The 72,089-nt window shown below is 37.2% G+C and overlaps 2 protein-coding genes across 2 annotated transcripts; both read left to right on the top strand.

Annotated features, from left to right (window-relative positions):
* Positions 1-23,987: 23,987 nt before the first annotated feature.
* Positions 23,988-25,469, top strand: LOC125225251 (probable cytochrome P450 6a18; the record flags this gene model as incomplete). Its single annotated transcript, XM_048128859.1, has 2 exons — positions 23,988-24,249; positions 25,111-25,469. Coding segments are annotated over 2 exons (435 nt in total), but the record flags the coding sequence as incomplete, so codon positions are not given.
* A 1,448-nt stretch (positions 25,470-26,917) lies between these two features.
* On the top strand, positions 26,918-51,010 carry LOC125225720 (cytochrome P450 6j1-like). The gene is made up of 10 exons (XM_048129557.1): positions 26,918-27,153; positions 39,915-40,044; positions 42,826-43,026; positions 43,929-44,116; positions 47,172-47,308; positions 48,636-48,730; positions 49,092-49,218; positions 49,728-49,976; positions 50,355-50,360; positions 50,512-51,010. Exons 1-10 carry the CDS (start codon positions 26,969-26,971, stop codon positions 50,679-50,681), a joined length of 1,488 nt encoding a protein of 495 aa, XP_047985514.1. The 5' UTR covers positions 26,918-26,968; the 3' UTR covers positions 50,682-51,010.
* Positions 51,011-72,089: the final 21,079 nt, after the last annotated feature.

The raw sequence follows: 72,089 nt of genomic DNA, 5'->3' as shown, positions 1-72,089 counted from the left end.
ATTTTTAAATACCTATCCAACAATATATCACACGTTGGGGTTGAAATGAAAAAAAAAATCAGCCCCCACTTTACATGTAGGGGGGGGGGGTACCCTAATAAAACATTTTTTTCCATTTTTTATTTTTGCACTTTGTTGGCGTGATTGATATACATATTGGTACCAAATTTCAGCTTTCTAGTGCTTACGGTTACTGAGATTATCCGCGGACGGACGGACGGACGGACGGACGGACGGACGGACGGACGGACGGACAGACAGACATGGCGAAACTATAAGGGTTCCTAGTTGGCTACGGAACCCTAAAAAGTTGATGGTCCCATTTTTTTCTTCCTTAGTTACGTTACGTTTAAATTCCCAAATTGGTCAATGTAACCCCAGTTTACGGTAGACACCGTCAACCTATTCTAATAATTCTCTTTTTATTTGAAAGAAAATTCGTTACGATAATATGTATATAAAATATGCAATCTAAGATAAAAAATGCTTTTCATATAGTTACAAACTTAGTTCAGATTTTTTTTGTACAACTTTTAAAAATTGTTCTACCTATCAAGTTCAAAATAATTTTCCTAGAAAGTCTTTTTTCTACTCCCGAACTATTATTCGTCATTTACAGGGTCGTGCATAGATCTTTAAAACCCTACATAAAAGTCTATTCCCCAAAGCCAGTGTCCGCCGGCTTTCCGCGCATGCGCGCAGTATCGAAAAAACTGAAAACGCATTGTTTGGCCCTGTAACCATGGCAACGCCTTATAACGATACGGCGCGCGTGCGCGGAAGGCTTTGGGCAGCTGAGCTGACAGTGCAAACCTTTGCGTCAAAATACAGGAAACAGTGTGAATTTCACGAAAGTTATTCGAGAAACCTATTAACAACTAAGTGCATGGTCGTAGAAAAAGTATTGTATGCAACGGTGTTTAACTGAGTCAAAAAATACTCGTGGCGTCTTAATAACAATTTTCGGCTTCGCCTCAAATTGTTACCCACGCCACTCGTCTTTTTTGATCTCCTTTAAACGCCTGTTGCATAAAATACTATTTAAAGTTCTGCTTTTGAGATTTTTTCATATTTGAGAAAACAGCCCTTATGGCCTGAAATACGGCATACGGCAGTGATATTGACATTGACATATGCTTTTTCGTATTTTGATGGTATTTTGACTGCACTGTATTTTTTGCCATGCTAATTTGAACCTTATCTCTAAGCGATGTTTTTTAATTTTCAGTTACATCACAGATGTGTATGACATGACATCTAGGTATTTTTCCATTTAAAAGAAACTACAAGGGGCTTTACAGACGTGGCGACTGCAACTGGTACAGGGCCTAAGCCATAATTTAAAATTATATTGTGATTTTTATATGTATTTGTGGTTTATTTAATACTAAGTATGAGTTTCAACATTTTCAACTCAAGGAACTGAAATTAAGAGAAGGGACTCGGAAATTGGGTAAGATCAAGAGTCTGATGCAGATGCCGATGGCAGTATTGGATAAGATAAGATATGCGTCGATATTCCCTGTCTTTCTTTGTGTCTCTGACATGACTGCTGCTAGCTGTACTCTATTCATTAGGTTTTTATTTTATACACATACTTTATTTTTGTATCAAAATAAATGATAAATTGATAAAAAACCTAACGACCAAAAAGAATAAAGTACCTATCTGTTAGTCTTTAATACACCCCGCATATACGTAATGCACAGCACAGGCCTCCGAAGACCGGCAGGGCAATCATGGTCGCGCGATAAATGGTATAACATCGGGCCGTCCCTATCGCACTTACAAATAGTGTGATAGGGCTGATGGTTTATCATTTATCACGCGACCATAATTGTCTGCCTGGAGGTATCGGCCTTTAGCCCTTCACACACGTCTTTGAATAATGTTTGCGGGGATAGGCAGGCTGACGATTTTTAATCTAAGTATAGAAAAGTAACGCAAAATGAAGTGCAATGTAATTTGAAATACACCTAGATAAACAATCAATTGAATAAGGAACGTTATCTACATATTTAGGTAAATTTAAGTCACATGAGACATGAACAGAGAAGGAAAGCTAGATGATGCGTATTTTTTCTCTGTCTTCTTGTATGCTACCTTTTTTACAGTTTTAATTTCTCAAAGGAGGTCAGTAGTTGACTACAAACTCAAAATAACACTCTTGAATAAAATTAAGGGTCACTGACCTTTCACAGTAAATTGAGGTAGTGTGAGTGAAGGGTGTTTGTGTGTGTAATGGGGTAATTTGACAGATTCTGAAAATTCTCCCTGCTCTACCCCCTCTTAATGTAGTAGGAGCTACACGACTGGGGAAGGAAGGTAGTAATTTCATTTGATTTTGGGAGGCGAAGGTGACTTTTTGATTTGGAAGGTTAGTGCAGGCTTAAGCGTAGCCATGCGTGTTACTTTTGGATAAGGTTACGGGGTGTGGAAGGGTTATCGTATCGGTGCCATCGGCCATCTTTGTTTCCTGAAGACTCGTGGTTTCATAACACATATTATGATTGCAAATTACTGTAGTGTTAGTGACATTTTATTTTATTTTATTTTATTTCATAAGGTACATAAAACAGACAGTAATCGAAATAACAAAAGAGATACAGGTTAGAAATGCTTAAGAACTAGATTACAGTCCAAAATTATATGTACACAACATGACTATGAGTTATACTTAATATAATTTATAGCATGTTAATACTATTTTTATGTGAGAATAATAAAGAAATTTAAAGAAGAACGAAATAACAAAATTTTGTTCTCATGGCCATTTCTTGCGCAGGGAATAAGGTGCACGGAAAAACCATAAAGGCTTCGTAGGCTGTAGGTATACATCCTGTTTTTATTGAATTCCGTTAACTTTAAAGGAAGATTCTTTAGTTCTAATACAATCAATTTCTCTAATAAACTAGCCTCTTACCTCTTACGGTTATCGAATTATTAAAAACAAAAATTACTGAACACGTGTGTGGCATCCCTTACCACTTCATAATGTTATTTGTTTTGACATGTGCCGTCAAACACTTGACAATGTCTTTAATGTTATGATAATTGTCCTCTCACACTAATTAATCCATTTAATATCTATGGAAATGAACAAAAATTTTTTTTCCAAGTTAACAAAAAACTGATATACGCCCCGATTTCTAATGATGAACCTAACTGAGTGTCAAAGAAAAACACGGTGGATATTATTTAAACGTATTTTCTTTCAGTCAGTAACGGGCTACTTGCTATAAGAATATCCTATAAATTCACGCACGTATTTTAATAGGGTTCTACTTGAACCTTTTGGAGAAAATTACGATATTTTGTGCAAATTCTAGAGAGGGTGAAGTGGACTTGAGCTAAATTGAATTGGAATATTTTATTTATAAATAAGTAAACTAGTATACTAACGTTGATTTTTTTTTAATCAACACAAACTAACGTAGCAAGAGTACCTGGGTACGTAGCCGAATGGCACAAACGCTCACGAAACGAAACGCTCGTAGATATCTATCTCTATCGCTCTTGGGTATTGGCGCGACCGAGCCAGGCTACCTTTCGCGGCGTTTCGCTCTCGTTTCGCGTCGCAGAAATGCCATTGGGATACGGCACCTGAGGGGTTATCATGACGTACTAAAGACTTTCAGTTTAGGTTGAGAGAAAGGGACACAGTTATAGCAGTTACATAGCTCCGTCCCTCTCTCTCAACCTAAACTGAACGGCTTTAGCACGTCATGGTAACCCCCCTGAACTCATCTGTATTTTTATAGGTAGCAACAAAAAAGCGAAATAAATAGGCCAAATAATTCAAATTCATAAATACGTATGCACTCTTTTACCTAAACAGGGTGCTTCAATGAACATAATACAAAAAAGGTAAATGATGCCGGCTCTATTAACGACGAAGAATATAATGCACGTATTGGTCTTAAAATAATACGTAATTAAATTTTCCTAATTTTCTAACAAAATAAATAAATCCAATTTTCGAAGTGTGGTCACTCATTGTGACGTCATGGCATGTCTTGCTATACGTCAGTTGTAGGAGTCTTATCAGTTATTTAAATTACATACAGGTCGAACGCGATTAATTAACATTATTTTACCTTTTTTTCCCAACGTTTCGGCCAGGTTGCACTGGCCGTGGTCGCGGAAGACTGACGTCCCAGCAAAATGTCACCGGAGATGTAAACACCACAAAACTACCCGATATTAATTTATATAAATGTTCGGGGTAGACAAATAAATATAATCTACCCGCTTTTAGTTAATGTTTATTTTCCGCCGCACGACACACAGCACTCACAACATCCGCGCACTGGTCCGAAGATAGATCTTTTGGTTTGAACATTTGAATCACTGGTCCCCATGTTGGCGATAATCCATACCCGTCTTCCCTGTTAAAGTTTTTAGGATATTTTTTTATTTCGATCGCCTCCCTCACAATCCGGGGATAATAGTGTCGCTCGGTACCGTGGAAAGAACTTTGGGTTTGTGTAGCTCAATCCAGTGATTCGTTTCGTTAAATATGTGTAGAAAGCGCGAGAACCTTAAGTGTTATATTGTCTTATCAGTTATCAAGGTGTTGATTGTTGTTACAGGTAACATGTCAGAATGCATTTTATTCATAAAAATGTCACTCTAGGTAAACAAAAAGGTGAGTTTATACCAAAATAACAGGATTTAGGAAAACAATGATACTAATGATTATTAACTAGTTTAACAACACGCGACCTAACATAGTGTTTTAGCAATAGGAAGACGAGTTTTAAAAACATATTTTGTATTACGTTCATTGAAACACCCTGTATACCAAAATGATTCTTAAGGAGACAGTCAATTCTTCAATCAGTAACCTAGTGCCGTAGCCAAATGGCACTTCCGCGACGCGAAACGAAAACGAAACGCCGCGAAAGGTAACGCCGTGTCTTGCGTGGGCGACGATCGCGCGACCGTCGCCCACGCAAGCCACGGCGTAAGCTCTGTCGCGCCAATACGCAAGAGCGATAGAGATACATATCTACGAGCGTTTCGTTTCGTGAGCGTTTGTGCCTTTCGGCTACGTACCGTGTTAGAGCGACTTATGCTTAAGTGCCAATATGGTACCATTAGTTTGAAAAAGACACATACCTACTTCCAGTAATGTTAATAATTATTATCCAGAGAATACCCAATGATGACTAAGTTTGTATGAAAAGGTGATTTTTATGCAGTTCTTCCAATTTCATCTTAAATACGACGCGCATATTTCTCAGTCTATAATGTGGGAATGTCATCACCTGACCCCGTAGACGAATGGCATTTTTGCGACGCGAAACGCCACCGAAACACCGCAGAACTGTAGTCTGGCTCTCTCGCGCCATTACGCAAGAGCGATAGAGATAGATAGCTACGAAAGAAATATTATCGTGAGCGTTTATGCATTCGGCTACGCACACTGAACAGAACTTAGTAGAGTCATAAAGAGCTCTCCGTTTTAATAAATTCCGCAGACATTTTCATAAATTTGCAAGGAGCATAGTTGAACATGTTTGCATAGTCATGAAAATACCAAGCTTTTGATATTAATTTGTTGTATTTAAATATTTTAAATAAATGTTAAGTAAAATCTGTTTTACGCTTGCAGGTAAATTTTTCGCCTCTATGTTTTTTTTTTATAATATAGGCAGCAAACGAGCGGACGAGCCGCCTGACGGTAAGCAGTCATCGCCGCCCATGGACAACATCAGGGGAGCCACTTATGCGTTGCCAATATTTGGGAACCATATAATTATCTGCGTCTTGAAGAACCCCATGTCAAAGCGCAAACCTCAGGAGGTAGGTCATTCCACAACTTATGTAGTTCGATCCTTGTGTTTATGTTGGAAAATACATGTACGAAGGTGAAATAATAAAGGTACATTCACAGTCAAACCTAATAGACAACATTTCTGCTCGATCGGAAATGGGGAAGAGGGTCAAATATTTAGCCGGTCAAACATGTTTTTCACACCTAGAAAAAATTGTGAAATTAAATATTTTTATGGGACAATCGCGCCTGCTGCGTTGTTTAAATTTGCTGCCTTTTTATAGTGACGGAAATGGCTTAACAAACTTAGTTTATAAGGATAAGTTATCAAGATTTTACTCATTCTCACCTAACAGGGACATCTTAAGACGATACGATACAGGTCAATTCTCCATACAAACGCTTCCGACTATTTTCTCCCTGGTTTTTGAAGATAGAGCCTGGTTTTTGATGATTTATTGTTATTTTTACCAGTGTCGGACCGTTTCTTTTTTTAAAAGAAGCTAGAGCCAATCAAAAATTTCTAAAAAGGGCATTTTTCATTATGGCTAAAAAAAGGTGTGATACTCAAGATCGGTAACAATTACACAAAAATTCTAAACGGTCCGACACACATTATTTAATTGTTATTCAGATTCTCAAATTTCGTTCCGTTTAAATAAGTTTTGAAGGAGGAAACAGTCGAGAGCGGAACCTCGATTTTAAAGATTTTTTCGCAATATCTTTTAACTGAGTTGTTTTTAATGGACATCTTTTTTCGATAAATCTAGTTAATAACACTAGTACATATTTAACTGAAATTTCCAAATTGAAAGGGGACTCCTTTCTATTTTAGCATTTTCGCTCCCGTAGCGTCTTAATAAAAATAAGAAAAGTTTTTATACACATATGGAATCCTACCAAGTTTTTCCACGGTATTGAAGCGAGCGGAGATCAATTCAACATGCAATATAGTTATTGCCTGCGTGTTAAAAAACAAAACAGCGTCGCTAGCTCCTGCCACCACCAGAGGTCGGAGTTTACGGCAAAAAATATTCGATTTCACTTAGCGTTCCTACCCCAAAATTACCTTGAACCTTCGCTTATGCAAAACCAAACCTTCCCAAGCAAGAAATATAGGCGATTGGTAGCTATTGGGAGATCCTAATAGGTTTGTCTCTGATCATCTGCAGAGATTTCTTCGGAAAATATGAAGATGGAACTTGGCACACTGTCTGCTTGTGTTACGAAACCGTTCAAAAGTCACCCTGATTTTTGATCCTGTATTCGTTAGACTAAGTTAATTATTTTTGTTATTAAAAATCAATTTTCAATTTTATAAATTTAATAATAATAATTCATTTTAATTCTAATTCATTATCATGCAACTTTTGACATTTCAATTTGTATATTCTTTCATTAAAATATTCAATATTGTATTCAAGTTGACATTACGCATTGCAAATCATCAGTTTTAATTTATTCAATTTTTATTTAATGTTCATTTATAATTCTATTATTCATTAATACTACTTGCATATTTTTTAACTAAAATATTCATTGGAGTGTATAAAATCATACTTGAAATCACTATTTACAATTGGCAATATTCACATTCAAATCTGACAGCTTTTAGAGCTTTTTAAAAACTTACGGTGGTTACTGTCGGTTATTCCGCCTCCAACGACATTCACTGTACCACTTTCTTTGTTCTTTCCACAATTATTCATATTTATACAATTTGTAATCCATATCCATGTAACTTGGATTTTACATGGTCCTTACGAAGCCTCTGGATTGTGAGAGGACAGGACTGTGGCACCGAGTCAGGCTCCACCTATGCAACGGGTCTTCATCATCGAAGCCGTGGGTCGACCAGGTTGGCGCAGGGCGTATTCAGCTGCGTGCAGTTTCCAGGGCTTCCACTCATCGCGTCCCATCCCATCAGCCAGGATCCAGGACGGGTGAAAGACGCGACGAGCACACGCAGCATCCCATTGCAGTGGGCATCCATCCGTGACCAGCAGTCAGTCACGGGATCCAGCCAATTCAGCGCCAACTAGACCAGTCCAGGAGTATTCAGTGGAGATCAGCGGGAGCCAGCATTCAAAACCAAGCAGCAGCCAGCACAGGAGGGAAAACGAACAAAGTGAGATCGTTCCATTCCTTTCTTTTTTTATCCACATTCCTTTGTTTTCTTCATTTTCTGTGTAGCTGCAATATTCATTAGGTATTATTCAGTCATACCTATTCAAATACCAAATTCATTGCTTTCCCATTCAGTGCAAAAAGTTAATTCATTGCCATCATTTGGATTAGAAGACAGTAGACATTTCGATAGGATTATTCATTAGAGGTATTCATTTTAGTAGGTATAACCTCTTGACCCAGTTCACAGTAATACATAAGATTTTAATATAAACTATCACTTTCACATAATTCCTATACAATACGATAACAATAATTCAATAATTTTGTAACTTTATTACGCTAATTTCAATTAAAAACTTCAAAAACAATAGGCAAACACGTTCTTAAAACAATCTTGATAACTAACTGCAGTGCAAATAAGTCGTAAACAAGGTTACGTAATACAAGTGCATACCTTTGATTCGCATAGCAAATAGTTTTAGCGCCTGGAGATTTTTTAAGAGCAAAGTTTTTATTTAAGGTCATAATTTGTACCAATATTTATAGGCTCATTTTTTAGCATTTTATTATGCCACAATGTCATCGGAACATGATTTTCATAAACTTAATTACAAGCTTGGACTTATTAAAGGCAAGCTTACTGCTTTTCACAATTTTGTGTCGCAACTTGCTGCTAAACCGCAAGTAAACGAGTTACAGCTTGCAGAGCTGCAGCTGCGATTTGACAGAATAGGGCCTTTGTACAATGATTTCGAGACTTTGCTGCTAGACATAGGCATATTGTCAGAATGCATAAGCGAAGAGTGTATAGAAGATGAGCGGGCACTATTCGAAGACATTTACTTCGCTAGCATGTCGCTAGCGAAAGTACTAATTCATAAGTATGAAAAACTTAATTCAACAGTGAAAGTGTCCACTCAGGCGATCAAAAATATGTTAGATAGCACGATAAACACACAAGTATCCATATCCGCACATAAAACTCCCTCAAATACAAATATTCAGTTTCCGATTAGGGAATTACATTCAAATGTTCCTAGGAACAGCGGTACGATACACTGTCAGTGTCCAAAAGCTGATCCTGATGAGCAATCCGCATCATCCATCACCAAAGCAGGTCATGGCTATACAATTCACAAATTCAATAGCGATCGTGGCGCGGGAAGACCGAGCACCTCTATCCATGATTATATTCTTGAAAGTTTGGAGTTGCTCAGTGTCATGCATCGTCATCATGTATTCAGTTTGATATTCAAGTATTACCGTCTCACGTTTTTACATGCAGGGCCACTATTGAATAGCAAGACAGTGCAGCTCTTGCAAGGCAACTTGTCAAGAGAGCGTGAAGGGCTAGAAGATTCACCCATACATTTATTATATTCCGTTTTCACAATTCATATTTATACACACACATGTATATACACTGAACATCTACCTACTGATCCAACTTAGGGCAATTCAATCCAATTTAATTTCAGTCCCTAAAGTCCTTTCCTCTCGTTCCACTTCCTGATGAGCGATCCACACCATGACAGTTCGGACCAAATGCACAGATTGCAGCCTTCAAGACATCACCAGTTCGTGGCACTCATCTGCAGGACAACTTGGAAGGCATCCATGGCAGCGACGGTATCTCACGGCCTGCACCATCATCTTCCCTCCCCCTCGGCATACAGTTGAAGTCATAGACTTCAAGGCGGGAGCATGTTACGAAACCGTTCAAAAGTCACCCTGATTTTTGATCCTGTATTCGTTAGACTAAGTTAATTATTTTTGTTATTAAAAATCAATTTTCAATTTTATAAATTTAATAATAATAATTCATTTTAATTCTAATTCATTATCATGCAACTTTTGACATTTCAATTTGTATATTCTTTCATTAAAATATTCAATATTGTATTCAAGTTGACATTACGCATTGCAAATCATCAGTTTTAATTTATTCAATTTTTATTTAATGTTCATTTATAATTCTATTATTCATTAATACTACTTGCATATTTTTTAACTAAAATATTCATTGGAGTGTATAAAATCATACTTGAAATCACTATTTACAATTGGCAATATTCACATTCAAATCTGACAGCTTTTAGAGCTTTTTAAAAACTTACGGTGGTTACTGTCGGTTATTCCGCCTCCAACGACAATTCACTGTACCACTTTCTTTGTTCTTTCTCATAATTCGGAGTAAACCAGCTTTAAACTACAGTCCGCTTATCATTTAACACCTCTGCAACACCTGAGCCCAGCGAAGATTATCTACTTGTTTCGTTTTTGTTAGTATTTGAGGAGAATTTTCCAAGATACGGACGGAGTGATATATTCAATGACATAATATGGTGTTGCGAAAGTTTCCGATTTACGATGTGATTTTATTGCTGATGTGTTCCTGATATCGTGGAATTGGCCAGATGTGAGCCGTATTTTCTAAATCTTATTACTTATGAAATAAATGCAGTGTTTAGGGCAATGAATAATGATTTGTAGACATATGAAGAACTTTTATCAGTCTTATGGATTTTAAGGTACAGGTTAGATAAACATTTTATTTAATGTAAAGTGAGTATTTAAGTACATATCAATAGGTACGTATGTTAATGGTAAAATGAGATCAGTTATAACAGCGGTAAAAGTTACCTATAAAATATTCCCAAAATTCTAACTGCCTCAGTCAGATATAATTTTGAGTTCCCCGGTGTCAATATTGATGAAACACAATTTGTTAAACTCGACTTTCAGCACAATTCTGGGTAGAACCTTAAAGATTTATATTTTAGTTTAGTACAAATAAGATGAATAGCGTAGGTATTTTTTAAAATAATAAATGGGCTTACTCCTGGCCACAGACTACCCAAAGGCAAAAACGTGGCCTACGATGCAGTGAGCTCTCCCAGAAGATGCCTGATCACCCGCGATTTAGTTTTTTTTTTTTTTATTTTACATAAGAGTTTAAACCTTAAGTGCGTTTTCACATTATCCGATCCGATATCGGATGTAGGACCGATATCCCATACATTAAAGGCGCCTGGATTTTTTCCATTGAAATCCTTCCAAAATCCGATATCAGATTGGATAATGTGAAAACGGACTAAAGGTGTTATGTGCAACGTGTACATTAAAACGCTGTCGTTTACACATTTTGATTTTTAACAAATAACATCCCCTAGAAATCATGTAAAAACTACCCTCAGCCTAAATGCTTGTACAAAACAATTCCCTTCAAAAGGCCACAAATTGTATTTCGCTTTTACAGAATTGTCAACCTTAAAATGAACATCATAGACAAAGTTTTTGTTCTTGCTGATATTGTATTTATATTTTGTTGGTTATAATAATGGAGTTTGCCAGACTAGCCGAAGTAACAATAATTGACAATACGTGGCTATCGAAACGCGGTCTGGCTCTGTCGCGCGACTACAGAAGAGCGATAGGGAGAGCTAGATACGAAACGCTTATGATTGTGACGTTGGCTAGGTACGCTGAAGTGTCCTTGAACAGTTGATGTAGGGGTGTGAAGTACTCCAGAAAGATCTGAGGGCTGTAAGAGGTTTAAATACGAACGGGTATTAAATTTTGGTATGGGATTTATAAAAATAGTGGATAGGTTTATGCTTATGCATAGGTAAAACCGTATGCAGATGATATATCCCATAGATATACCTACGTGTCCGAATTTGACAGAAATTAAAGGGTAAAGTAGGATATTAGATGCCTTTCACGACTCTTCTATCCGTGTAGAAGCAATCACACTTTAGGAGATGACGGTTTGGTATAGTTTTTTGAAGTCGCTACGCTCTGGGTGCTTTCCTAGTGTCATTGTAGATAACTAACATGAATTTCTGGAGCGATCATTTATACTAGGTCCTTACATCCATGGTCACAGGCAGACAGAGTTGATTTTCATTTAGAAGGAAATCTCAATAAAATTTTTAAGTGCCCAAGTGTTTAGTATTTATTTAGCAACGTGCGAATAAACACCCAGCACAACCAAATAAATCTTTAAGCGCTGGTAGCCTAGCGGTAAGTACGTGCGACTTTCGTTCCGGAGGTCGCGGGTTCGAACCCCGGCTCGCACCAATGAGTTTTTCGAAATTTATGTGCGAAATGTCATTTGATATTTGCCAGTAGCTTTCCGGTGAAGGAAAACATCGTGAGGAAACCGGACTAATTCCAATAAGGTCTAGTTTACCCTTCGGGTTGGAAGGTCAGATGGCAGTCGCTTTCGTAAAAACTAGTGCCTACGCCAAATCTTGGGATTAGTTGTCAAAGCGGACCCCAGGCTCCTATGAGCCGTGGCAAAAGCCGGGATAACGCAAGGAGGATGATGACAACCAAATAAATCTTTAAAAAACTTCGCCATTATAAAAGATAGGAAGATTTTTTTTGTTTCAATGTCTTTACGATAGTTTTTTTTTTTTTTTTTTCATTATTTAGTTATTGTAAAAATCAGGATATAAAAATGATTTCATAAACATTTTTAAATTCCCCTATTATCATAAATTTCTAAGTAGTAAAGTGTAAGTTAGTCCTGTTAGAAGCCACCCTGAGGAAGGTAAGTATAGCGACATGTCAAGCCGGAGTCATGTAATGTATGTTGATGTAAATAAGCTGTTGTGAGCGAAGCTAATTACGTACCTGCGTCGAGTTGTTTCAATGGCGGCCGCGCAGACTGCGGCGCCGCGCCTGTAACACGGTTTAATTAGGATGCCATCATGGCGGGCTTAAGGGGAATGTTTTACGTCATCCTAGAAAGCCTATAATAATCACCCATTGACAAAATAATTAATGAATCTACGGTTGTACTCACGTTATTATATCGCTATTGCTGCGACATGTTTCGGGCCAATTCGGAGGCCCCTCTTCAGGCATATCACGGAGTTTAGCCGTCGCGTGAACTCCTACCTATATGCCTGAAGAGGGGCCTCCGAATTGGCCCGAAACATGTCGCAGCAATAGCGATATAATAACGTGAGTACAACCGTAGATTCATTAATTATTTGAATATGTCTCACGAAAGGTTAACGTGTATCATTGACAAGATGACTAAATAAAATAGGAAATGATGAAAAAACTACCAGTCAAGATGTATGTTGCAACCAAGCTACCTGTATTCACATAGCAATAATGAAGCTCACACAAATGTATTTCGTTCTTTTAATGATTTTAGTGGACTTTTTTTCAGAAATAAACTTTAAAATGAGTACTGTAGGAAAAAAATAATATGATCCAAAATTACACACGCTAAATTTGACACGAATTTTAAAATAATGAATTTTTATCTCATCTAATCTTTACCAATGAGTTATTCATCTACTTTTTTACGAAACTATAGGTATTAAATATATTTTTTTCGAAGAATACAATGCAGAAAAACGAACTCACTATAGTAAGGTACCGTACAAAGGTACTGTCTGAGGTAACACCTCCCCTTAAGGGCGTCGAACAAACGGTGACGAACTTTCATTATTTGCTTGCATTCCGTCTGCGGAGTTGTTCACTGTTTGCGTGTCTGTGTGAACTTTCGCTTTATTGCCTGTTAGCTACAAAGGTTACTAGGTAAATTTTGCAAAACAACTTTATTTTTTACAATCGTTCAAAGTATTTTCCGTCACAATTAATACACTTAGTCATGCGTAAAAACCAATCATCAAAAATATCTTTCCAATTTTTTTCTGGAAGTAAAGCACACTCATTGTCCCAGGCCCTTAAAAGTTCCTCATCATTGGTAAATTTTCTACCTTTCAGCTTATCTTTGATAACAGGGAATAATGCAAAGTCGCAAGGTGCTAGATCGGGGCTGTATGGCGGATGCCCAACCATTTTTATCCCGGTATTCTTTAAAAAATTGACTGTTTGAGCCGCTCGATGTGCCGGTGCGTTATCATGGTGAAAATGCCAAGTACCGAGTCTTGAGTTGGGACGGAGTTCCTGAAGTTTATTTATCACCCGAGGTAAACATTCTGTAGTGTACCAGGTAGCTGTTACCGTACGCTGACTCTCTAGAACAACTCGATCCACTATAGGGTAAAAGCACCAGTGCCCAGCCGTGCGCCAGTGGTCAGCCTTTTTTGTACATTTCGGACTGTAATTATCAAAGTTTTTGTCAAATTCGTGTCAAAATTAGATAAAATCATAGATTGATTAAATGGTAATTGTAAAATATCTCAATATTTACAATTGATTTCAAGAATTAAGCACAAAAAAATTTCAAAGAGGTGCAGTCTTCTGACATGAAGCATTATGTGCTTTCGCCATTTTTTTTAATAATGTCACATGGTATTTTGCTAAGATGTTAGCAGCCAAATTATGATTTATTGGTTAAAGAAGAACTTTTTCACTTAATTAATACTTAAACTATCTGAATACAGTAAAAAAAATATAAAAATGTATGTGAAAACCAGATTTTGAAGGAGGCTGGTTATTGGAAACTACTTTTTTACACAAAATCTAATAGTCAGCCACCTGCGGCTGACCACTGGGTTCAAGGAAATATGTCATAATTCCAGAAATCAGCCTCCCCGGCTGACTATAGGATTTAAGACTTCTTTTTGTTTTCAAATTGTACGTAAGTCTATAAATCAATGACCCTTAAACATTTATGCACTTATAACTATATTTGCTTGACATACATAAAATATCCAGTAGTCAGCCCATGGTTGACCACTGGGTACTGAGGTCACGGAACACAGAACCCACTAGTCAGCCGAGGGCTGGGAACTGGATACTTAGTAGGCTGTATATTGGTGCTCAGGGGGCTGAGTACTGGCAAAAATGCCCTTTTATTATATTAAACGAAATATTTCAAAAACAAACAATAAGTTAAAGTTTATTCTTTTCAAAAATTAAACTTAATTAAATTCTTGAACTGTAAAAACATTAATCATTCAAATCGGCCTATTGTAGATTAAATTAGACGGCTTTGAAAATAGAATTTTCGATTTGAGGCTGACTACTGGTGCCTTTACCCTACCACGGTTTGTAAAAAATACAGCTATCATCTTTTTCTTAACAGATTTTGATTTACGGGGTTGTGTTGGCGTAGGTTCATTTTCAAAGAGCCAAACTTTATTTTTACTTTTTGATGGCACGTCATAATAATACAGCCATGTTTCATCTCCTGTGATAATGCCGTTTACTTACATAAGCTCTTGACCCGTTTTCATATTGTTTTAACATTTTCTTACACCATTTAACTCGACAGGCCCTTTGCTCCTCGGTAAGGTCGTGAGGTACCCATAGAGTGCAAACTTTTCTTACTCCGAGAATGTCGTGCAAAATTTTGTGAACACTAAACTTGGTGCACTAATGACCAGGGATTCTTCTATTTGCCTATAGGTCATTCGACGGTCAACTCGCAGCATTTCTTCTACTTTGGATACGTTATCTGAAGAACACACGTCACTAGGCCGTCCTGATCTTGGTGCATCAGAAACCTCAAAATTCCCGCGTTTAAATTCACAAAACCAACAAACAAACAGTCGTACGATGAGGGCAGTTTTCATTAAAAACAGTTTGCGTTTCCTTAAGACAGTCATCTAACGACAGGCCCCTCTCAAAGTTGTAGCGAATTACAATTTTCATGTCGTCTCTAGACCACGCCGACATGATTAAACTTCAATTTTTTTTATTTATTAAGAAATTTAAAAAAAACGAAAATGTTTTCCCGCCAAACATTGTCTATGGAACTATAGTTTAAAAAAAAAATAGTGCTTGGCCACTTCTTTGTGTCATATTTGTGTATTGCAAAACTTATCTAGTAACCTAGGTACTTAATAAATGTAGGTATTTAACCCTTTGACTGCCCAAAATATTTAAAATTGGAAACAAAAATAGGTGATTTTTTTGGTTATAATTTCCGTATCAAATTTCAGTGTGCTCTAGAAAGTCTAAAATCTCAAAGGCAAAGTATAAAAATGCTCTATGCTCGTCCTGCCCAATGTGATTTATAAAGGATAATATGTTCCATTTTTTGGACCCTATAAATTAAAAGCCTGGATTGGCAAAAATACCTATTTCTTTTACCTAAATCGTGATACAAAGGAAAATCTACAATATTTATTCAATGATTTGATTTAAATTTCAAAGGCTCAAACTCACCTCAAACTGTATTATATGGTGGGCAGGACGGGACGAGGCTAGAAAGTGTAAAACATATTACTCGGAACCCTAATAAAAGGCCAAGAGCGTGTCGGGCCACGCTCAGTGTAGGGTTCCGTAGTTTTCCATATTTTTCTCAAAAAATACTAAACCTATCAAGTTGAAAACAATTTTCCTAGAAAGTTCTACTTTTGTGATTTTTTTCATATTTTTTAAACATATATGGTTCAAAAGTTAGGGGGGGGGACACACGTTTTTTTCCTTTAGGAGCGATTATTTCCGAAAATATTATTATGTCAAACTTTTTTTACCCCCGTCGTTTTTGCGTCGGGGGTTAAAAACTAGATGGGATTTATTGATCCTCAGATCGTATCAGCAAAACCATCAATTACGTAAAAGGCGGTTATCATTATTTTACGGCTTTTATGAGCCATCTTCATCTATCTTCCTCTGTTTTAACTTCCATCATAAAAATAGTACTTAATTCCGTCTATTAGTTATTTCTGTTCGTTAGCTGTCATCAATTTGATGGCTGCGTGAGTAATCATAAAAGAGCTTTATAAACATTTCATGGCGCATTTTTGTGGTTCATGCCTTTTTTAATAGGAACATAATGTTGATATTTACTTCATTGCCGATATTTGGGGCCATTTTGAAATTATATTTGACGCAGATATCCCCTTAGAAATCACCATGGATTGAAATGGTAAGAAGTTAAGCGCGTTTTCACATTATCCGATCCGATATCGGATGTCGGAGGGATTTTAATAGAAAAAATCCAAGATGGCGCCTGTAATGTATGCGATATCGGTTCGACATCCGATATCGGATCGGATAATTTGTAAATAGTAGAATAGAAAGTGATATCTGATTATTGTTTTCTGTCACGATGCCTGCACGTATCAAATGTTTCTTTTTAACCCAGTGGTTGACTGGTAGAGAATGCCTTATGGCATTATGTCCACCATTTGTACTTATTTTTTTATGTGCAATAAAGAATAAATAAATAATGTGAAAACGCATTTATTGTTATATTTGAGGAGCCTACAAACAATCAGACTGACTCGACCTGTAAGTTATTTATAACTAAAAAGTGGCAGTCATTGCCGTCTAACTGGCTGATCATGTGCTCATGTGTGGCCCCTTTAGTTATTAAACTGGGCGCGCACTGTCTATTCCAATGTAATCCTTCAAATACCTGAAAAATCAGTAAATAAAATTTTAACTTAAAACTCATCCAAACTTATCGTGAAAATATATAAATGTTTCTACTTGTTATCATTTACGTCCGAAATAGTCCCGATTCTTCTTATTTAAAATTGGAAACATTTAAGTAATATATCCGTACGTAACTATAAACTATGCTAAATAAATAAATATTATAGGACATTCTTACACAGATTGACTGAGACCCACGGTAAGCTCAAGAAGGCTTGTGTTGTGGGTACTCAGACAACGATATATATAATATACTTATATACGGATGGTGATAAGCAATAATGTGTCAACCCACAAAAACTAAAAAAATGAGATTTTAATGCCATGTTATAGCTGGATTTTTAAACTTCTATTTGCAAAAATGACCTCTTCATTTTGAAAATTTTCACTATCCCAAAAGTAAAAAAATAGGTTAACACAAATCCTTTATCGTGTGTTGCCTGTTTTGCATTAATGTGTCAAGAACCTTAACTTATTATAGTAATTGGCAGAAGACATATTTAAATTACAATAATGTGTTATGAGGGTTGACTCAACGATTTTTTTACACTTGACTCATTCTTGCAAAACGCAAAAAATGACATAGTTACCCACTATGAGACTTGAATGATTATTGCAAAATGATATTTTATTCGTTGTTTTATGCTACGACCCGTGTTATAAAACATAAGTCATTATTGTTAAATTATATTCGGGTCATAAATTGTTCGTTTTTGGTGTAAGTACCATGACGCTATATTGTAAAATATAACTGTTCATATTAATTTATGTTTGAATAAGTTATGACTTAGTCCATTAGTATATTTTTGCACATGAATGGTAAATTCAGTACGAAATTGAACATTTTAAGTATACATATTCGTTATTATAATTTGCAAACATTTTTTACAAGTACGTGTTTATATAAAAATCTAATATAAGCTACTATTTTTTTATAATTACTAATTACATTAAGACGTGTTAATGTATGCATAAAAATATTGTTTGATTTTTGAATACTTACTGAATGGTAGTTTATTATTTTGTTAAAGATATTTTATGTTTTGTTCTTGTACAAGTCATGAGTTATTCATAATTTAAATGACTTAGTCTATTTCTTAGCGTAAAAAAATATTTTGTTGTATATTTTAGATAAGTAGTTTATTTTTTTAAAGATGATTATTTGGTTTTTGTCACGATTTTTTGTTGAAAAAGCACAGATAATTTAAATATGTGTCTAGAAATGATCATTACTCTAATAGTTAATTTATAGTATTTTATTCAACAGGCGTTTAAAGGAGGTCAAGAAATATGAGTGGCGTACTTTCTACGAGTATTTTGGAGTCAGTTAAACACCATTGCATACAATACTTTTACAACGACCATGCACTTAGTTTTCAATAGTTTTTTTTTAATAATTCTCGCGAAATTCACACTGTTTCCTGTATTGCAAAGGTTTGCACTGTCAGCTCAGCTGCCCAAAGCCTTCCCGCGCACGCACGCAGTATCGTTAATGCAATGCGTTGCCATGATTACAGAACCAAACAATGCGTTTTCAGTTTTTACGATACGCACAATCCTGTAAATGACGAATAACAGTTCGGGAGTAGAAAACTCATTAAAAGGTTTGATAAATAAATAATGTATTGATTCCTACATACCTAATAACATAAGTGACCATGACTGATATGTTACTTAACACTTATAAAGTTAAAAATATGCATAGGTAGAGTATTTTACAACAACAATTTATGTGCTTTAACATGTTTATTTAAGACTCATAGATATTTTTAAACAATTAGCAAAAGTGGGTTAAGTATCATAACACAGTCTTGAAAAAGTTTGACGTCGTCGAACAATTCGCAATAAAAGAAAAGGGCATTATTTCGTCAAATTGAAGTTTGTTTTGAAATTAAGCTACAATAATCACTACTACTGAACGTATTATAGCTGAAAAACACAACAATCTATATAAAAACAATTCTTTTTAAGAGAAACACAAAAAAATGAGAAAAAATCTTTAGACGCCATTTTCTCAAAACGGTTGGCGTGTGGGTTGACACATTATTGCTTATCAGCATCCATACATATACATAGAAAACATTCATGACTCAGGAACAAATATCAGTGTTTATCACACAAATAAATGCCCTCACCGGGATTCGAACCCGGGACCGCGGCGTAGCAGGCAGGGTCACTACCGACTGCGCCAGACCGGTATGCTACCTGACTTAACCGTGTAAAAAACCTGTCAGTAGCAAGCGCAACGTATCAGCCTCCCTCCGAAACGCCTACCAATAACAACCCTTGTACATCAATACCCCTGGTCGCGTGGTTACTATTCAAAATGCACAGGCGAGTGAAGCGCTCAAACGCAGTGGCAGTCCACTGATTTAAACTTTCACGATTATTACACATAATTATTTTTAAAAACCGGGACTTAATCGCGTATAACTACATATTAAACTGACCTCCAACGTTTCAAGGACGGCGTTGTCCCCATGGTCTCGGAGAAGACTGGCTTGAAATGACATCAACACCTTCTGACAGCCGCGCGAGTTTTGACATCGCAATTTCAATCGGGACGAAGGTTTTAGGATCTCATCCACATGGAATCCTGTAATTAATAAGTGTAAGCCGAAAATAATATCGACAGTCGTTAAATCGAATATCGTCAGTGTTGTATGTCGACAGAGTAACATCCCTAGTGCGCAAACAGTTCAAGTTGATAATCAAAACCAAGTGCGGGTAGTTCGAAAAACTCGCGCGGCTGTCAGAAGGTGTTGATGTCATTTCAAGCCAGTCTTCTCCGAGACCACGGGGACAACGCCGTCCTTGAAACGTTGGAGGTCAGTTTAATATGTAGTTATAAGTATTTACCAATCACATCGACGCATAGCATAGTCGATGTTCTGCCTGATTTGCCGTTAAAAAAATTTCAAAACTGCAATGATGATGATAATGGAGTCCGACCGATTTCGGCCATGGCGACCACTATTTAAGCTTTTAAACATTTCGGAAGCTTTTGACGTTTTTAAATAGAGATCGTTATGAGGTAATGTTTCCCAGTTTCAAAAAAGATATTCCCTTTCCCTTTTATATTGTGATATTTCTGAGAACTTTTCAACAATTTCTCATAATTATTGTGCTTATACTATACATCAGTACCTAACGATCAAAGCTAAAGCTCCACCGCGTACTGCCACTTCCAAAATTATAGCCAGGCCAAGAAATACCGGTTCACATGATTCAACTTACTTGCTGCACGCTGCTGGAATAACATCCCTCCACCCAGGGAGTATCTAGGCGTACCTAAATGTCTGCCGGCCGAACGCCTCCAATGACAAATCTCTAACTTCTCAAATATGAGCCGACGGGGACCGGGAATTTCGTAATCCAGTTATCTTCCTGTGAAATGCATCGAGTATAATTGAATTTTAAAGGGTGCGGCAGACAGCCGATGGAAAATGATGGAATTATCGGGTTGATGAAAAAGTAAAGATTTTGATTGAGTTAGTTAAAAGTGAAATTTTGGAACTTTTAAAGGGTAAGTAAATTGAAAGTATACAGCGAAAGGTATAATAGTTATTGTATTAAAAATGAAAGAAGTAAAATCGTGATCTAACTAACTAATCAGAAGTAAATATTTTAGATATTTCCAACCCACGATGGTTTTGTTTATAGTAAAAAAACACAGGCGTAGTAGGTACGTACTATTTGAAAATTTTAGAATATTAGATGTAGGTACCTAATACCTTCGCTAAAAATATCTTTGCTAAGAACTATAAGTTAATGTTCAATTCGTCGTTTTTGAGCTACATTTCTATTTCAAATTTGACTTCTGAAAAAGAGTAAAGTAGTAGGCTGATCGGACTGTGCGATCTCGCCAGCTATCACATTAAGGTTTACAATACTTCATTTTTTTATTTCCTTAGTTTTATTTCATGAGTAACTATCGCAGTAACCGAAGACAATATAATGTATAACAGGTTAAATTTAGAGTAAATAAATAAATTAAAAAATCAAACCGCTGTAGTAAATCCACATTTCTTCAACTTATGGTTCACAATGCATTTTTCCCTTCACCAAATCACATTATTTTAAACATAGTCTTAAGCAGATATTGGCAAAGTACACAATATTACATTCTATTACGGATAAAAGCATCCTGTAAGTATTCGGAACCCATAAACTTCACTCAGATACAAAATGTCCTATATTTATATGAAATTCATGTCGCTTACGACGTTTCGTATTAAAACTTCATAATAATCGCGTTACAACCTGATCTAGTTACCGATTCGCGGTTGATCCAGAAAAAGGGAACTTTGGACGACAAAAGTATCAACTAAATTCAATATCGTCCCCTTTTTCAAGGATATCGTATTTTTAATGATCAATTGGGACAATTGGTATTCTTTTGACTACTGGTAAGTAGAGTTATAGATAAAATTCATGCAAACACAAACTGATACTTGAAACCAATTGTATTTGGTCATGATGAATTATGATAATACCGATGACATTTCTTGGCTGTAATAATGTGTTCATTGATTGTGATTTGTTTAATCTATTTCTAAGTTATAATACTATGGATTTCCTTGAATGTGAATTGCTAGACCAAATCTCCATATTACTTTCCAAGTTTTCCAACTAAGGAACAAATCAATGTCCAATATATTGCTTTTGTATTTACTTTTCGTTAAGAAAATATCACTCGTAAAATGAAAAGATGTCATAAACGCCGGAGGCCAGATGTGTATCATGAAGTTTCTATTTTTTCAGTACAGGTGGTATTTTTTTACGCACTAGTGTGAGAAGTGGTTCATTATATGCCAGGTCGAAACTTCGGAGGCTCATCTGATGTACTGAAAAACGTCGTACGATACACGTAATTCGCAACTCGTGTCGATTTAAAACACTCCCTTCGGTCGTGTTTTAATCTATCGTTACTCGTTTCGAACTTCCTTATTTACGCACTTGTATCGTAATGTACTATTCTAATACTTTTAAACCAGACTGAAAAACGTAGCACCCAAGTCACGCTACCAAAACTAAGATTTCCTCCATTCAATAGAATCTTTGAATCGGGAGCATCCATTTCCTCTCCCCGTCTCCCTTGCACACCGGAAGTGCTGAATATCTCGACGGCAGCCTGGAGCAGACTGCTGTTTCCGGTTTTCACGTCCGTTTTCAAATACGCTTTTTGGTTTAAAAGTAACAATTGCCTTTTATTTATGTTTTCCTCTTCAATTGTTTTGAACGGTTCGTCTTCAATTGGTTTGGTGGGCCGTACGCTTGTTTGCCACCGACGTAGTATATAAAAAAACGGTTGAACACGTCAACAAGTTATTGAGATTGTGTATTTATTAACGTAAAGTCACCTGAAATATTATTACTTTTCAAAGGGACAGAAATATGACACGTCTTCTGGTTGAAAGAAAATAGTACATTACCATACAAGTGCAAAAAAGAGGAAATTCGAAATGAAAGACACGACCGAAGAGTGTTTTACATCGACACAAGTTACGAATCTCCTGTTCACACGTGTATCGTAGCACTTTTTCAGTATAAATGGCCCTCGAGTTTTGACCTTTTTTCAAAAGTGTTATCGATTTTTTTATATTCACAGCATGATATTAAAAAGTATGAAGATATTGCTTTCAGCGTCACTTTCAGCTGTTCAGTCTGCAGCGAAGTCTTGAAAATAGCTACATTTATTTTATACTGAAATTTTAGGTGCACTAGATTTTATTTAGGATTTTTTTTGACTAGGTAACGTTATTTTTTCTTAATAGTCCGTATCTTTAGGTATTTAAATAAATGTAAAAAAATATACCTTCAAAAGGTTACTTAAGCCACAAAGATAGGCCGCTTAGTAACAGAGATCCTCTTGGTTGTGTATTTGGTTAGTTAACCGACAGATGTAAGTACCCAAAAATGTAGAAATTATTTGTTTACGTTTTTTTTAAGTGCCAAAAGTACAAAGTGTAGTGCCTAGCAAATGTAGCAACTTGTAGGCACACGAAATAGAGGCGTCTCAGGAATTTAAAACGTCATAGTTTGATGGCTAACACACTTGAGAGATTCCTTTATTAATCGCTCAAATTACCCTCGATCAAGAATGGGGTCAAGCAGGTATAATGGGTTACCCTCGTCAATTGAGAATGATTTTGACGGGTTGAATACAGTGCAGGTACGAGCGAGGGTAGTCGAAATTTAAATGGATGTGTTTGACTGGTCTTGTGCGATGGAGATTTCCAACGCTTTTCCAATTGAAGTTGAAAATGGGGCAAAAGTCTTGAGTTTTTTGTGTTTTCTGCTCATTCATATTGTTTAAAATACAACATTAACTTCTATTTACAGACATTTACTTCGTTAATGAAAATTCATTAAAAAAAATAGATTTTATGCCGAGCATAAATCGAGGGCTTACGGACGGACGGACAGACAGACATGGCGAAACTATAAGGGTTCCTAGTTGACTATGGAACCCTAAAAACGTCTTCTCAGTACATTTTGTATAGGAAGGACGTAAGACGCGCCCCCAGGCGACGTGGCGCGCGCCTCAAGCGACGCGCCCCAAGCGACGTCCCTTGCGCGTCCCTTGCGCGTCCTTCCTATACAAAATGTACTGAGGAGACGTTTTTTAAATTACACTCAAGCGACGCGGCGCTGACGTCCGTCCCGCGTTTTAAGACATGCGTTGCCTGAGTGTAGGTTGCCTATGTCTGCGTTAGCTGTAGACTTGGTAAACTAAAATTATTAAACTTGTATTTTTACAGAAACATTCCGCTTCTTCAGTTTCTTCCTCAACAGAGAATGCACCAGCGACTGCTACATACCCATACCAGGGTCCGATCCCTTCAAGATCACCAAGGGTACATCCGTCCTCATCCCAGTAACAAGCATACAGAAAGACCCCAAATATTACCCGGACCCGGAGAAATTTGATCCGGAAAGGTTTTCTGCGGAGGAGATGGCTAAACGACCGAAGTTTACTTTCATGCCGTTTGGAGAAGGACCTAAGAAGTGCATAGGTATAATGTGGCTAATAACCTACATTTTATTTGTGAGCAAAATTGGGTTAGGTATTTATGTGATAGCTTGTAGCTTTAGGTTATAACCTTAGGCTAGTAAAATAATCGTGTTTGTCCATATTTATTTATCAACTCGTAAGGTATAACAAAGATCAGGGGGTCGATTTTTTAATCTCGGCCATTCGATTTCGTGAAAGTCGTTCAGATGGGAATAATCATGTTGAGGGAGAGAAAGAGTTCAAATGTTGGCCTAAAGGCCAGTGGCATCTACCGTCTGTCACCGTTAAAGAGCTTGTTAAATTTTATTGTATGGGAAGTTCCATATACATCTGCTGCGTGACGATCTGACGATGGTGTCTGTCAAATTTGGTTGATGCAACTGGCCCTAAGAAGGATACGGCAGGATAAAGCACGTACTCCCGTCATCATCCTCCTTGCATTATCCCGGCATTTTGCCACGGCTCGTGGGAGCCTGGGGTCCGCTTTGACAACTAATCCCAAGATTTTGGCGTAGGCTCTAGTTTTTACGAAAGCGACTGCCATCTGTAGACCTTATTGGATGTAGTCCGGTTTCCTCACGATGTTTTTCTTCACCGAAAAGCGACCGGCAAATATTAACATTTCGCACATTAATTCCGAAAAACTCATTGGTGCGAGCCGGGGTTCGAACCCGCGACCTCCGCAGCGAAAGTCGCACAGACTTACCGCTAGGCTACCAGCGCACATGTACTCCCGTACGTACTCTAAATATTACTCGTCACTAGTCCAGTACGAGTACGTCGAGTACTCAGTACATAATTATGAACATGTACATGAACATGAACCTTTTATGTTCATAATAAAACTCTTCTTTTTTTTCAGGAGCTCGCTTAGTAACCCTGCATATAAAGATTGCGATTATCAAGCTAATCGAGAACTTCAAGCTGACTCCGTCAACCAAAACGAAATACCCCTTTGAGACTGATCCTCATTATACGCTCACCATTCGACCTAAAGGAGGCGCATGGGTGATTTTTGAACCTATTAGTAAATAGTCTAGGTAATCAGGCGAAGTTGGGATTGTTGGAAACGATTGTTACAACCCTCCCTCTGTAAGGGTTCAGACGATACAGGAGTGATAAATTCTCCATACAAACGCTCTCGACTATTTCCTCCCTGGTTTTTGATGATATATCAGTGATTTTTTCAACACATATTATTATTATTACTTGACGACCGGTCTGGCGCAGTCGGTAGTGACCCTGCCTGCTGCGCCGCGGTCCCGGGTTAGAATCCCGGTAAGGGTATTTATTTGTTATCACAGATATTTGTTCCTGAGTCATGGATATTTTCTATGTATGTAAGTATTTATATATTATATATATATCGTTGTCTGAGTACCCACAACACGAGCCTTCTTGAGCTTACCGTGGGCCTCAGTCAATCTGTGTAAGATTGTCTTATATATTATATAATATTTTTATTTGTGTCGGACCGTTTTGTTTTTTTTTTATATATATTTATATTCTTGTTTTTAAAAACGCTAGAGCCCATCAAAAATATACAAAAACGGCCTTATTGATTATGGCGCAAAAAGGTGTGGTATTCAAAATTGGTAACAATTAGCCAAAAAAACTGAAGGATCCGACACAGATTATTTCATTTTTATTCAGATTCTCAAATTTCGTTACGATTGATTCAGTTTTGAATGAGAAAACAGTCGAGATTGGAACCTCGATTTTAAAGATTTTTTAATCTTTTAACTGAGTTGTTCTGAATGGACAATTTTTTTTCGATAAATCTAATTAATAACACTAGTATATTAACTAAAATTCCCAAATTGAAAGGAGGGCTCCGTTCCATTTTAGCATTTTCGCTCCTATAGCGTCTTAAGTAAACGTCATCATTTCATAGAAGTTTGTCGTGTAATCTTTGCACTGGCGAGGCTGTTGAAATCGTGTTGCCAACTAATCTTGCACTCACTAATGTGGCACTATGTGATTTCGCGACCTGTGAAAGTTAAACTGCTTGTTATATTTCATATTTTTTATTAAATGTTTGAAATAAGATGTAGTGTTTTATTCTAATCAGATACTATTTCTATGTATACCCAATCTTTTAACAAAACAGGCGGAATTCATACACTACTGATACTTGACCCTTTAGCACAACTTGCCTTGTCGCGCGCGAGTCCATAGATCAAGTTGTGCTAGAGGGGCTGATCTCAACATGAGCAAATTCATAATAATCTGAGCGAGGTTGTGCAAAACTTTAGTGATTTAGATTTAAATTAGAAGTTACTATGTCACGAATCATATAAAAATACTGGCTACTTGCAGAATACACCTGCAGGATATTAAAACAAAAAAAAATGTATTTTCGTTTCTCGAAAACCAGAATAATCAGTTTCTAATGGGGTGGCAACGCGCATGTGACACTGTTTGAGTTGCAGGCGTCCATAGGTTACGGTGACCGCTTTACATCAGGCGGGCCGTATACTTGTTTGCCACCGACGTAGTATTAAAAAAAAAAAAAAACCATTCTACCATAGAACCTATCTACAAACACTACGACAAAACATAAACGTTCAAATTACAACAACCGAACAGATAAAAGTATAGGTAAGTTCTTAAAATATACAAAAGATTATACATACACAACAGACCCAAATACTACGTATGCATTTGAGCCTGATAGCTCAGTACGTACTCAGGCACCAAACAACTCGGTCTTGTTCACCATGTGGCTATATATAGCTCTAGGGTTGTTAGCCCTCGCATACCTTGTGTTCAAAAGTTGCAAATATGACTACTGGGAGAAGAAAGGGATACCAACGGCATCTGGGAACGAGTGGTTCTTTGGGCACTTCAAGCAGATTGTGCTGCTGAAGAAACATTTGGTTGATGTTATTGAAACCATATATAAGTAAGTCAGGAACATGACCAGCATTTGCATGTCCACCACAGAACTTAATTTAGATAGAAGAAACAAATTCATATATTTGTATAGGGGCCGAGCGTGTCAAATTTTGTACTGAAGTTGATTCTTGCCTGTAATTTTAAATATGTCTCAGACTCTTGATTGTTCATAATTTTTGTGTTGTTGCAATTGAATATCACGTAACGAGGCATTTTTTATGTTTTGGTTGACTTCAACTTACAAAAATTGACGCCCGAAAGCTGCAAGCTGCGAGTAAAGACGGACAACTCAGTGGATTTCACTGAGTTCATTTGACACGCTAAGTAGATACGTTTGCTTGATCTATGGTATATATGACATCTGTGATGTCCACTGCTTTTTTTATTGTTCAGGTTTAGATTCAGTGTAAGCTAAGTTGGTAAAGGGTTTGATAGTTGTACTTTTAAAAGACATACAGATGTGGTGCGAAAAGATTTGCCGTCGTATTGTTACGGAAACGTACGAACGTGTCATGCTATTACAGTCAGTCTCCGTACAAGATGTACTGACATTGACTGAACTAGCATGACAAATACGAACGTTTCCGGAAAAATACGAAGGAAACTCTTTTCGCACTACATCTGTACCTAATTCTAATTTCATAGAAGTTTAACGTTTAAAGTAAAGTAATATTCGCACCGACAAGGCTGTCAAAATTGCTGTCAATCATCATCATCATCCTCCTTGCGTTATCCCGGCATTTGCCACGGCTCATGGGAGCCTGGGGTCCGCTTTGACAACTAATCCCAAGATTTGGCGTAGGCACTAGTTTTACGAAAGCGACTGCCATCTGACCTTCCAACCCGAAGGGTAACTAGACCTTATTGGAATTAGTCCGGTTTCCTCACGATGTTTTCCTTCACCGAAAAGCGACTAGCAAATATCAAGTGACATTTCGCACATACGTGAAAAACTCATTGGTGCGAGCCGGGGTTCGAACCCGCGACCTCCAGAACGAAAGTCGCACGCACTTACCGCTAGGCTACCAGTGCTTCAATATAGCTTCGAATGACTCTAAATAAATTGCTCTGTGACAGTATTTTCAAAGGTTCCTTCTTTGTCGCTTACCATAAGAACGAGAGTTGCTTGTATCTTTATACGAATAAGCTATCAAAGCGTCCTTATGGCAAACGAAAATGTGTGACTTTTTCTTGAAAGTGACACAGTTTACACAATTATTACCGATATATACACGAGTATGTCATCTTCTTCAATCATCAAGCATCATAGCTCCCGACCGGATGAACCGATTTAGATTTAGTTCTTTTGTTTATAAGCTGATCTAATTCAGCTGACTGAGTGTGTGCGTCGGTGTTTTTTAGGGTTCCGTAGTCAACTAGGAACCCTTATAGTTTCGCCATGTCTGTCTGTCCGTCCGTCCGTCCGTCCGTCCGTCCGTCCGTCCGCGGATAATCTCAGTAACCGTTAGCACTAGAAAGCTGAAATTTGGTACCAATATGTATATCAATCACGCCGACAAAGTGCAAAAATAAAATATGGGAAAAATGTTTTATTAGGGTACCCCCCATACACGTAAAGTGGGGGCTGATTTTTTTTTTCATTCGAACCCCAACGTGTGATATACAATACAATACAATACAAATCCACTTTATTGCACAACCTCAGAAATGTACATAGGAACACACACATTACAATAAATTTTATTACAGAGGTAAACAACAGGCGGCCTTATCGCTAAAGAGCGATCTCTTCCAGGCAACCTTTGGGTAGTGGAAAAATGGTATTCATAACTTTAACTAATTAGGAGGTGCAAAAAAACTAAATTAAAAGTAATTAATTGTAGCTAAAAAGCATATACCTACATAATACATATAATACCTACACATACATATACATACATACTACTTACATATTATATACCTACATACATATATATTGATATATTGTTGTATATTGTTGATATATTGTTGGATAGGTATTTAAAAATGAATAAGGGTTTACTAAGATCATTTTTTGATAATATTAATATTTTCGGAAATAATCGCTCCTAAAGGAAATAAATTAATAGTTTAAAAAACACTATAAAACACGCTTTTATAAATGCACGTAAAAGCCAAAAATAAATTATGGATCGTTCAAGTTGTCTCTATTTGTGAGCTGAAGTTTAAAAACTATGTGCTTTTAATTATAATATTTGATTGTAAAAGCGTGGGGCGCTGGAACAGGAAAGACTTTTTGTATAACTTGCTGATAAATCAAATTATGCTATGCTACGGGAAGGAGGTTACACAGATTGACGCGCTAACTGGAGTTGCAGCATGACTAGTAGGTTCTACATTAAACAGTCAAATCAATTAAAAGTCAGTGTTCAAAGTAGGGTACCAGTTTGTCGAACTCAGACAAAATATGCGCTAGTAGCGAGGAGAGTCGACAGTCACCGACACTTAGAACGCCGCTTTTTTCCGGTAATCAAAGTACAAAAGGGGAAAGTGTCTACAGTGACAGGATGCAGAGTTCTTGTTCGTGGACGAGATAAATATCTTTGGTTCTTTTGGGTAACCCTTAGGCGGCATATGTAAACGTTATGTTCTTATGCAACTTCATTCGCCAGGAAGTTCGGATTAGTATTTGTTTACAAGAAAGTCTTTCCTGTTCCAGCGCCCCACGCTTTTACAATCAAATATTATAATTAAAAGCACATAGTTTTTAAACTTCAGCTCACAAATAGAGACAACTTGAACGATCCATAATTTATTTTTGGCTTTTACGTGCATTTATAAAAGCGTGTTTTATAGTGTTTTTTAAACTATTAATTTATTTTATACTTTTTAGTCATTAATAATGAAATACTTTTAACATTTATACATAAATTTATTTCAAGTAGGCGGATTTTACATGCCATTTGTGGCTTAACGTGTACTTATTGCTAATTGCTACTTAATAATAACCAGCGGCTGCCTTCTTATTACGGTATTATCATAAAAATGTTTATACCTAGTAAGTTATCCGTCAAAGATAGACCCCCTTTAATTGCTCTTAAGGGTCACAGGAAAACCATTACCCAACTTATTTTAAATACAACGTTGATCTTTCTTTTATGCGGGGGGCTTCGCCCCCCGAGCCCCCCTTTGTTTGCTCTGAAAGGTCACAAGAAAACACTATCCCAACTTATTTTAAATACTACGTTAATCTTTCTTTTATGCGGGGGGCTTCGCCCCCCGAGCCCCCCTTTGTTTGCTCTTAAAGGTCACAAGAAAACGCTAACCCAACTTATCTTAAATACTACGTTGATCTTTCTTTCATGCGGGGGGCTTCGCCCCCCGAGCCTCCCTTTGTTTGCTCTTAAAGGTCACAAGAAAACGCTAAACCAATTTATTCTAAATACTACGTTGATCTTTCTTTCATGCGGGGGGCTTTGCCCCCCGAGCCCCCCTTTGTTCGCTCTTAAAGGTCACAAGAAAACGCTAACCCAACTGATCTAAAATACTACATTGATCTTTCTTACGTGCGGGGGGCTTCGCCCCCCGTGCCCCCCTTTGTTTGCTCTTAAAGGTCACAAGAAAACGCTAACCCAACTGATCTAAAATACTACATTGATCTTTCTTTAATGCGGGGGGCTTCGCCCCCCGAGCCCCCCTTTGTTTGCTCTGAAAGGTCACAAGAAAACGCTATCCCAACTTATTTTAAATACTACGTTAATCTTTCTTTCATGCGGGGGGCTTCGCCCCCCGAGCCCCCCTTTGTTTGCTCTTAAAGGTCACAAGAAAACGCTAACCCAACTTATCTTAAATACTACGTTGATCTTTCTTTCATGCGGGGGGCTTCGCCCCCCGAGCCCCCCTTTGTTTGCTCTTAAAGGTCACAAGAAAACGCTAAACCAATTTATTCTAAATACTACGTTGATCTTTCTTTCATGCGGGGGGCTTTGCCCCCGAGCCCCCCCCTTTGTTCGCTCTTAAAGGTCACAAGAAAACGCTAACCCAACTGATCTAAAATACTACATTGATCTTTCTTTCGTGCGGGGGGCTTCGCCCCCGTGCCCCCTTTGTTTGCTCATAAAAGGTCACAAGAAAACCTTAACCCAACTTATTTTAAATACAACGTTGATCTTTCTTTTATGCGGGGGGCTTCGCCCCCCGAGCCCCCCTTTGTTTGCTCTGAAATGTCTCAAGAAAACGCTAACCCAACTGATCTAAAATACTACATTGATCTTTCTTTGATGCAGGGGGCTTCGCCCCCGAGCCCCCCTTTGTTTGTTCTTAAAGGTCACAAGAAAACGCTAAACCAATTTATTCTAAATACTACGTTGATCTTTCTTTCATGCGGGGGGCTTTGCCCCCGAGCCCCCCTTTGTTTGCTCTTAAAGGTCACAAGAAAACGCTAACCCAACTTATTTTAAATACAACGTTGATCTTTCTTTCATGCGGGGGGCTTCGCCCCCCGAGCCCGCCTTTGTTTGCTCTTAAAGGTCACAAGAAAACCTTAACCCAACTTATTTTAAATACAACGTTGATCTTTCTTTTATGCGGGGGGCTTCGCCCCCCGAGCCTCCCTTTGTTTGCTCTGAAATGTCACAAGAAAACGCTAACCCAACTTATTTTAAATACTACGTTAATCTTTCTTTTATGCGGGGGGCTTCGCCCCCCGAGCCCCCCTTTGTTTGCTCTTAAAGGTCACAAGAAAACGCTAACCCAACTGATCTTAAATACTACGTTGATCTTTCTTTCATGCGGGGGCTTCGCCCCCCGAGCCCCCCTTTGTTTGCTTTTAAAGGTCACAAGAAAACGCTAACCCAACTTATTCTAAATACTTCGTTGATCTTTCTTTCATGCGAGGGGCTTCGCCCCCCTTGGCCCCCTTTTCTTTACTCTTAAGGATCACAAGAAAACTTAACCCAACTTATTTTAAATACAACGTTGATCTTTCTTTAATGCGGGGGGCCTCGCCCCCCGAGCCCCCCTTTGTTTGCTCTTAAAGGTCACAAGAAAACGCTAACCCAACTTATCTTAAATACTACGTTGATCTTTCTTTCATGCGGGGGCTTCGCCCCCGAGCCCCCCCTTTGTTTGCTCTGAAAGGTCACAAGAAAACGCTATCCCTACTTATTCTAAATACTACGTTAATCTTTCTTTCATGCGGGGGCTTCGCCCCCGAGCCCCCCTTTTCTTTGCTCTTAAGGATCACAAGAAAACCTTAACCCAACTTATTTTAAATACAACGTTTATCTTTCTTTCTTGCCCCCCTTTGTTTGCTCTAAAAAGGTCACAAGAAAACGCTAACCCAACTTTTTTTAAATACTACGTTGATCTTTCTTTCATGCTTCCCCTCTCGAGCCCCCCCCCCCCCCCTTTTTCTGTTCTTATCTTCCGGCACCATCATCAGGCCTTGAAACCTAATCGTAGTCATAGTTCATTACAAGACTTTTCTAAGAAGCCCAAAAACAGCTATGATACGATGTTCCATCATGTAGTTCCAGTTCATATCTTCCGGCTCCATCATCAGACCTTGAAACCTAATCGTAGTCAAAGTTCATTACAAGACTTTTCTAAGAAGCCCAAAAACAGCTATGATACGATGTTCCATCATGTAGTTCCAGTTCATATCTTCCGGCTCCATCATCAGACCTTGAAACCTAATCGTAGTCAAAGTTCATTACAAGACTTTTCTAAGAAGCCCAAAAACAGCTATGACACGATGTTCCATCATGTAGTTCCAGCTCATATCTTCCGGCTCCATCATCAGACCTTGAAACCTAATTGTAGTCAAAGTTCATTACAAGACTTTCCTAAGAAGCCCAAAAAAAGCTATGATACGATGTTCCATCATGTAGTTCCAATTCATATCTTCCGGCTCCATCATCAGACCTTGAAACCTAATCGTAGTCAAAGTTCATTACAAGACTTTTCTAAGAAACCCAAAAACAGCTATGATACGATGTTCCATCATGTAGTTCCAGTTCATATCTTTCGGCTTCATCATCAGACCTTGAAACCTAATTGTAGTCAAAGTTCATTACAAGACTTTTCTAAGAAACCCAAAAACGGCTATGATACGATGTTCCATCATGTAGTTCCAGTTCATATCTTCCGACTCCATCATCAGATCAGCTCAACAGTACCATATTATTGTATTGTCATCGGAACTACATATAGCTGCCAATTTTCATTACGCTACGATCCTTGGAAGATGGTTAAATTAGCCTCCGCAGATTCCATTACATAGTTAGTTACATACACGACGACCTAATAAAAGCGTGTTAATAAAAAAAGTGCGTCCCCCCCCCTCTAACTTTTGAACCATATGTTCAAAAAATATGAAAAAAATCACAAAAGTAGAACTTTATAAAGACTTTCTAGGAAAATTGTTTTGAACTTGATAGGTTCAGTAGTTTTTGAGAAAAATACGGAAAACTACGGAACCCTACACTGAGCGTGGCCCGACACGCTCTTGGCCGGTTTTTTTTTTAATTTAAATTTTGGGTACCTATGTTATTATTTGACTATTCTGTTTAACGTTGAAACATAATATACTTTAGTCTTCAGTTCTAATTCGAGTGCCATTTTTTTTTAACAAAATAGTGGAGTAAAAGTAAGGTACCCTGGACATAATTCAATAACTCGTCCTTTTTGATATTTTATTGGGTATTATTATTAAGCATCAAATAGTAATTATGTACATAGATAAAAAAAAAGACGATCGTATTCATATCTTATAAAAATCATGAGATAAAGTACATTATCCCACTTTTCGCTAACAGCAAAATAGTTAACCGAAAACTTTGTTAGATTAACTTTGTGGTGCACTCAGATGCGATCAGTTATTAGCGATATTACACAGAAAATAAATCTGATTGTGTACTTTTTTTTACCGTTTTCATTTAATGTAAATATCTAGGTAGGTAAAAATGGTGACCATGATATATATATCAATTTGCATTGTATTAAGTATATATAGACATTTAACACCGATCTTAAACATATATTTTCAACGCTTAAATAAACATGAATTTCTCAGTAGGTATAAATTGTAACTGAGATTTTTTTGCTTAAGACCAGGTTTTTGTGTACTATAATCATGATTTTATCAAAATTAATACTGTGAAGGTCGCGCTTAAGAAACTGTAAATGTCAGTAATTTAAAAGGGTACAAAGTTGTCGTAGAGCGGCTGTCGCGGGGCGGGGAGCGCGCGGGGCGCGGGCCTGGAAGAGCGCGCCGCGCACCGGCCGCGTCACCGCGGCGGATCGGTTAATAGGTTAGGGACGTAAGGTACCGGCCACACCAGAGCGTCGCGTGTCTCGGGGCGCGCAACGGACGTCCGCGCCACGCCACCTGAGTGTAATTCAAAAATCGTCTCCTCAGTACATTTTGTATAGGAAGGACGTAAGACGCGCCCCAGGCGGCGTGGCGCGCGCCGCGCCGCCTGGGACTTGGTGCCAATAGGACCATCTCGGGGTTATACCCGTTCGATTAAAAAAAATAATTTGAAAATCGGTCCACGATTCTCGGAGATATCGAGTAACAAAAAACCGGCCAAGAGCGTGTCGGTCCACGCTCAGTGTAGGGTTCCGTAGTTTATCGTATTTTTCTCAAAACAATTTTCCTAGAAAGTCTTTATAAAGTTCTACTTTTTTGATCTTTTTTCATATTTTTTTAAACATAAGGTTCAAAATATAGAGGGGGGGGACGCACTTTTTTTTTCCTTTAGGAGCGATTATTTCCGAAAATATTAATATGATCAAAAATTGGCCAAGAGCGTGTCGGGCCACGCTCAGTGTAGGGTTCCGTAGTTTTCAGTATTTTTCTCAAAAACTACTGAACTTATCAAGTTCAAAACAATTTTCCTAGAAAGTCTTTATAAAGTTCTACTTTTGTGATTTTTTTCATATTTTTTAAACATATGGTTCAAAAGTTAGAGGGGGGGGGGACGCACTTTTTTTTTCTTTAGGAGCGATTATTTCCGAAAATATTAATATTATCAAAAAACGATCTTAGTAAACCCTTATTCATTTTTAAATACCTATCCAACAATATATCACATGTTGGGGTTAGAATGAAAAAAATATCAGCCCTCACTTTACATGTAGGGGGTACCCTAATAAAACATTTTTTCCATTTTTTATTTTTGCACTTTGTGGGCGTGATTGATATACATATTGGTACTAAATTTCAGCTTTCTAGTGCTAACGGTTACTGAGATTATCCGCGGACGGACGGACGGACGGACGGACAGACAGACATGGCGAAACTATAAGGGTTCCTAGTTGACTACGGAACCCTAAAAACGATCTTAGTAAAAGTAAACCCTTATTCATTTTTAAATACCTATCCAACAATATATCATACGTTGGGGTTGGAATGAAAAAAAAAAATCAGCCCCCACTTTACATGTAGGGGGTACCCTAATAAAACATTTTTTTCCATTTTTTATTTTTGCACTTTGTTGGCGTGATTGATACATTGGTACCAAATTTCAGCTTTCTAGTGCTTACGGTTACTGAGATTATCCGCGGACGGACGGACAGACAGACAGACAGGGGGAAACTATAAGGATTCCTAGTTGACTACGGAACCCTAAAAAACATTCAGTCGAATTGAGAACCTCCTACTTTTTTTGAAGTCGGTTAAAAAACAACCTTTATTGCCGGCCGGCAAACGGCTAACCGATTGAAACAGAAACATAAATGAAAAGAGAGGGCGAACGGCGACACCTGTGTGTCGGCGATTTCAAAGGTAAGCGCACGTGCACCCGATCTCGCTACCTACGCCCAGGTGCGGGCGCGGCTTTCGACCTTCGCGCCGTGCAATAGAATTTAATGTCGGCTGCTCGTGTGCGGTCTGTTTGTTTTATAGTGGCGGCATTTTCAACATCAAAGGGTGAGCCTATTTTGTGCAAAATTCTGTTATATCAATAACTTCTCACGTCACTAGATTATCGACTTTGAATGTCGAGTATATTTATAGTATCATCACTTTATTTCAGTGTACGAATTTCGTATGTGTTAAAAATCATTGTTCTAGCTTCATAAACCAGGGAGGAAATAATGGAGAGCGTTTATATGTCTTGTTTTGCCTTAATTCAATATCATCACATATTTTTGTTGCTGATAAAATAATACATCCTATATATCAAGGCCTTGTAGCTCGGCGAAAGAATCGTGATCGCGGAGTGCGCCGGCACTGATTATAATTATTTTGTCCAGTTATTATAATAACCTATACAAAAAGTACCGATAGAATAGGTATTCTAATCTATATCTGCATAGAACTATTTAAAACAAACCACAAAAGTTCATAGTTGATCGTTATTGGTACAGTCAGCAACTCAGCTGTGAATACAGATAAAGTGCCAAATATATGTATACACATACCTTAATGTACCAAGTACCAACACTTGTACAGGAAATAAAATACTCTATACATATTTTTGGCACTTTGTCTTGCCAGCTGTGTTGTTGACTGTACACGATCTAAAAAGGAGCCGAACGGTTATTATAATTACGCGGCGACTTGCGTAGTCGGCGGCCGCGCGATACATAGTGCTGTCTGTTCAGGCCCCGTAGCCGAATGCCATTTCTCCGACGCGAAACGAAAACGAAACGCAGACTGGCTCTGTCGCGCCAATACGGAAGAGCGATAGAGATAGATATCTACTAGCGTTTCGTTTCGTGAGCGTTTGTGCCATTCGGCTACGCACCCTGTTCTCACTACCACGAATTTGAAGAACAATATTGCTGTCTCTCTCAATCTTTAGGCGTCATTCATATATTACGTCATACTAAATGTGACAATCCATGTTAAAGGATTAAAAAGCGTGACATTGGGGGGTCCAAATAGTAGTCCATAAACCACGTCTTTGACCAACGTGAGTGATATCTCTGTCACTCTTTACGTCTTTACTAACAGAAATTTAAATAACAATAGTGCTATCTCTGTCACTCTTTACTAACAGAAATTTAAATAACAAAAATGCTATCTCTGTCACTCTTTACTACCAGGAACTTAAATTATTATAGTGCTATCTCTATTCTCTGTCACTCTTTACTATCAGGAACTTAAATTGTTATAGTGCTATCTCTGTCACTCTTTACTACCAGGACCTTAAATTATTATAGTGCTATCTCTGTCACTCTTTACTGTGTGCGGGAAGTGCACATACCACGAGTTTGACTAACATGAGTGCTATCTCTATCACTCTTTACTACCAGGAACTTTAATTATGATAGTGCTATCTCTGTCACTCTTTACTACCAGGAACATAAATTTTATTATTACAGTGCTATCTCTGTCACTCTTTACTACCAGGAACTTAAATGATTATAGTGCTATCTCTGTCACTCTTTACTGTGTGCGGGAAGTGCACATACCACGAGTTTGACTAACATGAGTGCTATCTCTGTCACTCTTTACTACCAGGAACTTAAATGATTATAGTGCTATCTCTGTCACTCTTTACTTCTAGGAACTTAAATATTTTTTTCGGTTTCGGTTTTGGTCTTGGTTTCGGTGTCGGTTTTGGTGTAGGTTTCGGTGTCGGTTTCGGTTTCGATTTCGGTTTTCGTTTCCATTCCCGTTTCGGTTTCCGTTTTCGTTTTCAGTTTTGTTTTTGTTTAAACTAACAGAACTAAAACTAAAACCAAAACCAAAACCAAACCAGAAACGGGAAACCGAACACGGGAAACCGGATATCGGATACCGTATATCGGATGCTGGTTACCGGTTACTGTCTACCGTTTACCGGTCACCGTTTACCGGATACCGGTTAACGGTCATTGGTTACTGGTTACCGGTTACCGGTCACCGAATACCGGAGACCCGTCACCGGTTACCGGATACCGGTTACCGGATACCGGTTACCGGATACCGGTTACCGGATACCGGTTACCGGTTACCGGATACCGGTTACCGGATACCGGTTACCGGATACCGGTTACCGGATACCGGTTACCGGATACCGGTTACCGGATACCGGTTACCGGATACCGGTTACCGGATACCGGTTACCTGATACCGGTTACCGGATACCGGTTACCGGATACCGGTTACCTGATACCGGTTACCGGATACCGGTTACCGGATACCGGTTACCGGATACCGGATACCGGTTACCGGATACCGGTTACCGGATACCGGATACCGGTTACCGGTTACCGGATACCGGTTACCGGTTACCGGATACCGGATACCGGTTACCGGATACCGGATACAGGATACAGGATACCGGATACCGGTTACCGGTTACCGGTTACCGGTTACCGGTTACCGGGTACCAGATACCAGAAACCAGGTTTTGATTTCTGGTTTCTCATGTTACAACGTGTATAGATTAGTCGATACCAAGTCGGACACTTCCGATTAGGCGATTTCGGCTCGCATTGTTACGCAGCATTCGAGTGTTGAGTTTCTCACACATGAGGCCCCCTAATAAAATTTGTACCACTCATATTATTGATTTGACTCTCGCAACACAAACACCTCATGCCCACACAAATACACACAAAATAAAATCATTCACAAACTTCAAATCATTCAAAAACTCAACAGTCACACGCGCTCCTCGCGGTCCTCTAAGAACTCCCTCGCGAGAGTCGACACTTCAAAATGAAGCGACATCGCATCGGCTCATCATCCACAAATCCGAAAAGATCCACCGATAAATTTGTACCGGAAAGACCTCACCGCGACAATGTCATATTACCCAAATTACTTCAAAAATCCTCTGAAAGTGAAACAGTTCATTAGGTTTACCGTAAGAGTGAGTGAGACAGACACGCACTGTGCTTCAAATTTGCCTCGCCAAAATACGTTACACACGACTCGAAAGAATACAGTCTTAAGCGCCGCAAGCTTTCATACATATTACGTTGTTGTGATCCAAGCATCTCGTCAAGCTCGATAGGTACTATTATTGAGCTAACGACTTGACCAGTTTAACGTGACCTATCGGACTAATTGATTTGTATGACTTTTGTCACTTGTAATAAGGGAGCTCTCTTATACTGGACGGTGAAATATTTGTTATCGAAGCGTTTTGAAAACGCGGCGCCCTTGATATCGCAGAGCGAAACACGTGTTGACGACTCGCCGCCCGTTCCCGCTACTACTATACTAGCTATACCTACTCTGTGCACGACCTTATTCTGCAGGTAATAACGTTCATATTAAAGCGCAAGTAAGAAAAATATCAATTAAGTAATGAATCTTACATATTTGTTGTTTAATTGATTTCGTATAGTACTAAGAATATATTAACGGCAAAATTTACCATCTTTCAATTTAGTTAGGTATTTTTCCTTTCCTAAAATTATCAATATTTAAGATTTTGAACAAGCGCCAAAAGTATTGGTATAAGTTTTAATAATTTATCAACACACGTAATATTATATTCATAATAAATTGCAGGATTACGGTTAACAATATTTTCTAGTGAAATACTCCTGAAAATGTGTAACTTACTAAACCTTCTTTATAAATGATAGTTCTGTATGAATTATTTATAAAAATTAGATGTTTTTATATGAAATGCAGGTGTCACAACATAATACAAGCACTTTTTCCGGATTACATTTAATACTTTAGTTATAAAATCAAAAAATATTCAAAGTTCGTTTTTATTTTTTTTTAAATTGAATCAGAACCCTAATTTGATTAATAATTTGTATTTTAACTATCACTAATGATACTTTATACGACAGAAAAAGAAAATTACGGTTATCGAATTATGTCCAGGTCAAGCTATTTTTCCTGGTCTAAAAAGTGTTGTTTTGTAGAGAATTTCCCGATGCTCCGTTGGTTGGCTATTATTCGATGAATGTTCCGACTTTGATGGTTAAGGACTTGGACATCATTAAAACGATCGTGGTTTCGGAGTTCTCAAGCTTCAACTCCGCTGGCATTAAGGTAAGTTCTTATATACGTATTCATCTGTATCCACAGAAAAGACCTTGTTAGGGTTTCTTGCCAAAATAAGAAAAAAGCAACCTGTCGACATGTCCGTTTGTCCCTCTGTTCGTATGACACAATATCCCTTTATCTCTCCCGGCAAAAAAAAATACTTAACATGTTTTTTATCCGTATTTTTATTATGACATTTACTCGTATGACGTAAATGTTGCTGAAAACGTTCTTTTACACGTTCGGCGTTTTATCCATACTAATATTCTAAATTGGAAAGTGTGTGTGTCTGTTTGTTTGTCCGCCTTTCACGGCCAAACGAAGCGACGTATTGACGTGATTTTTAAGTGGAGATAGTTGAAGGGATGGAAAGTGACATTGGCTACTTTTTATCTCTAACTAACGCGTGCGAAGCCGCCGGCAAAAGCTAGTATTGTATAAATGTGCAAACCCCTACTACATCATGCATTGCATCAAGGTACACTTGACCGGTTGTGTCTCAAATTTGTTCGACCTAAATACGTAAATGTAAAGTCACTATATGTATTCACATCCACTTTAACCAGTGAGATGATAATAGATGCTAATATTCTGCTAATATGCTAATATTCTGTAATAGATGCTAATATAGATTCTAATATTTAACCCTAAACTGAGACAGAATTAATAACTGTAATAAGTATTGTGTCATGATAATTTATTGTAACAATAAACACGACTATGTCTTTTAACATTTATACAATTTCTTTGATACAATTATAATATATTTTACGCTACTGTTTAGTAAACACCAGATAGTGTTTATCAGTTTATAAATTGCACAAACAAAAACATCGGACTCATTAAAAATATTTCACAGAGACAGACAAATGTGTAAACAAAAATTAAACCTATAAATCATCTCTATCTACAGACAGCAACGCTTTAATAATTTACAATGAATAATTTACAAAATATTATGAAATTATTAATTATGCCTATGTACAAATCGATATTGATCTGATACCTACTATTCAGTCTGTAGTGGTAGTGTGTGTATACAGATTACGTCGAGTTTGATTGCTGATTGATAAAAATATTTTTTTATATGATTTTTCCAATCGTACCTAGTTAATTTGTCATTGCTATCCAAAGAGGATCAAGTATTATAGAGAGTTACTGTCAAAGTAAAATGTGTAATCACAGTGCATAGACTGCCATCTCTCGACACAAGCATAAAACTTTTGAACCTCAGTTTTGACAATTTGGCCCATATTGTTAGCTTGATAATGTGTTAAAATGTCAAATATAAATATTAACGCCATCTAGCCGAGCGCTCCCCAAAGGTGTAACGCCATCTAGGCCACCGTACCTTTTTCTCTAGGGCTTTCAGGTACGTTTTTTTCTTAGACTTTATCCGTCTATACGGAGTTACATATGTCTTTGTTGCTATCCAATGAGGAGACACAACTGACATTCTATCCCGCTATTAGGCGGCCCCTGTGCAAGTGTTTAGGCATGTCACTGTCATTCATATGTGTGAGAGAGAGAGAGAAAAAAAAATCATCTTCTCGCTCTCACGTATGATTTTTTTTATCTGTGCAATGGACTAATAAGGTGGCGCCATCTGTCATAACCTTTGAGTGTGCCTCCTTTTTGAATTCCATCACTCTAAAAATAAAAACGTTTATTTTATCATGACCATTTATCGTATTCCTGACAACCTTGTAGCTTTAGTACATCGCAATTAAGAATGTACCAGTCTTCCACAGTATTTACCTACCTACATTTATAAGGATTGTAGTTCTGCTAAAACGATGATGCTATTACTTTAGTGGATACAAGGATATCAACATTCCATCTTTTGCAGTATATTATACGAGTAGATTACCTATATTACGACATTTGATACAAGAACAGACGATTTAACAGGGCCACGTCGTTCTGTCACCAATACAGTCATTAAATGTACATATTATATGTATGTTAGTACTCGTATAATTATAAGGTACACCCTATTGGATGGATGAGACGAGAGTAACGAAGAAAGTATATGAAAAAAGAGTGGAAGGGTTTGTTGGAAATGGAAGACCTAGGCGAACTTTTCTTGTTCAAATCGGGGAAATATTGCAAAAAGGCCAGGCCCCGTAGCCGAATGGCATTTCTCCGACGCCAAACGAAAGCGATACGCCGCTGGCTCTGTCGCGCCAATACGCAAGCGCGATAGAGATAGATATCTACTAGCGCTTCGTTTCGTGAGCGTTTCGTGAGCGATTGTGCCATTCGGCTAGCCAGCTAGCCACCCTGGTCAGAAGTACTCGAAACCGACGAGCGTGTATGAGAAACGTTATGAAAGTGAGTGAAGCGAAAGTGATTTGTCAGGATCGTAGTAAAATATATCCGTGATCTCTGCCTACCCCTCTGGGAAACAGGCGTGATTGTATGTATGTATGTATGTATGTACACCCTATTCTATATGAGCGTCGTTGTCTGAATCAAAATAACTCTTAGGCGTAGCTCGACAAATGCGGTTAGAGCCGGGTGGCCAAGGCGCCCTCATACTTAGGGAGTCGGGCGTAACCCGACGCACATAGTTCCAAGTCTCTTCTTGATAAAATCCATACTAATATTATAAATGGGAAAGTGTGTGTGTCTGTTTGTTTGTCCGTCTTTCACGGCGAAACGGAGCGACGGATTGACATGATTTTTTTAAGTGGAGATGGTTGAAGGGATGGAGAGTGACATAGGCTACTTTTTGTCTCTTTCTAATGCGAGCGAAGCTTGTACTTAATAAATTCAAAATTTCAGTTTGACAGGAAAGCCGACCCACTCGCGGCAGCCCACCCATTCTTCCAATCCGGAGAGGAATGGAAGACCACCAGGGCCCAGGTGACACCCTCGCTGACTCTAGCCAAGCTCAGAGGATACCTCCCCAATATATTCAAAGTGGCAGACGTTATGATCAATCATGTGAAGAGGAGCAAGTCGAAGGAAATTGAGACACGAGACGTAAGCTATAAATTACAGATGTTGTTTTTGAATTTTATGAAGGAGTTCGGTACACGTACTATTTACAGTAACTTTGAAAACGTGTTTTAACGTAAACGTTTTGGTATTTTTAATGGAATCTTGAACAGCGTGCTAAGCCAAAAGCTTTGGAAACAAAAGTTAATTTGAAAAGGAAACTTATCTAAAGTTTAAATAAAATTTAGTAGTCTCGTCACTGAAATATTTATAGTAGTACCTACAAAATAAATTACAAAAACCGGCCAAGGTCGTATCGGGCCACGCTCAGTGTAGGGTTCCGTAGTTTTCCGTATTTTTCTCAAAAACTAGTTCAAAACAATTTTCCTAGAAAGTCTTTGTAAAGTTCTACTTTTGTGATTTTTTCATATTTTTTAAACATAATATATATTATGTTTTGAAAAGTTAGAGGGGGGGGACACTTTTTTTTCCTTTAGAAGCGATTATTTCCGAAAATATTAATACTATCAAAAAACGATTTCAGTAAACCCTTATTCATTTTTAAATACCTATCCAACAATATATCACACGTTGGGGTTGGAATGAAAAAAAAATCAGTCCCCACTTTACATGTAGGGGGGGTACCCTAACAAAACATTTTTTTCCACTTTTTATTTTACTACTTTGTCGTCGTGACTGATATACATATTGGTACAGTCATTAAATGTACATAAAAGAGACACGGCGATGTTTATAGTTACTCGCCCAGCGGTATAGCAATATCGCAGTGTCTCTTTTATTTGCACGGGAGTGCTTATCTTTTGTTCGTTTTTATAGCCGATAGCCCATAGCTTACTAGCTCGCGGTAGGACCAGTGCCTAACCTAATGCTGAGTTTTTTATTATGAAACTTGATGTAACTATAATATATTTCTTTTCTATTTACAGTTAGCAATGAGATATGGCACTGATGTCATAGGAAATGCCATATATGGCATAGAAAACAATTCATTTGAGAATGATGATTCACTAGTTTCACATTTGACAAGAGAAATCAAATTTGAGAGCTCAATCAAAAATAACATCAAGCTTTTCTTCCAAAATCTTCCAATAATAAGTTGGTTTTTCCCACAAAGGTAAGTTCATTATTTTAACCCTTTCGCTGACAGTGCTCCGTCTATCGTCGACGTATTGTCACTAAAAATACATATTATTATACTAAACGGATATGTCCTTTCTGCGGCAGTAGTTCGGCTGTCGACGTAGTATCAGCGAATGGGGTTAGGTCATTTTCGCGAGAAGAATCATTTTTCCTAATTCCTTCAGAATCGCGAGCCCTTTCGATCTAGGATAAAAAAAAACGAGAGACAACATAATGGTTCCTAAATTTTCGATTATTCTGCATACTTTCCACTTTGTAACCGCTGAACAAAGTGTTTGAAAAATAGTAACGGAGTGGAAAAAATAAATTTGGGACGCTTTATTCTGCCTAGTAGTAGATCGAAAGGACTCGTGATTCTGAGGAGGAAAAACATTAAAATTACCTAATTTGGATAAATAAGTTTTTGAATCTTTTTTCGTGAAAATGCTTGATTTTTACAGTGTGATGATTTTTCATGAAAAAGTTTTTGTGAAATGATTTTTTACACGGCAACTTTACAATCATGCCATGATCAGTGGGTTATTTCACCACAATGACATTGACACTTTTTTTTATACTGCGTCGGTGGCAAACAAGCATACGGTCCGCCTGATGGAAAGCGGTCAACGTAACCTATGAACGCCTGCAACTCAAGGAGTGTCACATGCGCGTTGCCAACCCATTAGCAGCCTGTACACTCCCTTGTTTTAACACTGACAATTATGTGCCTATTTCTATGTTGATAACATATTTATTAATAACATACAAAATATACAACAAAACCGGTATACAATAAAGCGTGTCGGGCCACGCTCAGTGTAGGGTTCCGTAGTTTTCCGTATTTTTCTCAAAAACTACTGAACCTATCAAGTTCAAAGTAATTTTCCTAGAAAGTCTTTATAAAGTTCTACTTATGTGATTTTTTTCATATTTTTTTAACATATGGTTCAAAAGTTAGAGGTGGGGGGGACGCACTTTTTTTTCCTTTAGGAGCGATTATTTCTGAAAATATTAATATTATCAAAAAACGATCTTAGTAAACCCTTATTTATTTTTAAATACCTATCCAGCAATATATCACACATTGGGGTTGGAATGAAAAAAATATCAGTCCCCACTTTACATGTAGGGTTACCCTAATAAAACATTTTTTTCCATTTTTTATTATTGCACTTTGTTGGCGTGATTGATATACAATATACATATTGGTACCAAATTTCAGCTTTCTAGTGCTAACGGTTACTGAGATTATCCGCGGACGGACGGACGGACGGACAGATAGACATGGCGAAACTATAAGGGTTCCTAGTTGACTACGGAACCCTAAAAACCACAGACATCCAAAATACAAATAAAACTTAACCTAAAATTACAACTAAATTAAAACTTCCCCTAATTCACCTAAAACTAACATAGTCATAATAGTCACCTACTCAGCGTCAATATTTTCTTGTTGGACAGGCAATGAACCGCGAAGTGTTGCTTTCGAGCGACAATAGTCACTGTTGTGAAATAGACTATAGGGTGGATTAGAGGTTACAGGCATTTGCCACGATTTCAGAGTACGCTTGTCCGATTCCAGCCTCGGGCACTGGACGTCTTGGTCGCTTTTCATATATATCTGTAGGTATAATTGTATATATATGAAAAAATATATACATACATATATATTTTAGTTTATTTAGGAAATAAACAGCCATTTACAAATACAGTTTACAAAAACATATATAAATCTAGGCCTAGAGTTTCCTACATTACTGGATAAATCAAATTCAAGTAAAGTAAAAATAGTAAACAAAATTACACACGCAAGGATTCATGTTATAAAATCTACTTAATGAAAAAATAACACAGTTAACAAGAAAACAGTAATTGTCGAACCTTGTTCTTGAAACTGGACAAATTATGAGCAAAAATATCAATATTATTAATCGAATTGTTATAAAAGTTACAAGTGCGCCTAAAGAAAGAGTTTTTAACATACTGTGTACCAAAGGAGGAAATTAGCAAAAGTAGGTTTAGAACGTGAGTGGAACCGAGATATTTTCAAGAATTTGTTAATAAAAAGGGGGGTCAATGTGAATAAGAATAAGAAAACATTTATTGACACACAAATAAAAATTACTTACACGAAAATATTAAAATTACTTAGCATGCATGTCAAAAGGAACGGGCTCAGCTAGGGTTGCAAAAAAACGGTTTTTTTTCTGGCTTGAAAAAAAACATGAAAAAAAACCGTGAAAAAAAACAGTTTTTTTTCTGGAGTATGTTTTTTTTCTAAAGTACGAAATCTCAAAATTTGAAAGTAGTTAATACTTTTATACGGTTTTTTAGACTTAATGTTAACTATTAAACGAATTTAATCAAATAACTTTAATTTCTGGTCTTATAAAAGTAACATTTACGAAATCTGTAGTTGGTAGTTATCACTTTTTACTGTTGGCAACACCACCGCCTCTCCATGCTACACGCAGCATCGGGGATTCCCCAATAAACGTTTGTATACTGAATGTTAATTGAATTAAAATTTACGTTATTGTTATTGAAACACGTTACAACTCACGAAAAACCGTTATTGTCGTATTATTTGTTCATCTGAAAAAAAAACCATATTTAGAAAAAAAACCAAGGTGCTCGGTTTTTTTCATGTTTTTTTTCACAATTCTGAAAAAAATACATTTGGTTTTTTTCTATTTACAACCCTAGGCTCAGCATGTTATGCTGCGCAGCCATTTTATTACAAATTGACTGCGCAGCGCTGATTTTCAGTCCGTCCCCTTTTCTGAACCTCATTAACAACTATGCGCTGTAGGTATGTATTTAACACTAACAGTATTGATGCTGAAATACGTACTTTTACATAATAGGCAATTTTCGTATGTGATTATTAATAATTTTAAATAAAACCAAAAAATCAAGATAGGTTCTTCTTTTTTCTAAAGGAGGAAGACTATGCCTAGTCGCAGACGAGAGATAATCAGAGTTATATCGCCCAATTTTTATGTATGTCATTTCTTTTAGTTTTTTTGACAATTTCTTTTTATTTTCAGATTAGCAACACTAAATCTGCAACACATGATGCTTGCGATGACCCGTAAGATTGTGAAACAGAGAATAGAGACCGGTGAAAAACGAAACGACTTGATCCAACTGCTTCTAACGCAGAAGGAAAATGACACCAAAGGGGGTATGGTACCTATATTAAACATACCTATTAAATAATTAATTAGTTCAGGTAAATAATGAGTAAGGACAAAATAATGAAAACATGTTGCCCAAGCCAATGTCCCAATCGCTTACGCTTATATCTTATCGTAGCTAGTTGGCTCTGTCGCGCACGTACGGAAGAGGGATAGAGAGACGATATTAGGGTAAGCGGTTGTGATGCTGGCTCGGCACCCGGAGATATTTAAAGTTGGATGCGAACTTTACCAAAAACAATTTCGAGTAATTGAGACCAATTTGCAACGACAAATCCTAACTACATAAGAACAATGACGACTAGCTTTCGAATCATATTGGCATATATGACATTTTTGTTCAGATGTCTCTCGGCAGTGATTGATATAAATTGGCCGACAAAATCTTTATAGCGTAACATATGAGTAACGTTATCAATTGGCCATGAGATGGTCACGGGTTGAATGATGTGCACAGAACACCGAGATTTTCAATGCATCTTTCTCTTTTATTCCTACTAAGGCATTGACGAATGTAATTAAGAGCCGATTTTTGTATGTCAACCATTCGATTTCGCGAATTTCGTTCTAACAGAATCGAAAATGAGTGGTCATTATCACTAGATTTAAATTACTAGCCGTCTTTTTTCAAAAATAGCATTCATGCAGTGCGTTCAAAATTCAAAAACCGGCCAAGAGCGTGTCGGGCCACGCTCAGTGTAGGGTTCCGTAGTTTTCCGTATTTTTCTCAAAAACTACTGAACCTATCAAGTTCAAAACAATTTTCCTAGAAAGTATTTATAAAGTTCTACTTTTGTGATTTTTTTCATATTTTTTAAACATATGGTTCAAAAGTTAGAGGGGGGGGACGCCCTTTTTTGTCCTTTAGGAGCGATTATTTCCAAAAAATATTAATATTATCAAAAAACTATCTTAGTAAACCCTTATTCATTTTATAATACCTATCCAACAATATATCACACGTTGGGGTTGGAATGAAAAAAAATATCAGCCCCCACTTTACATGTAGGGGGGGTACTCTAATAAAACATTATTTTCCATTTTTTATTTTTGGACTTTGTTGGCGTGATTGATATACATATTGGTACCAAATTTCAGCTTTCTAGTGCTAACGGTTACTGAGATTATCCGCGGACGGACGGACGGACGGACGGACGGACAGACAGACATGGCGAAACTATAAGGGTTCCTAGTTGACTTCGGAACCCTAAAAACCGGTCCCTTGAGGTGTTCGCGGTAAGACCAGTAGTTAAGACATAATTTCACCTGTTTTGTACCTAAGTACCTATTTATGTGTTATATTTTTTTTTTCAGTAATTACTGATGAATATATGAGCGGACAAGTATTCGTATTCATAATAGATTTATTCGAAACTGGAAGTAACGCTATATCAATGCTTTTATACATTGTAAGTATTTTAGTTAAAATCATGATCAATGATTATCTAATGTTATCCTCCTTTTTTATTTATCTAAAATTTGTGAAAGCATTTCCGACACTAGAAAAAGCAGTAAATTTTAAAAGTGTAAGTCCTACAGGAAATTAAAAAACTTCGCGCCTTTTTCTAGTGACACACATGTTATGTGTTGTGTGTGTGTTGTTATGTGTGTGTTGTTATGTGTGTGTGTGTGTGTGTTGTGTGTGTGTTATGGTATGTGTTAGTGATACATTATATTTTACAAGGTAATTTTTCAGATGCTGCTTAAATCATCTGTCATAGATGTAAAGGCCTATTATTATATAGATATACAACCAATCACTCATTTCAGCTCTCAATACACCCTGATATCCAGGATAGACTCCGAGCTGAAATCAAGGAGATAAAAGCGAGGAACAAAGGAGAATTCACTGCTGAGGATATTGAAGGCGCAAAATATCTTGAAATGGTTTACAACGGTAAAGTAGAAATAAACGTGCTGTGCATATCATAACATATTGTTTTATGTGCTAGCATTTTAGAAAAAAAAAAATAGTTTTGGTTGATAGTTGTTGACTGGTGGGATGTGTGATCAATCCTCGGCTTGTACTAATAAGAATTTAGGCAGTATATTCTCGTATTGCTTATTTGATACTTACCAGTCGCTTTTTTTTTAAAGAGAAACTTTATAAGGAAATCGGGCTAAACCAAAATTAGATAGTTTTCCTTTTGAGTTGGAAAGTTATATGTCAGTTGCTTTCATAAGACTTTTAGAGTAGCTGTCAAGTTGACTCCAGCCATGACCAGCCGTGGCCAAAAGCCGAGACAACGCATGTAAGATTTTGACGACCGGTCGGGACTGTAGTAGTTTAGGTAGTGACTAACTCCAGAATGCTTGTATTGTGACTACTCAAACAACTACAGGCGGTCTAGTATAACTCGAGTTACCGTGGCCTTTAAACTCAATCTGTATTCATTTACTCCTCAGAATCACTCCGCATATTCAGCTTCTTCCTCACCCGTGAATGTACCAACGACTGCCTTTTGCCCGTGCCTGGATCCGAACCCTTCAAGATCACCAAGGGAACATCCATCGTCATACCAGTAGCCAGTATACAGAAGGACCCCAAATATTACCCGGATCCGGAGAAATTTGACCCGGAGAGGTTTACTGAAGAGGAGGTGGCTAAGAGACCGAAGTTTACTTATATGCCGTTTGGAGAGGGACCCAAAAAGTATTGGTATTGGTAATTTACAAGAAATTTCTTCCTACTACCATAGTACTCTTTCTTATAACTGTGCCTACACAATTTATCCAAAACAAGAGCAATGGTCTGTTCTGTTGTCTTTTGTTTATTTTAAACTACCTTTGTCCGTGAGTCGTTTGCGTGGGATTAATAATTTGGAGAGCGCCTGCTAACCAGAGGCAATAATAATTTCATTTGAGCAAAATTATTAAGCCGGGATTAAAATATCCTACACCCATCTTCGAAACTTAAATTATCTGTTTACCAAATGTTGCGTTCTTTCGTATTTATACTTTTACCCCCCCTCCCTTACTCATAAACGATCACTAAAGTCATAAGCTGATGATGTTCGTTTGTCCCTTTGCGACGTATTGGTGTTATAGAAAGGGACAAACGATTGCTTGATAACTTTAGAGTGTTTATGAATAAGGGGGATAGTATGTACCTAGACAATGTTTTACTCATTATCGTGTGAATTCTTTTAATTAAATAACAAAACTTTACATAAACAAAATATTGTTCCAGGTGCTCGCATGGTCACATTACACATTAAGATAGCCATCATCAAGATTCTCGACAACTTCAAGCTGGTGCCTTCTTCTAAAACGAAGTATCCGTTTGAGATTGACCCGCGCTTCACTTTGACTTTTCGTCCTGTTGGTGGTTCTTGGGTTAAATTTGAACCGATTAATTAGTAATTGTTCTAATACAGTACAACTAAAATCTGACCAGAAAATATGTCTATTGTCAAGAGGGTGCTCTTTTTGACAGGAAGAAAATATTCTCAAATCACGTATTTTCTTACTGTGGATAGAAAGCAGATCAGTGTTATTTTATACATTTTGCTTTAAGACAGTTGGAATCATTTGTGTCGTTTTTGTATTTATTATGCTATAAATTGTAATATTCTAAAAAAATTAAACAACTACAAATACGGTTGTTCAATGTTCTGATCACTTGAAAGTAAAAGTAAATTTAAGTTTTAGCTTTAAGTTGCATTTTGAGAAATAAATCATAACAATGACGAGGAATTTTATTCTAAACGATCTTATTGTTAAGAGTATAAGGGACCCATTTTATTTCAGTTTATTTTTGTTGAATATTACATTTGCTAAATAAACAGTCACAGTAGCTTCATCATCATCATCATTTCCTGGCCGGTTTCGGGTGCAGCGGCTGGGTTTGTGCTGGCTGTTGAGAGCGTCGGAGATAGCCTATTTTCACAGTAGTCTATACCAGAAAATGTTCACCTGTATCGTGGATTATTGGTGTCCTTGAGAAAAAGATACTTACCTTTCAAAATTTATTTGATTCGTACTTTTATATCCTGACGACAACAATGCGACCGAAATAGTAAATAAAAGATGACTAACGCTAGAACGCGAACGGGACGGGGGGCGTAGCCGAATGGCAATCATCGACGCCAGACGCCGACAGAAATGCAGTCTGGCTCTGTCGCGCCAATACGCAAAAGCGACAGAGTAATGTAGATGCTACGAAACAGATATTATCGTGAGCATATTTTGTGCATTTTTCTAAGTACCCAAGACGGAACAGTAGGGGGATTGCAGCAAATGTCACGTAATCTCCAAGACATCGACTCCTGTAAAAATTAATGACTTATTCTGACGTGAGTAATCTTTTATGCACGCTCTTCACAACCAAAATTTCTCATTTATATTAGACAGAGACAAGGTATACGAATGTATTATAAAATTCTCGATGCAAAGCAATCTTTGTTCTTATGTGGGGACGATACTCGGAAAAATGCGACACGAAATTCAATGTTCAGTGCCGAGAGGCCGCAGCCTCGGGCGAAATAAATACAGCGTGGACCAAGTTAGAAGAGATCAGGCCCCGTAGCCGAATGGCATTTCTACGATGCGAAACGCCGCAGAAACGTAGTCTGGCTCTGTCGCGCTAATATGTAAGAGCGATAGAGATAGATAGCTATGCAAGAGATATTATCGTGAGCGTTAGTGCATTAGGATTTTTTGACTTATTAGGGTTGCCTCAAACTTTTCGACGCGGAATCGGCTCCAGCCACCTAAAATTGTTCATTGGTATGAAGACGCTTACACGACGTCGTCGCTGAACGCAGCCGTACGCATGTTCAACTAACGAGCGATTTTTGGCCAGCTTTTGCTTTTGCCGAATCCGCGTCGATATGTCTGGGGAGATCTTTAGAATACCGTTAGGTACTCTTTCGGCGACGTGCGTGACATAGTGACGCTGATTATCTCAAATACACGTCATCTTACTATGTCCAACTGTAACGCTAGTGGCGACTGTTGGAACAAATTTGACACGTGTTTGACACTATACAATTTATTATGCAAACCGACAAAATTAGAGCAGCACCCGTTGTGTACTTGGCTTATCAATAACAGTAAAACGGACTTGGTCTTGAATAATTAATGTAGGTATATACTTCCACCTTAAATGTAAACGCTACAAATACTCTTTAGTTAATAAAATAAACAATACAATATATAGGGTGTATAGTGCAACAGACGAGGTAGACAACCGCTTAGACCGACGCTCTTCTGATTCGATTTGCAGGCCATATTGACTTCTCGACCACTGACAGAAGAGTAGTCAGAACTGTTCAGAGCCCCGCTAACATTATACAGAAGATTTATATAAAAAATCTGCCCCGTATAAATTCGGTAAGTTCCTATAACTTGCGCCCTCCCTTAAGGGCCGAATCGCCATTCTTCGCTTCAGTCGCGCGTCAAAATGAGATATCACCGTATTGAATGAGCGTTACGGAAAGCGGTTACTGATATTCCTTCCCTTTTTGTGGACAAAGGGTTCTGTAATACTATCGTAATAAAGTGTTGGTTTAGTTGTAGGACTGATTGTGTTTTTGTGTGAAGGAAAATGGAGGAATAAACATGTTTCGTGCAATGTAGCTGCTTTTTCTTTTAGTGAAATATACAGTGTATTACCACCATGCGGACATTTATTAAAACTGACAATAATATCCATTAGCAGTTGCTTATCAACAAAACATCGTAAAGATATTTAATTTAACGACACAGTTAATTTTTCGAAATCCGCCTCATTTAATGTACTGCGTGCTGCCTGTAGTGAACTGCCAACTACTCACATCGTTAATAGGTACTTTGCTGGCAATCAAATTTTTATTAGAAAGTTTATAAACTCACAATGTATTAAGTTTATTTTTATGTTGAATTATAATTATAAAATAATACATGTCGATAGGTATAAAACATCAGTGTAATTTTGTTTTCAATCATCAATCTAAGTCATATCTGTATATGCATTACTGAGTGAGTGGTTCAAAATTCACCCAAACACCACTTTTTGTCCGGAAAGTTAGCGTGTAGGGTCGATCTCGAAAGGGTACACGGTTTTCGGTGAAGGTGTCAGCCTGAAGCTATCGAGGATCTTGATGATTAGATAGCAGTCTTTACGTGTAATGGGGCTATACGAGCACCTGAAAAAAATGTTTAAAAAAAAAGTAAAAATATAAAAATTGAAAAAATATAAAAGTTCGCAAATTACAACGTTTTAAAATAAAATAGTTAATGGTATAAATGGAATGTTCAAGTGACAACCGCATTTTTATGCCCCCACTCATACATTTTGATTGGCTACTAAACCAAAGATTTTTTTTTTTTTACAAAAATTCCTCTCTCTCTCTTTTAGTCTCTTTTAGTCTCTTTTAGTCTCACCATGTATGCGGCTGTTGCAAAAAATGATATAGGTATTCATATTTATTTTACAGTTAAAGTTGAACGAAGAAAACGAAGGTATCTACATATTTAAGACAGAAGAGGAAGAAAACTTCTGTTTTTAATGAATCGTTGTAGATTCACCCAAATACACGTGTAATCTGGCAGGCAAGCCTGGCCTGATAAAACATCGCCTTTGGGTCACATGTGTGTTTCATGTTAATCGGTTCGGTAGTTTCGGAGAAATTGGCTGTGACAACGGACAGACAGACACACGAGTGATCCTATAAGGGTTCCGTTTTTCCTTTTTGAGGTACGGAACCCTAAAAATGAATCAGTTACAATCGCCCCCAGTCGGGATTTGCCCCGCTGTACCTTATATGGTTTTATTAAATAGAGGTACCGATATCTTATTAGAAAATATCACACTTAATGGGAATCGAATGAGTCTTATTTAAAACTTACTTGTAGGTACATAGCTTCATACAATTCAGCGAAATGTTTTTTCACCAATATAATAGGTTTGAAATGTCCAAAAAACCTTTCATTCCCTGACGCAGTTGGTATTCCAATTTTCTCCCAATGATCATATCTGAGGCTTGTAAACATATAATAAACAATAGCAAGGATCGCTAGTGCTATATATAGCCACATGTTATACGTAGTTTGGTGTCACAGTATGTACTGGGTCCTTCCTATATTATTCTATGATGTATGAACCTAATAGGTTGATCTGCACGGTAGTGCCAAGCGTAGTAGCGCCAAGACGGGCCGAGCGAATAGCGTGCAACCTACCTTTTCTAGAAGCATTTCGTCGGGTTTTTTTTTGTTTGGTGAACCAGGTCTGCAAAATTTTCATGGCAATAGTGAACATATCAAATATACAATATTTCAATTGCATAGCTCTTAATACTTTTAATTTCATTAATATCTAAAAATACTCGATTTTGTCACTGACAGACCCATTGATGTTCATCAAAATTTACACCTTACAAAAACTTTTTAACAAAAAATAAAACCGCCTTCAAAAATAAGCGCGTTACAAAACACGGAGAAACTAAAAAGCCAAAAATAATAAACCTTTCAATTCAGATTTCTTATCGTATTGCAATAAGCTAAACATCCAAATTATAAACAAATCAATTATTTTTGTAGTCGGTACCAGACACAGAACTTAATTTAGATAGAAGAAACAAATTCATATATTTGTATAGGGGCCGAGCGTGTCAAATTTTGTACTGAAGTTGATTCTTGCCTGTAATTTTAAATATGTCTCAGGCTCTTGATTGTTCATAATTTTTGTGTTGTCGCAATTGAATATCACGTAACGAGGCATTTTTTATATTTTGGTTGACTTCAACTTACAAAAATTGACGCCCGAAAGCTGGAAGCTGCGAGTAAAGACGGACAACTCAGTGGATTTCACTGAGTTCATTTGACACGCTAAGTAGATACGTTTGCTTGATCTATGGTATATATGACATCTGTGGTACCAGACCTATTCGTCGCCTTGCTATTGCCTGTTTGCCCCACCCAACCATACACAGGCTGGTACCGACTCCAAAAATAATTGATTTGTTTATAATTTGGATGTTTAGCTTATTGCAATACGATAAGAAATCTGAATTGAAAGGTTTATTATTTTTGGCTTTTTAGTTTCTCCGTGTTTTGTAACGCGCTTATTTTTGAAGGCGGTTTTATTTTTAATTTGTTAAAAAGTTTATTTATTTGTTGATTTTTAGTGGTTCCTAGTGATATTATATGTATCAGTCCGAATACATGTACAGTAATGAAAGAATTATCCTTTAACTCCTAACCATTGAGGAGTTGACCTTCCATCATCAGCTCAGCCACATAAAATTATTACCATCAGACGTAAATACTGGTGTACCTTTGAAAAATAGACTAAAAACATTACATGTGCCTATAACATTTGAAGAGTTCCCTCGATTTCTCCAGGATCCCATCATCAGACCCTGACTTGGTACCAATGGGACCATCTCGGGGTTATACCGGTTCGATCAAAAAAAAAATTTTGAAAATCGGTCCACGATTCTCGGAGATATCGAGTAACATACATACAAAAAATAAATAAAAAAAAAAAACATTCAGTCGAATTGAGAACCTCCTCCTTTTTTGAAGTCGGTTAAAAAGCAGTGAAATTGCACGAAAAACATGTTCATGTAAAATGTTGCCAAGACGAGAACATAAGGCTGGCCTGTCGAAAACTTATCAGATCTGATCTCGTGTAGAGCCAAGCTTATAATTCCGTAAATTCACAAACACGTTAGTTAAAATTATTTGGCTTGGCCGGTTCGCTACCTTCAAATGGGTATCATAATTTAATCTGTTGATTTTGAAATGATGCGACTTTGACAGTTGTTAGTGTGAGTCTAATAAGGTCCCTACAGGACTGTCTTAACACGTTCACTGCGGAGCCGGATTTTGTGAACTCGCTCTCAGTGCGTTACAACCCATGAGAGTCCTGTATTGAGCTTTCTCTCTGTGCGGTACAAGTCAATTACAGCTTGTATGGAGGGTTTCATATTTTACCTAAAATACCTTTACCAGATACACATTTATTAAATTTTATTGAAACAATGTTTAGTCTAATAACTAATCTACACAATACTGTCTTCGCCGAAGTTGATGACTGTTCTTTTAGATTTTATAGACGAATTAATTAACAGGTCAATATTGACTTGTACCGCACAGCCAGAACGGGCACAGGTAAAAATGTCGATGATTTAGTAGTGATGAGGAAAATAAACGAACTAATAATATATCGATCCAATTCTTACTTTCTTTACCTTTAATGTAACCAGATTTTTATATACAACCAAAACTTTTAACTTTGCTCTTAACATTATTTAAAAAACGATTTTTAGAAATTTTAGTAAATATTTTGCATCAAGCAATTTAAACTTTTTACAATATATTTTTACGTATTAATATTTAGCAAAATTGTAAGCGTTTTGCGTATAAAAGCGTTATATTGTATTTAACGAATTTCATTTAAAACAATCGAAACACATTTTTTCACCACAAAATAACGTGTGGATTGATAATATGGTAACAACACTAATGCATTTTGCACTTTGCTCCAGTGCTATACAAGGTCGTGCGTAACAGGTCATTATAGGCCCTGTTCCGCACTGAATAACAAAAGTTTAAGACTGGTGCGAACAGGACATATGTGACCTGTTTATTAATTTATATGCTGTCAAGTAGAGTGTAAAATGACAAATATAAACGTATACTTGACTATATAAAATAATAAAATATCACAATGTTATGGGCTTCGCACTAGGGTAAAGTTACGCATTTCTGTCGCCGCACCAGGGGGAAGTCCAGAACAGGGTCAGAATGACCTGTTTCGCAGTGAACGTGTTTGACCTCAAGCAGTTCAAGGCACTGTTGAGTTTTATTTTTGTCGAGTCATTGTCAAATAGGTATCTTAATATAAACATGACATACGCCGTCAACGAATATGAAATATAACTATTGTCCCAGATTTCTAAGAACCTCTTTTTGACACATGACAGCGTCCACAATACGCAAACTCGCGCAACCTAATGAACTTTTAAATAAAATCCTGTAATAATATTTAAAAAAATCAACTACTTAAAAACAATGTTTCGCTTACTTTAAACATAATCTAGCACATGTTACATTTTTGCGGATCTTCGTTAGTGAGTATTTTACGATATTAATTTATCACGCAGGATTTACTTATCATGTCATTTATCATTCATTCATTTTTATTTTTAAACTAGTTTCATTTCGATTCAAATGACATTTCAGTAAGTTGATAGAAATCGTATATTTGTTTAAGCGCCTCCTTGTACATGGGGCCTAATCGATTCAACCAATTCGAAATTAATCGTTAGATTTGGCAAATGATACATCTTAGCCACATCGCGACATACTTCAAAACAAATGTGTCAAAAATGTGAACTTACAGATCCGGGACTATACTTATTGCACCTTGGACGATCGAAATAAGTTATCTTACCTATGTATGTATGCACTTTTTCTGGAAAAAGGCACACTGTGTGCTAGGGTGGTTCAAAAAATATGTTTTTTAATTTTTCTTCTTCCACAGGGCTTTTTTACTCGATTTGATCCCAATTGTCAGTATACAAAATTTCAGCGAGATAAAGTAGTGTTTAGGGGTCGCTATGATTTGACGATTTTTCAGTTTCCACATTATAAATTTTCAAAATTTTGGTACAAAATAGTAAAAAATCTAGAACATATAGAAAATAGGCATTTTATCTTCGATGATAACATATTATTGGACTTTATTTTTTGTGCGATGTTGATGGACTAGGTTGCACCTGTGGCCTTAAAGTCAACAATAAACTGTTTTTGATGTCTAAAAACACTAAATGTGACTTGGTACGTACAGACACCAGAACACGAATTCCAAAATGAGTCTTGCATAGCGCCGGTCATATTTGCTGATTTTACAATTTGAAAATTTTGGGCTTCCATACTAATAATAATACTTAATTATTTGGTGTACCCCTTACATTTCATTAAAGTGTCGAAAGAGCCTCTACACGTTGGCTTCGGCCCCGCGCACGCCTCCCAAAGGTCCGGAATACCATTGTTCCGTGATGGGAAAGACATACTTAATTCCATAATTTTACTCAGAATTGTTTGTACTTCCAAGCCTTAAATGAACACATTGTATCCCAAATTGTTATAGTATTTTTTTTTGTATAAAAGTAATTTTTACTGGCATGAACGTGACGCACTGGATTTTTTTTCCTACAAAATTAAGGGACACAGTTTTGTAAAGTACAGTACAGTTGCAAAGTACATCATCAATTCATCATTCTCCTTGCGTTATCCGGCATTTGCCACGGCTCGTGGGAGCCTGGGGTTCGCAAAGTACATACGAGTACCTAAAATAAGCCGAAAAAGTCAATATTTCAAAAACACAATTGTAATGTACAATATACAGTGATTTTGAAAACGCCCTATGAATGTGCACACACACGCTCACACACACGCGACTCTCCCAAGTGCACCCAATTTGTAAACAAATTAGAGTCTTCACTTGTTTCTAAATCAGAATTAATCCCCGTTTCGGCAAGTAGGCTTCCCTAGACACCCTAGGTGCATAATTAGCTACCCTGTCTGGGAGGGTGTGTTAAGACGGGACTACAACGTGGCAATTGAATTAAAACGCAATTGAATTAACTCGATCGGGTTTTGATTGGATTAAAGAACGTCTTTGGACGCTTGTTTGAGCGCGTGATGGAGTAATGAATGGGATGGCTGATTTGACTTTAGAACATTATTCTAATAGGTTAACTGTGTTTACATCATCACTGATCCATGAACCGGGCCAGAACGATTGGCGCTTGATTTTATATGAAGGGCTGTTGTAGTAGTTGAGATGGCAACCCGTATTCCACATACGTGAATACGTGCTTTACTAAGTAGTTATAAATAGGTGATTAAAATTGCCATCGGTTAAAAGTAATAAATCTAAAATGGCTAGCCGAAAAAAAAAGGGCGGCAATAAAAATAGAAAGCAGGCAGTTTCCCATTCTCGGATTACCCAATATTTTAGTTAAAAGATATTCTATAGAATTTTAAAAACAAAACCCATTATAAGATTTATTTATGAGTTTACTGGAACAACAGAAAAACCGCTATCGCACAATGCACAGTACGCCAAACCTATAACGTAATTATACTCTAATATGGTATATTATTCCATACAAAGTCTACTCTCCTTGGTAAACTGTTTCCAGGACATCTGGAGCCCATGTGTCGAGGCATTTGACCATGACCGTACCCTTCGTTGCAAAAGTGACAGCGGGGGGTTCCTATGAAGACCCGACCACGCCGAACGAGACAACGTGCACCGCTGCAGTAAGAGAGAGCGAGACAGCGCACAAATCAGAGCCTTGGAAGGGATAAGATCCCATAGAGAAAGCGTGGGCGCAATTGGATAATTGTAGCGACGAAATCCTTATATCATTGTTAATAAAGTTGATATTAGCGTAACTAGAAATAAGTTGGGGTTGCAGGGACTCCAGTTAGGATGAAGGCCGGGAGTTGAGGACACTCTGATTTTAGACTCGAAGGGAGACCCAAGTCTTTCCAGCTTTGTTTCAATTTGTGCCCTGATCATATATAATTGTAATAATTGTTAAATTTTAATTACTAGTTATAGTAGAAAATAAAGCCAGTGGTTCCGGATCCGGCGATAAACGAGCTAAGTACCTCTTTTATCAAAACAGCGTCTCAAGTTGTATTTTAAGTAACACAACATATTTTAATTATCTTTGTTCAAGTGCAAGGCAAGTTCAATTCTTGCGTTATAATCTGGATTTATTGTTGGGACAAATTCTATAACCTCGTAATGGTTAATTAGTATTTTAAAGTAACTGTATAATGTTTCTTCAGCTTTGTGTTACATATCTTGTATGACATTTTATTGATGAATATTAGTGCGAGTTCGAGCCTCGCCACTATGTTAAATATATTCCATATATATTTGTTGAAACCAGGATTCGAGTTCCTGAGATATCTAATTTACCTAAATACATTTCGTAAAGGGTTGAAACGAGGCGACCGATATTATATTGTTATATCCTACAGATTAAACAACATGTGCATTTATTATAACTCAAACTGTGTTTAGAGTAAACTGTCTTGGAAATTCTGTTATTACAATTCCTAATGAATTATTGTATTGTTGTATTAAATAGAGAATAATTATAGACGTTATGTAGACATTGTATGTAGACGTTACATTAATAAGGCGAAGTAAGGGTTTTAGCGGGTTTTCCCTTACTTCATGAGCCATTGATTTAATATATTGTCCCCGCAAAGGTATGGGCTTGACTTGTATTGTATACACTTTTGTCTTATAATTTATATAAATATTTCAAGTGATAAAGGCCTAAACTGTTTTCCTCAAGTACGTATTTCTGTAGTGTATTCAAGTTCGCATTCATAGATTTTTGATTTCATTTTATATAACGAATGCCTTATAGATTTCTTTGATAGGAACGCCCTATACCTTAATAAATTTGCGATAATATATTTCAATTTTATAAATCGCCATGTGCCTTTCCTTACAACTACCCCATATAGTAGCTCAGACTCCTTAGATTCATCTACACCTTAATCAATCTAATTTATTTAATTCTCTAAAGCCTTCAGCATGGTATTTTAGGTCCCCCAATACCATTACACGTGGCGCTCGTGACGCAGGATCTAGTGCTTGTGTCTAAAATCATTTACAAAAAGACACAACTAGAAAAAGAACTTCTAACTTTTAAAAATTAAACACAACGTAGGAAACCTTAAATTTTATAAACTTAATATGACGATCACTTCGATTACTTATACATACCTATGAAGAGTCTGAGAGGGGTGTTAGGTTGCTCTATAAAGTGCTATAATAATTTGCATTGTTAACAATATTTGTGTATGCAGGTTGCTGTAATATTTTAACTATTATCAGAAATTCCAAGACAGTGTACCTACTTTTATTCTATTGAATTTTATTGCGTGTGTTTTGTGTGCAATGGCGTGTTTTGTGCTGATATTTAAATAGCAATAGTCAGTTGTAACATAAACGTATTGTTCCCGCGATTTATGTAACTTAAAATCAGTGTTGTAGTATCAGTTTTAGAACCGTGTTGTACAAAATATAAATGATGGTCAATAATCGGAATAGAGTGTGACCTGGGCAATTCGAAATTTAATAGCAGCTTACCGTAGAACAAAGCGTTTTGTTGTAGAAAATTAGAAATATTGACCACATGGCAGAATACAATAATATTATCGTATTTTTGACTATACTGGCGTGGTATATTATTTTCACTCTTAGTAATACGGATTACGATTTAACATTGACGATTAATATTAAAATAAAAATAGCTTGCAGTTAGTTCAATCGAATAAGCTACATAAGCAGATAGATGCATTAGAGATTAGCAGATAAACGTATCGTACGTTGTTTTGTATTGTTGTATTTTATGAAGGTGTGCAATAAAGAGTATTGTATTGTATTGTATTGTACTTGTAGTTCAGTTAAAGGAAAATTTGATGATATTGTGAAGGCTTGCGGTAAAGAGAATGTCAAATGATTTTGTGATGATACACAGATAATTACCAAAGTAGATTTCTAGTACATTTAATATATATCAGAAGGGGTGCTCCTCGAATATTATACCATAAATCGTCTGCAATAGACGTTAACGCCAATGATGATGATGATTATGATAATATATAGACGTCATAGTAACATTCAAATGTTGTTGCTTTTATTAAAGTTGGGAGAAACTAAATATATTCGGTTACGAATCTAGGTTTGATGATTTATAATTTCAGTTGCAGTCTATAAATTACTAGGTTTTGCCCGCGGCTTCGCTCGCGTTAAAAAGAGACAAAAAGTAGCCTATGTCATTTTCCATCCCTTCACTTCAACTATCTCCACTTAAAAAAAATACGACAATTAGTCACTCCGTTTTGCTGTGAAGGACCGACAAACAAACAGACACACTTTCCCATTTATAATATTAGTATGGATCCCAGCGATGTAAAATGTAGTAGGTATAAATGTGTTTCGCATGGATATATAAATATGAAGTTATTTCAGACATAAAGGATGTAGTATGTATGTATGTCTAAATATTTTGTGAGTCGAATACACGTTATTAATCTGCTTAAATCACCAGTCACTGATATAGTTTGTCGATACTAGTTAACGTTGAAGTGAAGCATCTTACGAAGCAGGTAGAATATTATATAACCATACATTTATCACAATAGATAAAACAAGAATGAAAAAAGAACATGTGTCTGAATTCCATATTGCTTACCTTAGTTTGAAAGTTAAAGCTACTACTCGATTTTCGGTTATTATTGTTATCATAAAGGAACTTACGTGACCGATCTAATAATAGAAGCTTTAAACCTTATAATTCTCTATTACTTACCCTAGTATTTTGTAATTTTATGTTGTTATTATAATACATTTACTATCATTAGCCTTAAACTATTGGTGTTATTATAACTAAAACTTATTTAGAATAATAAAGATTACGTTTCAGTGAATTACCTATACTTAAAGTCATACATATAAACCCAGTTTAACGGTTTATTACACAGCTCAAGTAACGAAAGTATAAATTAAATTTGCGATTAATACATACATGGATAAGCGGTTGAAGTAGAAGACTAAAACGTTATTACACAATAGGTAATTTGTGTCAAGTTTTGTTGTATTTCTGGCCGAATGCGTTTTGATAATAAGGAGGACAATTCCTATAACTACCTACATGATTACGTCTATTTTAATAAATCAATGTGTGTTTAATAACAACACTAATAATATTAATGTTTTGCATCTTAGACTCCTAAATATTAATTGCCTTATTGACATGATGAAAAGCAAGCAGTATACCTAAATTGGACAGACAACAGGGTATCTTGTTGAAAATTTGTACTAGGCAAACCCTACGTACCTGGCTTTGATAGGCGACTAGAACTGATGCCACGGCACCAAAGCTTCGATGTGTATTGGCAGTTTTGACGCGAACTTGTAAGGGATCCACCTGACTGGGGTGAACTTGTAAGTACGCTATCACTGGGTTGTTCATAGCGATATGCTTAGAACAGGAACGCCATTATCAATTATAAATAACTGTAATTAGATTACCTTTGGGTTAACGACGTTCATTCGTCAAACGGGCATAGGGAATCGATTAATTGCCAAAACACATCGAGGTTATACGGCTTGCGTGGAATAACCTGACTTCACTTGAACTGAGGCGCCGGGGTTAGCCGCAGTGATCACTCACAAGTAGTGTCAAAGGTATACCGTTTAACATCTGACACCAAATCATTACAAATGAATGCCCTACCATGCGCTTGCGCATTCGCTAACCCCCCTACGATACTTTGATACGTAGCCTCACGTTTTGAGTACTTCAGTCCTCGTAAGTATTACAGACGGGGTCAGTTTTAGAAGCTTTGGCACCCAGGGCTGCCCTGAGTAGTACATCTCACTTACGCTTAGGAAGGACTGTTTCTACGCCTCCGCTCACGCTGGACGCAGTGTGACCCGAGAATTAATTCTCTCGTCTCAGACGAACGCGTTTTATAGTAGATCAGGCCCTGTCCGTGAGGAAGTGACTCTGAGGTGTGTGGCTGAGGTATTTGTCTGTCCAAACTTTACTAAATAGGGCCATAATACCATTACATGACGTATGGTCAGGCCATTGTCTGTTCAAATCATTATTTCATAACAAAAGTTCAATTGCATCACTTATTAACAAAAGTTAAAGTGAATTTTCATTTAGCTGGCATCACTATCATAATACTATCTAAATACCCTAAAGAACAGAGATGACAAAGGGTTTTATTTTATGACAGCTATACTCAACAAATTTAATGATGTAAATAAATGTCCCTAAATAGAAAATAGACATTTATTATGCCACAATATAAATTATATGACACAAAATTATTTTGATCAGTGTAATTTGAGATGCTAGATCTCTTGACGACAACATAGGTGTTATTTACATATGTAATAATCTACTACAAGCTATCAAGTATTATTGAAAGTTGATTGTAAATTGTAATCAATAAACTAGAGGTCTTATGTGTGAACTTTGTGTGGAAAATCCCTGGCCAGGGTAATGCGTGGTTGTGAAAGGAGATGTGTGATTGCAACTTAGTATCTTGGGAAGGTGACGATGTGTGGATTTCGAAGATTGTATGGTGATGTATGAGTCAAGAGATCTTGTTAACACAAACTGTAGTACTCGGTTAACGTGAACTATGGATAATTTCATGAAAACGCATAAAGCTTGAAATACAAGATACAAAATTAATTAAATTTCATTAGCACTACCAAATAACGCTCTAAGATAGGATGTCGTTTGTGCAAAGAGACATATGGTTAATCGTTAGAGGCAGTAATTGTAACGGTCTAAGTGCAAACAATATGATGCAATAAAAATTGTTATATTTTAAAATATTAAATTCATTATTATTTTATTATCCGTGCCCAAACGTCAGGTAGTTCCTTCAGAAGTATAGGCGCCGGCGCTAAGATATTATTGTTATTGGTTTATTGCCCATTACAAGTCTCATAGTGTGGTTTTGTTAGAGAAGAAAGAAGCATAATTAACTTGTTTAAAGCTACCTTTCGTTTTGTAAACATTGGGACAAAGACGCGAGTAGCAGGATAGCATTGATTGACAAGCGCGCTACCTTTTCGCGGATTAATAAAGTAGTTTTCTGGATTTGAGTATCGTGGACGTGCACAAAGTAACACCAGATTCCATCGATAATTATTAAGATATAAATAAAAGGTGTTTACATTTTTTCCAAGTTCTCGTATTCATGCTATATATAGGTTACGTGGAAGACGGGGTAATTTTGTTCGACTAACCAGAGAGGGGCGTGAGATGGCAACCCGTATTCCACATACGTGAATACGTGCTTTACTAAGTAGTTATAAATAGGTGATTAAAATTGCCATCGGTTAAAAGTAATAAATCTAAAATGGCTAGCCGAAAAAAAAAGGGCGGCAATAAAAATAGAAAGCAGGCAGTTTCCCATTCTCGGATTACCCAATATTTTAGTTAAAAGATATTCTATAGAATTTTAAAAACAAAACCCATTATAAGATTTATTTATGAGTTTACTGGAACAACAGAAAAACCGCTATCGCACAATGCACAGTACGCCAAACCTATAACGTAATTATACTCTAATATGGTATATTATTCCATACAAAGTCTACTCTCCTTGGTAAACTGTTTCCAGGACATCTGGAGCCCATGTGTCGAGGCATTTGACCATGACCGTACCCTTCGTTGCAAAAGTGACAGCGGGGGGTTCCTATGAAGACCCGACCACGCCGAACGAGACAACGTGCACCGCTGCAGTAAGAGAGAGCGAGACAGCGCACAAATCAGAGCCTTGGAAGGGATAAGATCCCATAGAGAAAGCGTGGGCGCAATTGGATAATTGTAGCGACGAAATCCTTATATCATTGTTAATAAAGTTGATATTAGCGTAACTAGAAATAAGTTGGGGTTGCAGGGACTCCAGTTAGGATGAAGGCCGGGAGTTGAGGACACTCTGATTTTAGACTCGAAGGGAGACCCAAGTCTTTCCAGCTTTGTTTCAATTTGTGCCCTGATCATATATAATTGTAATAATTGTTAAATTTTAATTACTAGTTATAGTAGAAAATAAAGCCAGTGGTTCCGGATCCGGCGATAAACGAGCTAGGTACCTCTTTTATCAAAACAGCGTCTCAAGTTGTATTTTAAGTAACACAACATATTTTAATTATCTTTGTTCAAGTGCAAGGCAAGTTCAATTCTTGCGTTATAATCTGGATTTATTGTTGGGACAAATTCTATAACCTCGTAATGGTTAATTAGTATTTTAAAGTAACTGTATAATGTTTCTTCAGCTTTGTGTTACATATCTTGTATGACATTTTATTGATGAATATTAGTGCGAGTTCGAGCCTCGCCACTATGTTAAATATATTCCATATATATTTGTTGAAACCAGGATTCGAGTTCCTGAGATATCTAATTTACCTAAATACATTTCGTAAAGGGTTGAAACGAGGCGACCGATATTATATTGTTATATCCTACAGATTAAACAACATGTGCATTTATTATAACTCAAACTGTGTTTAGAGTAAACTGTCTTGGAAATTCTGTTATTACAATTCCTAATGAATTATTGTATTGTTGTATTAAATAGAGAATAATTATAGACGTTATGTAGACATTGTATGTAGACGTTACATTAATAAGGCGAAGTAAGGGTTTTAGCGGGTTTTCCCTTACTTCATGAGCCATTGATTTAATATATTGTCCCCGCAAAGGTATGGGCTTGACTTGTATTGTATACACTTTTGTCTTATAATTTATATAAATATTTCAAGTGATAAAGGCCTAAACTGTTTTCCTCAAGTACGTATTTCTGTAGTGTATTCAAGTTCGCATTCATAGATTTTTGATTTCATTTTATATAACGAATGCCTTATAGATTTCTTTGATAGGAACGCCCTATACCTTAATAAATTTGCGATAATATATTTCAATTTTATAAATCGCCATGTGCCTTTCCTTACAACTACCCCATATAGTAGCTCAGACTCCTTAGATTCATCTACACCTTAATCAATCTAATTTATTTAATTCTCTAAAGCCTTCAGCATGGTATTTTAGGTCCCCCAATACCATTACATAGTGCTTCAAGTACTTGCTCAAGCTTTAGAAATAAAGCGTCGAAAACTCTGACACGACCCGGCCCAGTGTAAATGCGTTTTCACATTATCCGATCCGATATCGGATGTAGGACCGACATCCCATACACTTAAGCCGCCATCTTTGAATATTGCCTTAGTTGTAATCTGATAATGTGAAAACGCGGTGTCCTGCCGTTTCGCCAAAAAACGTTTCGTCAAATTTCATTTCCCAATAATCATATCGCAATAGTTTCATTTCCCAAAGTATTGTTTGGCAAAGGTATGTTTCGCAATGAATTTGTTTGGTCAAATTATCATTTAGCACAATTTTACTTAGTCAAATTTTATTTAGACAAAACTTTATTTCGCAAACGTTTTTAATGGCAAAACTTGTATCCCAAAAACATGTTTGGTCAAAATTTCACATCGCAAATTTCGAAAATATTTAGGCATTTGCATTTTCATTTCTACGGGATTAATTTAAATAAATAATAAATAATAAATAAAATAATTATTCCTAAGGCTTCAGTTGGACAAGAAAAGTTTGCTCAACTTTATTTTTGTCAAATTAATTACTGGACAAAATTATTTTGTCAACTATTTTTTTGCCAAAAAATGTTTCTCCAAATTACACCATGCAAAACCACGTTTGATAATAAATATTACAAGGCATAAATGTAATGTAATAATTTTATTAGTATTGTAACAGAAAACTCGTGTGCGACAGGGTCAGTTTAGGTGCGACGACGAGCGAAGCGAGGAGGAGCGTGTTAGGTTGACAGTGAGCAAACCGGAAATGGCTTTTTAAAGTAATTAAAAATTTATAGAACATAATGGTTTTGAAAACATAAGGTTTCTTTCTAATAAAATGTATCCGGACATGTAGGTAAGTGAAAATGTCATCCTTGACATTTGCAGCAGGAGGAAAAAAAGTACGACATACACATTATTTCACACAAATCTTGGACACAAAGTATAAAATCAACAAACAAATTTCTAGTGCGCCATTTAATTACAATATGTTGGGAAATGGAAATTTTCCCTAACAATACCTTTGACTAAATAATATTTGGTAAAATGAAATTTGACCAAGTAAATATTTTGGGAAACAAATACTTGCCAAAAACAGTTTTGCTAAAATGTCAATTTGCGATAAGTTGTTTTGCCAAACGTTTATTTGGGAATAATAGTTTGGGATGTGAAACTTTGGGAAACGTTTTTTGGCGAATCGTCAGTAAACCGTGAAAACGCACTAACGTCAGTAGCAGTCTAAATACACTCGACTCTTCGTTCCATCAAAATTCCATTTTGAATCCGCTGTCCAAGCACCACAGATCCAAAATTGCCAGTTCGCACATGTGTACCCGCCCTACACGTATTCACGCTTCTCTGGACACGTTAATTGAAACTGGATTGGAGGTGACAGTGTAGAACGAACTTTACAATTTTTTTTCGCACTGAAAAGGGCTTTGATTGTATGTTCTGAACTCCTTTTGTTAATGCTTTCAGCGCTCTGTGATGCTGATTGCTTATTGTTTACAAAGTCGGTTTAATGCTTTTTTCGGTTCATGGTTTGGAAACCGGTTATATGTTTTTTTTAAATACTACGTCGGTGGCAAACAAGCATACGGCCCGCCTGATGTAAAGCGGTCACCGTAACCTACGGACGCCTGCAACTCAAACAGTGTCACATGCGCGTTGCCACCCCATTAGAAACTTGTACATTCCCTTTTGCTGCGTTAAGTACACAGCAAAAAGGAGTGTACAAGTTCCAAGGAGGGTTCGGGTTGCCGACAACTTAAAGGACAATAGACGGAACAAGTTAGTTCGTCATCAGCACACCGCACCCTCGTTGAGCTCTGGCAGCCTTACTCACCGGCAGGAACACAACACTATGAGTAGGGTCTAGTGCTATTTGGCTGCGGTCTTCTGTAAAGCGGAGGTACTACCCCAGTTGGGCTCTGCTCTAGATTCGAGCCAGACGATATCCGCTGTGCTGTGCCCTACCACACAAAGCGGAATATCATTCGCTATGCCCTACCTCCTATAAAAATGTATTATACTTTCAGTGCATTTGGTTACTCATGAAATGGCTAATTGGAAGATTCATCCAAAAACGAGTGAGCAATGAGTTGTCGGCGATAGGAGCACACAAAAGATAGTCGCTTACTTGTACTTAAATATTTATAACCTAACCACAAAATTAAAATTTTGAAAAAACCCCGACCGACGATTTTCATGAAACATGGCTAAGAACACTCCCGAATAACTCAGCTCTCAGACAAAAACAAACTAAATCTAAATCGGTTCATCCGTTCGGGAGCTACGATGCCACAGACAGACACACACACAGACAGACCGACACGTCAAACTTATAACACCCCGTCGTTTTTGCGTTGGGGGTTAAAAGGAGGCACCGTGAAATATTTCGTGCTCCTCATTTACACCGTGTATTTTCCGAGATGTAACCGAGAGTGTGTGAATGTACTAGCCAACATTTAATTAAGTGGATCACACAAGCGTAAAGGCCTCGTGTGCACACAGCCTGTGAGACACGGAACTGACCCCCACAAGGGCTGAAAGAGAAGCCATTTATACTTCGGAAATGCACGGAATAGTAAGTACGTGTACCTGGTCTCATCATCATCCTCCTTGCCTTATCCCGGCATTTGCCACGGCTCATGGCAGCCTGGGGTCCGCTTTGACCACTACTCCCAAAATTTGGCGTAGGCACTAGTTTTACGAAAGCGACCGCCATCTGACCTTCCAACTTCCTTTAGCGAGTGTACAAGTTTATAATGGGTCGGCAACGCGCACGTGACACCCCTTGAGTTGCGGGCGTCCTTAGGTTACGGTGACCGCTTTCCATCAGGCGGGGCCGTATACCTGTTTGCCACCGACGTGGTATTAAAAAAAAAAACACGAAGGGCAACATGGATTTAGTCCGGTTTCCTCACGATGTTTTCCTTCACCGAAAAGCGACTGGAAAATATCAAATGACATTTCGCAGTCGCACATAAGTTCCGAAAAACTCATTGGTACGAGTCGGGGTTCGAACCCGCGACCTCCGGATCGAAAGCCGCACGCTCTTACTGCTGGGCCACCATCAGCGCTTCAATTAAATTGAATAGTATCTGGTCTATGTTTTATATGAAATGAAATGAAATGAAAATTAAATTCATGAAATATATTTATTTGCTTAAAGTGTGGTACATTTAGGGTCTTCTAGCATAATATAAAATTTAATCGCACACATAGCTACTAAAAAGCATGCAAAAATTGTTCTTATGCCTAAACTACATGCTATATAACTTTTGTTGCTCAGAAGTCTCAGAACTAGTGAATGTACATATTAGAGTCAATCAAATCCATAAAAAGTGTTAAGTTGGTAGTTGTAAAAGCTGGCTTAAACAGACTCAAGAAAATTAAGATTAAACCACGCAAACCGCCCACTATCCTGATGTCAGAATTTATTTTCTTCAAACACGGAAGCTATACCAAAACACAGACAGAAAGGTCAAACACAATTTAATTTTTACCGTGACTTTAAACTCAATAAAAACCTTTTGAAATATAGCCTGAATTATGAAAACTACGTGAAACTGAGTAATTGGTTTATATCATGCCCGAAAACGAAAGTAACGTCGTTATGGAGCTTTTAGCCGGGGACCGGCCTGATTATATTATACGGGTGGATTTGTTTACGGACGTTTTAAACTGCTTTTAGCAATGTTTTAAACCTATAAAGCGAGCGAGACGTACGAACAAGTACGCGTACTTATGACTCGACGAAGATTTCAAACCGGTTGGATCGCCGACGACTATGCGCGGCGGTTTTAAAGTATACTTACGGTGACACCAATCGAAAAAGTTCGTCGAACCATAAGTACGCGTACTTGCTCGTACGTCCATCACCCGCTTAATAAATAAATAAATAAATAAATATTGGGGACACCTTACACAGATCAACTTAGCCCCAAACTAAGCAAATCTTGTACTATGGGTGGATGGGATAAATACATACTTATAACATAGAAAACATCCATGACTCAGGAACAAATATCTGTGCTCATCACACAAATAAATGCTCTTACCGGGATTCGAACCCATTACCGCGGCTTAGCAGGCAGTGTCACTACCGACTGACCCAGACCGGTAATACTAGAGAGCGAACAAACCTACGGCGAACGTGTCGCAGTAGTTAGCTCATTGAACATACACTTGTAGTTGTGTGCGTGCGTGACAAGTGATGCAGTGACACGAGTCGCTGACCTCGTAGCCGAATGGCATTTCTACAATATTTTGTGGCGCCATCTATGTGTGGTGGAGTGTAAGCGCGTTCGTAGGCGGTCGCATTTTAATGTATGGGATGGTATGACCTTGTTATATTTAATTTATGGTTATGTGAAGTAAAAGCGTAACTTCGCTTAGCGAAATCGGCGTTTTCGTCGTCAGTTCGTGTGACACTAAAATTATGTTTCTTTCCCACGTATTTGATGCTATATATTCTTCTCATCTAAAATCCGTACACAATATACTGTAGCGCGGTAAGTAAAGTTACGAGGTAAACATTAGTGATGTACGTGCCAAAAGTTTTTCCCTGTCGCACCATTAACTTTACGATATCTTATAAATCCTTGCCACTGTCTTTGTTTTAAATCCGACTGAAGCTAGAGTGTTGGACATTGGGTTTGTCTTGCTTTTAGACACACCCATTTTTTCAGTAAAATAATACCACATTATTTAATCGCGTGTAAAATAAATTCAGTACACATAACTAAAATAGCTACGCATTCTATCACAGAATCTTCAGAAAATTGTGAAAAGCTAAGGTACTTCTAATAAAACGTTTTTTTTAATTATAGATCTACAATTTTCTGGAAATGCAGCTTTGAATCCAAGGCACCTCTTCATCAATTTTGTTTTATCAAAAAAAGGGGCATGTAGTAATTATTAGCGTAATTTTAAAGATTGACAAAAAAATAAAGGATCATTTAAGACCAGTAATACGACCTCGGTCTCTTTAAACGTAGAGTGAATAGGCTATTACTGAATCGCTGGATGGAGCTCACATCTTAGACTCTGTCTTCACTTCCCATCAGGTGTGACTAGGGTCAATCGCCGATCAGTCC

Source organism: Leguminivora glycinivorella, chromosome 4, assembly GCF_023078275.1.
Source record: "Leguminivora glycinivorella isolate SPB_JAAS2020 chromosome 4, LegGlyc_1.1, whole genome shotgun sequence".
In the NCBI taxonomy this organism is placed as follows: Eukaryota; Metazoa; Arthropoda; class Insecta; order Lepidoptera; family Tortricidae; genus Leguminivora; species Leguminivora glycinivorella.
This window is presented reverse-complemented; position numbering and strand designations above follow the sequence as displayed.

Bases quoted from the DNA above. Each gene is read 5' to 3' on its own strand.
- LOC125225720 (XM_048129557.1), top strand. From the start codon at position 26,969: ATGTGGCTATATATAGCTCTAGGGTTGTTAGCCCTCGCATACCTTGTG. The intron at 40,045-42,825 runs GTAAGTTCTTAT...TCAAAATTTCAG, and splicing joins TCAACTCCGCTGGCATTAAG to TTTGACAGGAAAGCCGACCC. The intron at 48,731-49,091 runs GTAAGTATTTTA...CACTCATTTCAG, and splicing joins TATCAATGCTTTTATACATT to CTCTCAATACACCCTGATAT.